General features: G+C 41.4%; 1 long non-coding RNA gene across 1 annotated transcript; it reads right to left on the bottom strand.

Moving 5' to 3' along the window:
* Nucleotides 1-10200: 10200 nt before the first annotated feature.
* On the bottom strand, nucleotides 10201-35725 carry LOC115612836. Its single transcript, XR_003993174.1, has 5 exons — nucleotides 35495-35725; nucleotides 20759-20861; nucleotides 19433-19655; nucleotides 17942-18089; nucleotides 10201-11685 (listed from the first exon to the last, which is right to left on the bottom strand). It is a non-coding gene; the product is annotated as an uncharacterized LOC115612836 (long non-coding RNA).
* Nucleotides 35726-72089: the final 36364 nt, after the last annotated feature.

Below are 72089 nucleotides of genomic sequence, written 5' to 3' on the forward strand. Positions count from 1 at the left end.
GAGGGCTTGTAATGGCGTTGCCATGTCTGGACTAGCAGGTGTTTTGGGTGAACGGGCCCCATCCTTAAACGGATTCCCTAATAGAGAGATGAAAACTGCCAGGGATGAGCAGGAGTTGCACAGGGCATGGGAATGCTCCATCTTTGACTTTACTGCAGGCTCTGTACTGGTTTAAGTGAAAGAGCACTGAAGCTGCAATTGGCAAAAATAACATTGAAGTGTAATGGATAAATAAAGGTACTGAACTTTGATTTTTTTAACCTGACTGCCACTCTAAATATGTATCTATCTAAACATTTCTAAGGTGCAAGTCTCCTGTGTTTGTTTTCTTTCTGAAAAATAAACAAATAACACCAAAAACAAACAACAGAAGAAAAAAATAAACATACACACAAAACACCACCACCAAAACAACAGTCCTGTGGATTAAAATAGCTCTGCCCTCGAATGCCATATGCCTGCCGACAGATCACCTGCAAACTTGCTATACTGTCACTAACATGAAGTTCATAGATCTTTAATCTGAAATTGAAATCTTCTAAGAATCCCTATCTGAAACAACATGAAAGTCACCAGGCAGAGACCTGCACTTCTACCACAGAGATAAATAATCCTAGAGATGTACTTTAATAAACTTGCCCTATCTTCTGTAGCTCACTGCAGCATGATACCAGCCACTGACAAACCAGTTAAAAATAAATCAAATCCTATCTTAGATACCAGCCCCCATCTGACTCTGACCTTTGCAATTTCTTGTGATGCAGCACAGCTCTCTGACTCCATGTTGAAGAAATGTGCCTGCTGCATGCAGGAGTTTTCCCATGAGGTGTGTCAGGGTTTGCTCCATAGCTCTGTTTTTTCACACATAATGCTTCACTTGGCTCAAGGTTACTGGGTATACTGGGTCATCTGGAATTGCATAACATGAATTACAGAAAAAGTGAGGAGGTGAATGAAAGGGAGCTGAGATGGGAGCAGGGTGGGGAAGTCTCCTTAAAGAGAGGCATTTAGTAAAGGAATTGGAAGATTTCTGTCCTGCATAATAGGGGATTTAGGAGGCAAACTGCTTCATGTGCAGTTACACACGAAGAAGCAGTCTTCCTGCTTTCCAAAATTCACCATTTAATGGTTTCTTTCTGAGTATTTAAGCAAAGCTGCCATTTCCGAGCTGGGGAAGAAGGAGGTGAATGCAGATAGAAAAGATAAAGTGCTTCACTGTTGGAGAGGGATGTGGTGGGGAGATTGCGATGTTTTGCTCACCCCCTAAAGTTTTGGTCTTTCTTCTCCATAGGATTTGACACTGCAAAGCAAGATTTTATCAGCTGCCAGAGCAATAGGTGTTCCCTGGGTGTGCTCACAAGCGCCTTAAAAAGTGGGTGCACGTGAGTAGATGCAGACGTTGTGTCATTTCATGTTCTTGCTGTGTGGTAGATAACTCGGAAGAAAGATCAGCAAATGCTTCTGGCTTAAATGTACATCTCTACCAACCTCTTAGCCAGGTAGCTCTTTGGACTCTGTGATGGTTTTGATTCATTGGTTGTGGCAGAGATGTTCAATGCTTTGACTGAATAGATGTTTAGAAGTGAGGTGGCTTTTGTTCTGTCTGAGAAGACTAATGGTCAGTGCTCTGTCAATTGGCACAACCTCAGAAAGTCCCAAAGGGTTTCAGCTTGTGCTGAGGACCCCGGCTGCTGGGGAGTTTCACTGGTGAAACTGTAGGCACACACAGAGCAGACTCTAAATCCTCTTTCAGTTCTGTATGGTTCATGTGCCTTCATAGGAAGCTTTCATCCAAAGCTTCACTTATAGTCCAGTTCTAGGAGATACTTCAGTTACTTCAAGGAAAGGCGACTCGTGCTCTGGAAGTGGTGTACAAGTCCGTCTGTCTATTCCCCCTTCTCCGCCTTTGACTTTTTTAGGCCAAGCAAAAACATTTCTTTACTTGGTGCCTTTAGTCTTTCACGATGATAGATGTAAAATACGTTGGAAGAGCTTCCCTGCATTACAATGAAGTATTGTGTATTTCCATCACATTTTCGTGCCTCTCCTCATGCTGAGAGGTTAAGGCAATAAAAGCTATGTAGGAGATCCAGGCTTGCTCTTAATGATCTTTAACTTATTCAAATGATTTTCTGAATCTTAGCCTACGTTAACTGCTAGCCTCTATTTATGGCTCAGCAACCATGAGCGAGTTATAGCTGATAGATGAGGCAAAAGCTAAAAAGGGAAGTTTTCTGACATCACAACAGACTTTAAAAAAATCACGTGCATCTATTCTGGGAACTCAGCTGCCAGGTTTGCACTACATGGGGTGTCACTGTGGCTTGAAGAGCAGTCATAACAGTACCTGGAGGATTCAGCCAAGCAGGTACCAGTTCTGTCTCCAATGTCTCATTTCCTCCAATAAAACGTGCCCGAAAATTGGAAAGAAGCAAAGTCCAGCGAGATGTCTGTGATGAGGGAGGTCGTTCCCAGCAGGCACTGCAGTTTCACACTGTCATATCCACAGCTTAAGGCTACTTCTCCACTGCAACATCCACCTCTGATCTAGATCCTCACCTCACGGGGCAGCCCAGCTCTGCCAAACCGCAGTGCTAGCTGATGGTGCTGAAGTGCAAAGAAACGTAAGAAAATCGTGGCCGCCTCCTTTTCAGTTGCTCTGGCAGCAGGACTGGACAGATACTCACTTGGAGCCTGGCCTGTGTGTCTGGGCTGGTTCTGGAGATGTAGGTTTACCACAGAGGGTCACCATCTTACCTTATGCATATGCAAGTGGAAGATGCCTTTCTGGCATTATCAGCAAGCAGTGGCACTGACAGCACTGAAAAATCGACATGGTGAGCAAAGAAAAAATACAAAATTGGCTTTTAAAACTGAGATATAAATAATAACATAGGGTGCTTCCTGCTTTCTTGCCACAAGTATTATGATGAGAGAAACATCTTCCTGTTAGCTGGTGCTGTGCAGAAATGTGGCACGCAGGCATTTCAGAGCCTGCAGAAGCTTCAGATGCTTACAGTTTGCTGGTTATACTAATGTTTTGCCTTGTCTGACCTATCTCCTCAGGCAGCAATAAAAATAACCAGCTTTAGTCCACTACTTGGCTGCTAATTGTCCACTTGTAGATCTTAGTCCCAGCTGGGCCTGCTTCTGCCCACAGGCAGTTGTGTTCAGTAAAGTGCCTGTTCGCATTTGGGAGCAGCCTCACAATAGAAGCAGGTGGCTGCCATTTTCGGTGCAAGAAAGCTCTTTGGAGAAAAGGAAAAGGGGCAATGAGGAGAGGAAAAAAAGGAGCAGGAAAAAAAGTAACCTAAGCCATTCAAAACAAGCATCTATGACAGGAAAGCCTCTGCACTGCCCTGGTTAACAAGGATAGAGGCCAAAAGATAGAGATAGGGAAGCAAGAAGGGAGAAGAAATGCTGCTTCTATCATTCTTCTGTTACCAACCAACATCTAGGACAGCCCTCTCTGTTTTCAATTTCAATAGGTATGCAACATCCAAGTATTTTCCAGTGAAGATGCAGCCCTCTCTACAGCTAATTTAAGCCTCCTGATTATGACTTCCTTCAGTGAGTTGCCTTGCCTTGACAGCTTACAAGTAGTATGTATTCTCCCTGGGGTGCTGCAGACCAGAGGTGGAAACCTGCAGCTAAGCACAAAGAGAGAAAATGGCAAGAAATCACTTCACTGCTGCAAGCTTCAGAGCTCTCCCTTCTTGAGTACGTGAAAAAGGAAACTTCTAAACTGCCTGTCACATCCTCTCACTAGTAACAGACGTCACCTGGAAAGGGGACAGCACGGAGCTTGTCTCTGGAATGAAACAATAGAGGAAAAGTGCCACAGAATGTGCTTGTTCAACAGCACTGCTTAGCAGAAGCCAGATTTTGTGTGTCAAAGGAAATTCTGCTGCTTTGAAATTGTTTTTCATGCAGAAATGTTGAAAATTAAACCTTTGAAATTTCTTGCTTTGTGACAACTTGGGTGAGGGACACCTGTCAGTCTAGCAAAACACTTTATATTATTACACTGAATTCTAATATCTATTTTGTTACACTATCCAATATCTACTCAAATATCTCATCTGTATGCCGACAGCATGTATACATATGAGCCTAATAGAGACAGTCGTTGGGTACTGACTATTGATCTCTCTTCCACTACAAGCATCTGGAGGCACTAAATAAAACTGATAGGAGCAGTCTGGAAGCAAGCAAAGGGCTGCGATTCTTCACTCAGCAAGGGGCTGAACTATAGGTCTTCCTGCAAAGAGACATCATGGATGGCAAAGGTTTACATGCAATCAAGGGGAAAATGGTCAATTAATGAAAGGCATTCCTCCTAGTGCTGCTAAAGATAGAGGAATTGTATCTGCCTCAGTCACAGGAGCTGAAAAGGTTTTAAGGTATTATAGAGTATTAGCATCTCACAGTCTTTCCTTGCTCTTACTTTCCTTCCCTTTGTTTTCAGCTCCTGTTAGAAGTGACATATTAGGACTAGTGGACAGTTGTGTGACTCATTATGGTGCTCTTTTAAACTTAGAATTTTATGTTCACTTATGATTTTTATTCAATACAAACATTTTTTTAACTCTAAAAGTGTTTATATTTGGAAAGTAAAGGATGAATTCTTACAAAATGCTTAAACTGATTTTTTAGAGTGTTGCTAACTGGTTTTCATTCATCTTTTGGAATAAAATATCAGTTTTCCATGTTGATATTGCCCATATTTTCACAAGATATTTTACATTCAGCTACACATCATTTTGAACCATAATCAGTATTAGGCCAGAAATTTCCCAGAACTGTGTTTAACAATGTTAAAAATGTGAAAAAAAAAAACCCTATCCTGGATGCAGATAAGGTATGAACGAATTGTAAGAGCTGCTTGTTCTGATGTGCATGCTGTCTCATTCCAGAATAACTCCAAGAAGACCAATTTCAGAGGGTGCTGGGCTGGGAACTCAGTGCTTGGGCTGCCATAGGGATTTTTCATAACTAAAAATAGTTATGAGTATCTTAGGACACTGCTAGCCTGAGGATTTAGAGGCTTCCTCATCTTCATAAGGTTGAAGCTATGGCTGACTGATATTCTTGCTGTGGATTTCATAGCTGGACAGTGTATTTCAGCTTGTTCATTGTTTCTAGACAGATGCATTCAAAGCCAGTGGTTACAATGCTCACACAATAGATAGATGCAGCCTAATCCTTGTCTCTTAGCAAGAATTGGCTGGGTTGAACTTTGAGGGCTGCAATTTTCAAACTTGGATGTGTACTGAGGAAATGAAGGTCTCTGTGCAAACTCTCCAGTGGTTCTATATCTCCATGGAGAGGTTCACTTTTCAAGAAGTCCAAAGTTATATGGAGAAGTCAGAAATTGGCCAGAGAACACATGAAGCAGTGGGAAAAGAGGTTAAAAACAGTTTTGTAATTATTCATGCAGATTCATCTGTAGATATCCAAGCAGTAGGTTTCTTCTTTACTCTTTTAATCGGGGTGAAGAAAGAGGAGACCTATGTTTGGATTCAATAAAGATTACACAGATGAGACAGTGGGTGGCCTATTGCTCTAGGTCATACCCTAATATGCAGCCTCTTCACTTCTAGGGAGCCATGAACAATCTCCTGCCTGGGCTGGGCTGAGCTACAGTTGGGACATATGAAAATCTTCAGGAGCAGTTTGCTGTGCTGGCATCCAGAGAATGAGCACAGGCCCTTCAGACCTTCCCTTCTCGGTAAATCTAGACTAGCTTGACATATGACAGATTGAGACAGCAGAGCAAGCAGTGATGGGCAATACCAATTCAAGAGCCAAGAGAACAGTTTTTCTAGAGCAGCCTGACGAAAGCAACGCTAAGCACCATCTCTGCCACTCTGGCCATACCCAGTTGCTCCTTGCTTACACAGACAGAAAAGAAACGGTTCCTTGATTCGTTAGGTTTTTCTCAGCCTTTTTTTCCTCCCAGCTCAGATCTGCTGACAGCAGTGACAAGTTCCCATCCTTCAAAAAATTCAGTATATCTTGAAAACAACAAGACTCAGGGATCAGCACTAATTGTATTAATATTTGCTTGGCAGATTAGCTCTGAAGAGTGGATAATTCACGGGCTCTTTGTTCCCTGTGGTTTAGTGCCCATGGATTCCCTCTCTGGAAGCGTCTTGCTGCAGCATTTCTGTCTTTTGAGGTCAATATGATGAGCTGCGTGGGTGTTTTTAGGCATGAATCACATGCAAAAGGCTGATTCTCTTTTTCTTTCCTTTGTTTTTTTCCCCTGACATACTAGGCAGCTTTTTAAAAAACAGCTCTTCAAATTCCCAGGCTTCTTTTTCAACTGAAAAACAACACAAAATTTTATACTCATTAATTGTTCTCTCTCATTCCATGGTGGGTTTATGCATCACAACAATATAATGGCTTATGTTGTTTATGCAGCCATTTCCCACATGGCAGGGTTAAGGTGAAATGACTGTAGCAATACAGGACGTACCACATTAGGTAATTTAATAAGTGCACTTTGAAATCCATGCTGCTGCAATTTCTTGAAATTAGCTGAGTGTAGGAACAGGCAGACAAGCTGAGGTCATACCCCTGCAATACACTTCAGTGGTAACCTGTATATGAACTGTTCCTTGGAGATAAGTTTTTGTGGAGTTGGAGGTGCTGCTCAGTTTCCCTGGGTCTGTGCTCTGGAATGCGTAGAGGTGTTCCTAACGCCTGCCATGTGGCTGTCCCAGATATGAGCAGGAGCAGCCTGCTGTCATCCTGGCAGTAATGGCATCATTGCTCTGGATCTAAACATGCCTGCTGCAGTTCAAGTGGCTTCCTCTGTGTCGTGGTTGAACTCCAACCAGCAATTAAGCACCACACAGCCACTTGCTCACCCCCACCCTGGCGGGATGCAGGAGAGAATCATAAAAGTGAGAAAACTCATGGGTTCAAAGACAGTTTAACAGGTGAAGCAAAAGCTGTGCACACAAGCAAAGCAAAACAAGGAGTTTATTCATCACTTCCCATGGGCAGTCAGGTGTTCAGCTATCTCCAGGAAAGCAGGGCTCTGTGACACGTAATGGTGACTTGGGAAGACAAACGCTGTCACTCCAAATGTCACTCCCTTCCTTTTTCTTTCCCCAGGTTTTATTGCTGAGCACGATCTCCTGGGATATCCTGGGGTCAGTCAGGATCAGCTGTCCCAGCTGTGTCCCCTCCCAACTCCTGGTGCACCGTCAGCTTCATCGCTGGTGGGGTGAGGAGCAGAAAATGTCTTGATTCTGTAATTGCTGCTCAGCAGTAATGGAACATCGCTGTATTATCAGCACTGTTTCCAGCACAAATCCAAAACATAGCCCCATACTAGCTACTATAAAGAAAATTAACTCTATCCCAGCCAAAACCAGTACTCTCTGGTACCAGAATCTGTTACATGAACATCTGTGTATATTTTATTTCGTTATGTAGGGAGGGTTTGTGCTGAGTAGTTTCAGAAAGAGGTATCCAATTCCTCCAGGAAAGGGAACCTTTTTGTGTTTTGGATTATCTCCCACCTGCCAGCAGTGGCGATTTGGTTAAGAAGTGCACCAGCCTCCTACAGCTTCTGGACCCTTCCTGTTAAGTTGCACCAGTGTAGATTGTTGTGTTAGTGCTGGAATGACTTTATTTTGGGTCCAAACTAACCATTTCTTTTTTCACTTTTTCTGTGCTGTTTGTGCTTTGATTATTTAAATTGGAGTCCTCTGACTTAAATTTAGGTCTGTTTGCTGAAGTATAGTGACTCTGGGACCATGAACACTAGTCCTGAAAATACTACCTGTATTTGTGGGTGAAGGAAATGTAATGATTGCTGAAGTGAAGATAGTGCTAGCTGAACATAAACCCCATCCTAATTTTTACTGCTGTTCTGTCATGGGGCTTCTTCAGACCTGCACTGCTTATCTAGCAAGACTTATGTTTGAGCCACCAAATGTGTGTTAGAAGCTAGGAGGAAAGCCAGTAACTCCTGCATCATGAGGAACATGTCTCCAGGCACAGGTGAGAGGTGAGGTGCCACATGTCATTTCTGCTAATTGTGTTCCACCTTTCAAAATACCTAAGTGCATGGCCCATTTTCAGAGTAGTAAAATATCCTGCACATGCTCTGTGACTATACTTTATTAGAAATGCAAAAAAAATAGCCCAAATTGGAAATGATTTGGTCTGAAACCATCTGCCCTTGACTTGAACCTGCTTGAGCCATTAACTGAAATTGGGGCCAATACGCTGGGAGTGAACTGCTGGGCAAATCAAAAAAGGGAGTGAAGAGCCATCTGCCTGCCAAGCACAGTGCCATTGTGGAGGTAAACCCTCTTGCACTTCCAAGGGGTCAGGCCCATGCTCGTCAGATGAGACAGTCATTCACTGTCTCATCTGACAAAGATAACCAAGCCTTTGTGTCCATCACCCCAGCCTGGTGTGAACCTGGTATGGGTTTTTTGGCAGTGACAGGAAGCTTTGTGTGTGTGGTGAGCAATTACTTCTCAGATGACATGTGCCAACTCAGTCACTTGATCATTTGAGTCTGTGCTCCTAGACTAGTGCTTCAATAGAAAAGAGCTACTAGAAATCAGGTGAGTTCCCTCAAAAAAAGAATAGAACTGCAAAGTCCTCAGATATCTGCACTTCTCTGTTTCAGCTTCCTGGGCTGCTCTCCATAGGGAGCCCTGGGAAAGCAGAAAAGGAAAAGCTTTGGAAGAAGAGAAGACCAACAGCAAAGAACACATGGAAAATGTCTGTCGAGGTTTTCAGACATACTTGATTTCTACATTTGGCACAGGGCTGAGCAAGTCCAGATCAAAGGTGAGCTTTAGCTTTTTCATTCCACTTCCATTTACATCCTCTGGTATGGAGGGAATTGCTGACAATGTCCTGAGAAACACCCCTCCTGCTTTTGGTGCTCTCAATGCTGCTGAAGCTTAGTAGCGTTTGCATGTGGAGCATAGGTCCACAATAGGCACCCAGAAGGACGTTGGGAGTCTCTGGAAGGGTTTTTTTGGTCCAGGTAGCTTTCTTTTTTGGGAACCTCAAATCACTCTGCTGAGTGACTATTAAGAAAGCAGGTGAGACATACACCCCTATTTCATATTTGACTTCAGTGCAGATACTCATCTGTTATGCTGGCTTTAGGAACAGGGCATGTTCAGTAGCACTAAGGGAGCTGTGCATTTTGGAAAGAGCGGGTTTGCTTTCCTATTTTTAGTATCCTCTCTTAAGGATGTGTTGTTTGATCTGAAGCATTCAGTGCCTACTGTCCCTTCCCTATTGATGAGCTGCCATTTTCACGGCTTGGAGCAATGCTTGGATAAACCTCCACTGTCATATTAGCTGCTTTTATAGCTGATAACCTTGGGGCACTTTCGAAGTTCCTGTCATAAAGTATAATGCATCAGCCCAAGGCATCAAATGTGCTGTTGCAGGGCAAGGGGTTCTCTTGGCTGTAAGGTTGGAGGTATTCAGAAGCAAAGTAGTTACTGATGTCAGCTGAGCTTAGGTGGAGATGGGGAACTTCCATTTGTGTGTTTCTGTTTGGCTTCTCATTAGAGACAGTGAGCATTTGGGGGACAGAAGGCCATACAGCACAAAGGAAAGGTGAAATTCAAGACTCACAGGATGCAAATGCCACCTGGAATGATGTCCCTGACGGTTGTACCTTCTGCCCTCCCAGGGGAAGTGGGTTCAGCCCACCAGAACCAGAGAATAAAGCCATTGAAGGTAATTACCACAGAGCAGTGGAAAAGCTCTACTTTCCTTTAGCTAAACTTGTGACACTGACCTCTCTTACTTTGAGCAGCTGAATTACAGCATGCTTTGTGGTGTGTTGTGGGCTGGCTGCTGGGAAACTCAGGGTGAACCTTTAGCTGTGCTCTCAGTCCTTCAGCAAGTCACAGGAGTGGATTATTATGTCTCAATTTGAGTAGGTGAATTACTGAGTACCGCTGACTCCACAAGGATGCTGGGTGGGCAACACCACTGGCTTTTGTGCCTTGGGTACCTAAATTATGTGTTGTGGTTTAACCCCAGCTTGCAAATCAGCCCCACACAGCTACTCACTCGTTAGCCCCCTCCCTGACCTTCCTTGTGGGATGCGGATAGAGTCAGAAGAGTAAAAGTGAGTTTCCTCATGGGTTGAGATAAATAGAGTTTAACAGGTAAAGCAAAAGCCACACACACAAGTAAAGGGAAACAAGGAATTCATTCACCCCTTCCAATGGTCAGGCAGGTACTAAGCCATCCCAGAAGAGCAGAGCTCCATCACACATAATGGTTACCTGGGAAAACAAATACCATCAACCCAAACACCCCCTTCTTGCTGCTTCTTCCCCCAGCTTTATATACCGTGCATGACATCATATGGTCTGGAATATCCCTTGGGTCAGCTGAGGTCAGCTGTCCTGGCTGTGTCCTCTCCCAGCTCCTTGTGCATTGCCAGCCTCCTCACTGGTAGGGGCTGTGAGCAGCAGAGGCCTCAGCAGAAGAGGCCTTGATTCTGTTGAAGCACTGTTCAGCAGTAACAGAACATCCCTGCATTATCAACACTGTCTCCCGCACAAATTCAAAACATATCAAAGGTTCTCACTTAATTCAAGTTAATACAGCCTTTGGGATTTTACAGTGGGTAAAGGGATTGTAGGAATGGAAAGCATAGGTACTCAAAAAAGAGATATCATCAGATACCAAATTTTCTTTTGAAAGGTATAAATCTTCAGGCAAATACCATAACTTTTTTATTAAAGGAACACTGTCAAGCATCATCCTGGTACTACATTTAGCTTTTAAATTAAGCGTGTTCTGAGATCTTCATTTGCTGAGTGATCTGAGCCTCTTGTCTGCAGCACAGTGCAGTAAGCGTTCTGTGAAGAGCTCTGTGAAGAGCTCCTCGTCTGTATAATGCCGCGGAGGAGCTCTGGAGCTGCAATGCCCTTGGGGTGAAAAGTTTAGCTGCTTTTAAGCTAAGTCATGGTCAGCCTCTCTTCTGTCCTTTACCTTCTGGAGCGGAGAAGTTATGAAGAAGCTTTTAGTGCTTGTATGTGTAAATACTTAGATGTTTGGGCATAGAGACTTACAGTTCTTTGTGTGGTCTGGAGCACTGTGTAGCTTCATTTCTATTCCAGGAAAGAGAGGCTGTCAAGAAAATGGACCTATTCAGCCTACCGAGTAAGAAATGTCCTAGAGGTGAGATCAAGGCAATAGGTGAGTGGGGGACATGTATCTTCTTTATACCTTGCAGTTGCAGCTGTCAGACAGGCGAATGAGATTTTTCAGACATAATTCTGCAGTGACCATTGTGTACTCAGAGCAGGTCTGTGTAAATACAGACCATGCACTGAGTGGTGGCAGAGGGGTGGGAATTAGACGAAAGCCTCTTGGCATGAGGGTACCCACAGGCAGTTGTGATCACTGCGCAGTTGTTGAGATGTGCTGCTCCACAGCCTGCAGGAAGCACCTTTTAAACAGGCACATGTCTGAAACTGCTGAGGATAATGTCACGAACTCCCTGTGTATTTTACCTTATGGGCCTAGGGTATAACCCAGGCTGAGAGCTGCAACACACTGGGTATGAGAGGTGTACCATCATGCTGCACATGGTGTATCACTGGCTGAAGTCAAGGAGACAGGTCTGAGGTGTTTCAGCTGGAGTATAGTCACCGTTTTCGTTTTCTGACAGGAAAGAATCAGGGTGGAAAAAAGTGTGAAAAGGAAACTTTTGGACAACTTCTAACATACAAAGAACTTAAGCTGCCATCAAGCCACTAGGTATAAATATTTGTATTTTTTGGTCTATATCTCAGTTCTGACCAGAGCAAAGGAAGCATGAGCTGTCCTTATGTTTTGCTATGAACCAAGTTTCTTGTGTCCAGCTTGGCTGTGCAGGCTGTAGCGCTGGTGTCTGGCTGAGTACTGCCAGATCAAGACTGTGAAGCTTTCTGTAGGATTGTCCTCTACCCTGGGTGCAGAAAGGACCAAAACATGGCACCAAGTCAGCCTCTGTCCTTAGGGGATCATGGATGCTATCTGTTAAAAGACTTACCATGTTACACAAATGATGCTGCCCTGGATGAAACTGGATCTTGTGCTATAAGCAATAAATGAATGTGTATAGGCAAGGGAGCTGCCATTTGGGCATTTTGCTCAAAAGTTATGTTCTTCTGGCTGCAGTTTTGCTCTTCTTTTCCTCACGAGAATCTTGTACCAACACAGGTGATGCTGTGTCAATACAATAAGGACTGAAAGAGTTTTAAGCCTTAGTGAGGAGCACAAGTCCACCCCACACAAGTTGTTCAGAAGATAAAGAAGTGCCCTGAACTGGTGAGTGAACAAACCTAAACCCTAATCTACCTATGGGAACCTGACCACTGACTTACCAGAGGCTGACAAGAGGAGTCCCGGCAGTCTCTGAGGTGGTGTCCATAAGGACCATTGACTAGGGCTGGTAGGTGTGTGGCTGTGACATGCAATGGAGTGAGTTAGAGCAGCTTGGCAAACAAAAAGTGCTTCCTGGGAAGGTCTGTAATGTTTAGGGACTGGCTGCTCTGATTAGGTTGCTCAGAGAGGTTGTGGAGTCTCCTTCCCTGGAGATATTCAGGAGCCATCTGGACACAATCCTGAGCAAAGTGCTCTAGATGACCCTGTTTGAGCAGGGAGGTTGGGTTAGACGATCTCCAGTAATCCCTTCCAACCTCAGCCATTCTGTGATTAGTTAGCGCTTTGGGAAAAACTCCTGCAGGCAGGAGATAGTCTGACATGGACTCATCAGCAGCTGACCCAATCTCGACTCAATCAGCGTTGGTGGTGTGCGAGGTAAAAGCACAGGGAGGTTATCTCACCCCTTACTTCTAATGCTGCTCTTTGTTGTGCTGCGCATCCTAGCATCCACTTCACTTAATAGCCTGCTAAAAATAATTTGTTTACTCCAGCTTCTGCATCCAGGAGTGTAGCTCTTCTTCTTGTAAATTTTACTTTAAATTTTACCTGGCTTGTTACCATGTTATGGTACTTAGGGTAAGGCGATGGAAAATTGCGTTGAGTTCTCCTGATTTCATTTCTTCCTCCCTCCCTCTCCTCTCTGCATTTGTTTGTGTAGAGCACTGGGAAAACTGTAATGAAAGTAATGGAGACATAGCAAGGAAAACAAAACCTTTTGGGGGAGGTGAGGGAGGATTTGTACGAGTCATCTACAACTCTCTATAGGGAAGAGTTACCATCAGGCAGTGCAGTGAGGAGATGTGTAAAGAGCAGAAGCTCTGGAGCAATGTTGCTTTTTCTTGTGTAGTGACAGAAGAGTCCTAGGAGAGCTGGGGATCACTTGCTCCATTGGGAATGACCAATACAGTCCCTGTGGCATCACTTCTGTGCCAGATAGCAACTTGCAGACAGTGCTGAGCAAAGCATGCTCAAGCAGTAGGTGGGTGTTGTGTCCTCTGTTCTCTCCAGGTGAATTAACTCTTCTCCCCACTGGTGTTTAGCTGCTGAGAGCAAGTGGAGCCTTTCCTCTCAACTGAGGGAAGGCTATGGCATAGCTTTGCTCCCCAGATCACCACTGCCTGGCATAGTCACGCTGGGATGTGAATTCCCTTTGCTTCAAGATGCCCAAGTGCATGTTTGGACTCACAGGTACTTGCTGTCAGAGAACTCATGACTCATCTTTGCCCACATTCTGATCTGCTGTTTGGGGCTATCTGTGGACACTACAGCTGGAGCACCAAAAACTGAGTTTGTTTTCCAGATAAGCCTTCAGAAGAAGCAATCACTGGAGTTTGCATCCATCAGTAAAAGGCTTTAGAAGGAAGGAAGCAGGCCTAAAGCATGTAATTCTCACAGCATATTTGGATGCATCCTTGTGCTCTGCTCCAGCATCCTGTGCTCCCCTCACTGCGGAGCTGTTCCCAAGGAATCCCACATTAGCAACGCATAGCATCATTTCTGCTCTTAGGAATGGGATTAGGAGAAAGCCACAGCTAAGACAATGCAACACCTGGTTAATTTAAGACACAGCAGGAGAATTCCAGCTCCCAGCATACAAAAGGACAGCCCACATGGCTCCTCATCCCCTGCTTTTCACCCAGGTCCTTGCTGGGGAAGATCCAACTTTTGTGCTGCCAGTGCTGAGAGGCAGGAGCCGACAGTCGTATTCATCTCCCAGCTGCATCACTCCTCTCCTTTCAGTGCATCACAGCTGGGGAAGGAAATGTCCTCCCCCTGTTTCCTTCCCTCCCTCCCACCCCCTTTACAAATTATGTTCTTGTGCAACCTTGCTCTCTCCTTTTAACAAAAGTGATGAAAGTATAACTCCAACTACTTACACTAATATGTTCTATTTGCAAGCCCATAAATCACTGCCATAAATCAGTTTGAGTAGCACTGTTTTAATAGGAATAAATATTGGAAATTGAAGGCTCCATCTGCTTTTTTTTCCTTTGTAGGAGTGGGTGGACTTGTAACACTTGCTTGGAGCTTAACACTTGTAGGAGTGCTATTTATTTAACATGATTTAACCCACTCATGCATTCTTACACAGATTTCATCCATTTACACACACACACAAGCACCAACACCAGTGCCCATATGGTTTAACTGGGATCACTTGTGCATGACACAGATTGAGATGCCAGCGATAAGACCCCATCACATCCCAAAGGGCTTGTTCCTTGCGCTTTCACACATGTTCCTGTTCACACTGCAGTCCTTGCCACCTTGATACTGCTGACAAGAACCTTGACACTGGGAATGGCTTTTACCTCTCTTTGCTCCTTTCTTCTCCCATGGCTGTGCTAGCAGGCATTCACTTGGCTTTCTAACACCCCGCTCAGTGGCAGTCCCAGTGGGGCAGGACTCAGCTCCCTTCTGCAGGAGCCATGCAGGGCATGGATGAAGCACTGCTGCACCTTTAGGGTGTTTGAAGACAGTGTGTGCTCTTCCCCACCGGCCCCGCACAGCAACACCCTGCACAGATTAGCTGTTGGAGGCTCTCAGTGCCCTGCATCCCAGGCTCCTCCACCCCAAGCTGAGGAGCCTCTCCCCATACTCCCCTGCTCTGGTGGGGAGTGTTGTAAATCCCCATTTCCCTGATAGAGGGTTGAGGCAAGGGAGAAAGCTTACAGCCAGTCCTTATTACAAGACCTTTTATTCACTAAGCTGCCACTACTAAAGCATAGAGCTCTTACCATGCATAACCAGCCCTGCATCCTTCTCTCAGCCACACGATGGCAGAAGAACCAAAGGTCATTGCAAAGCGCTTTTAACGTATCTGTTGCGAGCAGGGAAGGCCCCTGCCTCTGGATCTGCTGGTGAAAAGGATCTTACCTTTTACATGAGCTAACCCAGATCCCACCAGGAACCCAGCCTGGCCAAAGAAAAGCGGGCAGGAAGCTCACAGCTTCATTTCTTTGTGCAGGAGGTCTCACGTCATGCCATCATGATAACAGGAAAGGCTTCTATAGGTACGTAGCAAATAAAAGACAGACTAGGGACAACGTGGGCACTCTCCGGAAGCTATTCGGAGAACTGGCTACTGTGGATTTGGAGAAGGCTGAGGTTCTTAATGACTTCTTTGCCTCAGTCTTCACTGGCAAATGCTCTGACCACGCCACCCAAGTCTTGGAAGGCAGATGCAGGGACTGTGAGAAGGAAGACCTTAGGCCCACTGTAGGAGAGAATCAGGTTCGAGACCATCTTAAGAACCTGAACGTGCACAAGTCCATGGGACCTGATGAAATCCATCCGCAGGTCCTGAAGGACCTGGCGAATGAAGTTGCTAATCCACGGTCCATCATATTTGAAAACTCATGGCAGTCAGGTGAAGTTCCCAACAACTGGAAAAGGGAAATATAACCCCCATTTTCAAGAAGGGGAAAATGGAAGACCTGGGGAACTACAGACCAGTCAGTCTCACCTCTGTGCCTGGCAAAATTTTGGAGCAGATTCTCCTGGAAAGCATGCTAAAGCACATGAAAAACAATGAGGTGGCTGATGACAGCCAATATGGCTTCACCAAGGGGAAATCCTGCCTGATCAATTTGGTGGCCTTCTATGGTGGGGCAGAGCAGTTGACATCATCTACCTGGACTTGTGCAAAGCGTTCGACATTGTTCCGCATGACATCCTTGCCTCTAAGTTGGAGAGACATCAATTTGATAGATGGACCACTCAGTGGATAAAGAACTGGCTCGATGGCCGCACACAAAGAGTTGTGGTAAACGGCTTGATGTCCAGTTGGAAACCTGTAATGAGTGGTGTCCCTCAGGGATCGGTGTTGGGACTGGTCCTGTTCAACATCTTTGTCGGCGACATGGACAGTGGGATTGAGTGCGCCCTCAGCAAGTTTGCCGATGACACCAAGCTGTGTGGTTTGGTTGATACGCTGGAGGGAAGGGATGCCATCCAGAGGGACCTTGACACACTTGTGAGGTGGGCCAATGCCAACCTCATGAAGTTTAACCAAGACAAGTGCAAGGTCCTACACCTGGGTCAAGGCAATCCCAGGCACAGCTACAGGTTGGGCGGAAAAGAGATTCAGAGCAGCCCTATGGAGAAGGACTTGGGGGTGTTGGTTGACGAGAAGCTTAACATGAACCAGCAGTGTGCGCTTGCAGCCCAGAAAGCCAACCGTATCCTGGGCTGCATCAAAAGAAGAGTGACCAGCAGGGGAAAGGAGGTGATCCTGCCCCTCTACTCTGCTCTCATCAGACCTCACTTGGAGTATTGTGTACAGTTCTGGTGTCCTCAACATAAAAAGGACATGGAGCTGTTGGGGCGAGTCCAGAGGAGGGCCACGAGGATGATACGAGGGCTGGAGCACCTCCCATATGAAGACAGGCTGAGAAAGTTGGGGCTGCTCACCCTGGAGAAGAGAAGGCTGCATGGACACCTCATAGCAGCCTTCCAGTATCTGAAGGGGGCCTATAAGGATGCTGGGGAGGGACTCTTCCTTGGGGACTGTAGTGGTAGGACAAGGGGTAGTGGTAGGACAAGGGGTAATGGCTTCAAACTTAAACAGGGGAAGTTTAGATTAGATATAAGGAAGAAGTTCTTTACAGTGAGGGTGGTGAGGCACTGGAATGGGTTGCCCAAGGAAGCTGTGAATGCTCCATCCCTGGCAGTGTTCAAGGCCGGGTTGGACAGAGCTTTGGGCAACATGGTTTAATGCGAGGTGTCCCTGCCCATGGCAGAGGGGTTGGAAATAGATGATCTTAAGGTCCTTTCCAACCCTAACTATTCTATGATTCTATGATCATGTAGACCAAACATCACACAAGATCCCTATTAGTCTCCATGCAGTCCAGTGACCACAAGGACCTAAAGAAAGAACTCTAACATTTCAAAACATGAGGCAGCTGTAAATTCAATGGCACAAGGTCCTGAGCCACCTGCCAGAACCAGGCCTGCTTTGTGCAGGCAGGCAGATAGGTGACCTCCAGACCTGAATCACTCCATGGACAAACCTGTTCCATGTCAGCCTCTGCAAGCGGTTCTGCTCCAGAATCTCTGCATACTCTTCCTTGTGGCAATGGGGCCTCAAACAAGCTGATTTTGAACTGAAGTGGTCATAAAGGTCTCAGAGTAATCTTCTCACTACGCAAGAACTGCTTTAAACACCCAAGAGTTCTGCTCAAAGTCTGCAATGAAAGTGCTTTTCCCCTCAATCAGCTTACCTCCTATGTAAGACTTCTTACCTCACAGTAAGAGATTCCAGAAGCACTAAGCCACCTTCAGGTGATGTCTTTACAGGAGACAAGTTCCACCTCAGAGCTCTAAGTGCTCAAAGTGAAAAGCCCTGCTTCCAGCTGTTATGACATGAAAAGTAAATCCATTCTGCCCACTAGCAAGTGGGAGAAATCCAAATGGGGGTAAGTGAATACAACTGCACTGACTTCCTACACCAAAAAAACCCCATAAATTAAAAAAAGTAGTGCCTTACCATGTTTTGGTTCATCCTCATGTTATTCCAAAATCACGATACTCTTTGGGCAGCATGTGCCAGATGGCACAAAACAGTATAAGCATGTGTCTCCAGGGCTGGGGATGGAGCTGCTCCTTTCTTTCCTGCTATGCCACAGCCATTTCTCCTGAGGAACAGAAACACTTGTCTGTGCAAGGGATTGTTGCCTGTCACAAAAGCCAGCAGTCCAAAACCAGTTAGTTCCAGGACACAGGCACTATTTAGAAAAGGATTTGATGGACTCTCCTTGGTTCAGAAAAGTGCCTGCCAATGAAGGTACCCCTTGACATAGCTCCCATTTACACTCCCACTGGCACTCTGGGGGTAATCTTGAGGGAATCATGCAACAGGACATGCAGCTTTTTGCTCTTTGTGCCATGTGGGATACCTGACATGGTGAAGCTCTTTTCTGGGGCTAGGTGCTTTAAGCGAGGTTCAGCCAAGATCCTGGATCACCAGGCAAGTCCAGGGTGACAAGGCAGGTCCATTGTCAAGTTTAGGAAGTCAAGCCACACCTCGGGATCAGGTCCAGCAAAAATATCCAGCATCAGACACAGCCCTGGGATGACCAGGCAGGACCGTGGTGATGAGACAGAGCCAATATTGGTCCAGGACATGAGTCCACAGATCAGGGCCTAAAGGCAGCCATGGTATGGCTGACCCAGAGACCAGCATTCCTGCAGGGCAGATCAAGCAGATACTGCAAGTCAGGGCTCAGATTAAAACAGGCAGGGTGTGGAGGGGAGACCCCTAGTGAGACTGGCTGCTCAGGGCCATTAAGGCCTATTAGTGCCCTCAGGGCTCTGACAGTCATTGATCAAACCGATCTGCAAGACCATATAAGATGGTTCTGACTCACAGACAGATCATTTTTAACAGATCAGGGTTTGGGGTTTTTTTTGCCATTCACCATTTAAAACAGAAAATTAATACCCTCAATTGGTGTAAATTGAGATTTTCATCTGATTAATAGTGGCAATTAGCTGCTCTTGATCTGCTGAAATGATCCACCAAAAGCTTAAGTTACAAAAATATCAGAACTGCATGTCTGGTACTTGTTTTAGATCATGCAGTTTTGAATTATGTCAGTATTATAGATAACTGAAAGTGTGCTGCTTCTCAAAATTAAAATGAAAAATAAAACAAAATAAGGTATAAGATATAAAGATATAAGATTATATAAGATATAATATATGACACAGATATAAGATATACAATATACAAGATACAAGATAAAATATTTACGTTTGCAAAATCAAAACAGAAGAGGATTAACGTGCAGTTAATTCCTTTTCCTAAACAAACTGTTGTAATCCCACCAGTGCACCCTGTAGCACCCTAAGTGACAGCTAAGGAGGGCATTATCTAAGCAACAGCCTCCAGCTGAGGAGCTGAAAAAATGTGAAGGTGAGGTTAAAATATTACAGGTTGCTCCTGCCTGCGCTAAAAGCATCTTACTCAGTGTAGTACCTGCGGCAGGCGGCGCTCCCTGCCTACAAATAGGAGACATGCTCCCTGGGTGCCCGCTGAAACCAGGCGCTGGGCAGAAGTGCCTGTGCGAACTTCCTCTTTCTTTTCTTTTTCCTTTTCCCTTTTCCCTTTTCGTTTCCCGTTTCCTCTTTCCGGCTGCAGGGAGGAGCGCCTCGCTGTTCAGTTGTTCCTGCAGGAGCCACAAACCGGATCCAGCTCTCGGCTGGGAGAAATAAAGGCAGTATTAACATTGGGCATTGGACACCTAGAGCCTTTGGGGCAGTGAAGTGAGAAGGGCAACTTTAGGCAGTTTGTGTTCTGAAAAGTGTGGGGGTTTGGCGAATGCAGCCACACGGATCAGCTGTGCTGCCTCCTGTAAACTGAAATGCTCTCTTAATTTCGATGAAAAGAGAAAAAAATGAATGCAGTGGAGAATAAATAAGAAACAAGGCAAAACACGGGATTGTTGTGCTGACATTAGCAATTATCACCCTACACAGCACTGCAGACATTCAGCATCAGGAATAGGTGACCTTTGATAACAGAAACCCTGATGCTGACTTCCTCAGGTGTGGGCTGGAGTAATTTCTTTAGATGGACCACACCAGAGATAGCAACCAAAAAAGAAGTAGGCGAAATTGGGGTTTGTTTGGTGAGGCACAGGCAATTTATATGTGAAACCTGTCAAGAGAAATCACATGCAATTTCATACAAATGCTTCCAGCTGATTTTCTAGCATCTTTCCAACTTTCATATAAGTTTGGGTTCTGAGGGCTCTGATGGGCAGCATTAGGATCATCTAGTTTGACCTCCTGCATATACAGGTTACAAAATTTTACCAGAAGTTGGATAAAGTATATCTTGGAGATGTATTCCAAACAATGACACTCTGAGCTCATCCAAGCAAGACCTTTCAACATGCAGTCCCCTTATTGGTAAGATATGGCACTTTCACTGGAGGTAGCAAATTTCTGCTTCTAGCTGTTAAATCTTGCTGGGCCTTTTATAAACACACATAGAAAGGCCTCCTTTCACCATCTCCTGTTTTGTAAGTAACTCAATAGTCAAACTACCTCTCTACTATTTTTAAAAATAAACTAAAAACAGTTTCCCAAATTTAATCTTAAAGACTTTAAGTTCCTTTTTTCAAGTTCCTTTGAACCCTCTCAAGTATGTTCCAGATCCTTCTACAAACTTCTACACCAGAACTGGGCTCTCATTCAAATATTCAGGACCACATTACCCCTTTTTACTTGATGTACTTCCTCCCTTTACTTCATCCCTTTACTTGGGAGAAAAAACACCAGATGGATGGATGTGACTTACCTCTCCAGCCCCAGGAACAGGACCCCCACTGTGCTTTGTGTCACATGTGCCATGTTCATTCCTCAGATCACACAGACTGCCAGCAATGTGGGTCTTCTACATCCTAAGGGAAAGACATTCAAAACAAAGTCAGGAAGAGAAATGGACATTTGCTGGTACTCGGGAAGAAGAAATGGTGTGTCAGGAGGCATCAGGTAAACTTACTCTACAACAGCTGCTGAGTATGAAGAAGGCTGTTTTTGCAACTGGCATGTTTCATGTTCATACATCTGATGCTAGGCTATCTGTGGGATCTCACTACTATGAATTAAGAAGAAGGAGTAACAAATTGTGCTCTCGGTCAGTCACATCTGGAGAAATCATGGAGGATGGACTAGATGACATTTGAAGGCCCCTTTCAACCCAAACTATTCTATGATTCTATATATCCCAGCACATAGTTGCTTACAGTAAAGCAAGTAACCTGCCCGGATTCAAAAATGGAACTGAAGCTGAGAACTCTCTACGTTTGAAAATATTTAATTTGGCAACACTGGGCCAAACTTACCTCTGTGACAAGCAGCACAATCCTGCTAAAGTGGACACACTTCTATCAGACCAAAAATTGGCCTTATCCACTCTTTATAATTACATTTTGTGAGGAGACCAATGAGGCAGTACTTAGTGTGTGTACTTTTCATGCATGCACTTTTCATTAAGTAACTTTTTTTTAGACAAAGAACTTCTCACAGGAAGATGAGAGGATCTGCCTGATGAAATATTGACTCTCCCAATTCATATTAGATTCTCAAGCATCATTCAACAGCTCTGAATTGACTAATGGCCATCACAGCAAATGGATTTCCACCTTAATCTTTAGTTCTTGTCTGAATGATATTAATACACATTGTTTATCACTAATGAGCTCTAGAATATGATGTTAACAGAAGCAATTAAGCCCCAGCATAGCTGTCTGCAACTCTCTGCTGGAGCTGAATATACAGGTAATGAATCACTTCTGTAGTTCAGTTCCAGTTTCCTTACTGCAAATTGTACTTCAGATGAGTTAAGCTCATCTTGGTGTCCGGGCTCTTGCCTTTATTTTTAACTTGTGTGTGTGCAAGAGGTTGGTTTTATAAGAAAGAAGCAGATGGGCCTTTTGAAGAACTAGTGGATTTATTGGGTTTTTTTCATTTATTGTTCAGTGATAGCAGTTACCTGCAAAGAGAGGTGCCATATTTAGACTACCTTTTCCTGTACCAGCCATAGATTTAAACTTCTCCTAAGGTGTTAAAGTTCAGGAGAACAAAGCTTGATTCAGAGCACAGTTTAGCCAGGACTGCCAGACCCTGGCTTCTTGTGCAGATAACCATGACAGAGGTGTCAAACCCATCAGGGGTTTTTGCCTGGTTGAACCCTTGCTCAAGGCAAAAGGGTGTCTCTCTCAAATCTTTGGTAAAGTGCTGGCTCCAGGGAAACATTTCCATGTCATTTGTGGCCACAAGAATTTAAAAACTAAGACAAAACGGAAAGCAAAATACAATGCTACCCAGATAATTTTTGTTTTGCACTGTTGCCCTGTCCCAGCAATGTTTGGACATCCCTGTCTTTCATGAACTGCGTTAAACACTGAATCTCAAGGTACTTTGGAATTGAGTCAACCCTGAAAAGGAAATGAAAACTGCTACTTGGCAACGGCATTCGCAGAAGAGAAGATGATGATTGCTGTAAGCCTCCAATTTAATTACTTAGTCCTACACTTGAAGCTAGACAACTTTTACAAATAGGAACCTGTTGTAGATAAAAGCTTGGCTTGAAAGAGCTAAACTTTTCCATGTTCTGATATACTGAATAATCCTCTCATCTAGTCTTGAAGGCATGTGAAGAAAACCAGAAGTATCAGACAACGTGATCATTTGATCTCATACTGTAAGAAATTGCTGAGACAAGCCAATGCCAGTATGAATTTGCTTTTGTCATATACCTTGGCAGGAGGCTCAAAATCTGCCTGAAGGTGCTCTGTCAGTCCAAACTGGGGAAAGTTAACAACCATCAAATTTTTTCTGCTCATACCTTCAGCTTCTCGTTTCACTGCAACAAAGCTGGCATCCCACATCTGTGATTCTTTTACCCAAAATAAACAGGTTTACCACTAGGCCTACCTGGCTGGCCTAGACTGCGCTGCACCGCTGTTTCATTCAGCCCCAGCTCTTGCTGGTGCTTTTAAAACATCCATCTGAAATGAAAGTTGAAACGTAGCTCTTCAGCCAGCAAAGTGGAACACACTTAGCTGCTGCAGGAGATTCAGAACATTTTTACCTGTCTTCACTTACAGATGTAACATGTAATCATCACACCCACAAGCAGGCTCTGCACTTTGACATTTTTGATCTCTGACTGATGCTTAGTACCAAATTAGTCAGTAGTTGCTTTTTTATTTTTAAGGAGTTATCTGTCTAAGGACCAAGATCAAAGCAGCGAGAGCATCATTTCATTGTGCTGACTTGAATTGCAGTGTCACTTTAATTTGCAATCACTGAAGCAAAACCTCACCAAAAGCAAAGGAAATACTTCAGCAATTAGCCTGCACTCAACTCAGTGCTGCAGGAGTCACGCTGCTGTAGCTGACATGCTACTGAGCTCCGGGATGTCCCCACCACCCAGCAGAGCCTGCAGGTGAGGATGCAGCACGGAAATAACGGAGCTGTGTCACTGGTGATGAGAAAGGGAGACTTGCTGGGACATTTTAGAACAAAATTATCTGGAAAGGAACTTAAAGAAGTCAAGCTTGTGTTGTTACTTTTTGTTTGCTTGCTTGGTTGGTTTTAATATATATATAGGGGAATTTAATAAAATACTTCATGCAAATTTTAACTTGAGTAAAGGTAAGGTTCTTGAGTAACTTCTGGGCTCACAAGGCTTCTTGGATTACACAAAAGCAGACTATGTACTTACTTACACTAAAAGAGATCAGAATAGAAGACCTGTGCTGTAAGTGGTGGAAGAAAAACACTAATATCCGCTCATGTACCATTGGTAATAGTATGTGCATGGATGAGCTCCCTCTTCTCCACATATAGTTTCCTTGTGAAGTTCCCTGACACATTAAGCTCCATGGCTATCCTCTGGATTCTCCAAACCTGACTAAATAAAATGCAATCTAAGGAGAGGGAAACATTCACAGTTCAGACATGAGAACCAGCAGAAAATGAACCAGTGCCACTTTTGTCACTGTGCAGTGCATTAGCAGAATGTAGCACAAGATGCAAGTCTTCTTTATCGTCTACATTACCGTTGCCACTTATATGTTTTATGGCAGAAATGTCCTCCTGTGCTGGGCACTGTACAATCACACAGACACATCCTATCTCCCCAGATTTTCAAGAGAAAAGCCTTCACTCCATTTTACATCAGGCAACTGAGACATCAGGTGACAAAGCAGTTTACCCACAGTCTATGGAAAACCTGGGACACTATTACAGGCCACATCTTCACCGGCCAAAGCCCAGTATCAAATGAGCAGCCAGTTCCTTTTAGGGCCACCAGGAGCACAGCCCTCCAGAGCCATCCTTCAGTGCCCAGAGAGTTGCATGACTATACTGCCCTTCTTCACTGCCCTCGTGCCCAACAGACGTAGGTAGTTCAGAACAGAGATACCCCCAGGGCTTGTTTGCCCATTAAGATGGTGGGAAGAGAGTTTGAGCTCCTTCACAGATCACTGCACCAGGCAGGAGCAGCCACCACCTCTGTATTTACAGATACCTTAGAAAGCACTGCCATCCATTTGCAACACCCATTCTTCCCAGATGCCGGAAACCCAGCACCGAACACCCCACACCAGCCCCTGCCACTGGCATGGGACTGGGTTTGCCAAAGCAGTGGGAAAATGCTGGTCTGAAGCAGAGGCACCCCCCAGACAAAGTTATCCCCCATGGGCTGTGTGGCACCCCCGGCTCTGCCCATCTGCCCGCGCACCCACCGAGCCCTTTGTGCAGGGCCAGTTCTCAGGGGGGCCATGGGTGCTACATTAGGCACCTGCGGCTCGCACAATGGGCTGTGGGTGCTCAGGGGAGAGACAGATTGATGTATTGTGCGCGGGGGAGGAGGGCTGTCACTTGAATCCATGTGAACCCAGGCTTTCGGGGCAAGGGAGATTGACAGCTTTTGTAGGTCGCAGCTCTCTTTCAAAGCTCTGCTTTACAGACAGTAGGTTAGGGGGCCCAGGCTTTCACTTCCATAATTCGAACAGGGCAATCATCAGCATTGAGAATTTCTTCTCTCTCTCCCTCTCTCTCTCTTTTTTTTTTAGCCTCCCCCCCCCCCCCGCCTTGTTATGCATTAAATGATTTCAGTGAAGGAATGCGCAGCATTAATTAGAATTGGTTAGTAGATACCAAGGGGAAAAGTTTCTTCACAACAACTATAGGAGGTGTCACTGCTACAAAGACGGTTTTGTTTTCACTCTCCCCTGCATTATCAGTGCAATATGTAAGGTAGCGATTCTTTTCATTTAAATTAAGTGGAAAGCTACTAAATCTTGTTTTATTCTCAAAAAAGAAAAAGGTCCTTAACACTTATCTTTTAACTTCTTTCATTTTGTAGGGTTAGTGTTTACTTTTGCTTTCAGTCCTCCCCATTAATCGGCCTGCAAAGATGTGTATCCAGTTTTGTATATCATTTAGCTCTTACAATTATAGGCCAGTACAACTAATATATAAGGATTGTCTCCTGATTAAAGCAACAACGTTACCATTTAAAATCAAAGGCGCTTGTCTAGAAGGACACATTGAAATTCAGAAGTGTGGCTCGCTGTTCTCTCCAGGGATTTCCTAGTTTCTTTCAACTTTTTAAATGGAAGTTAAGCTAAAAGATGGGCTTAAGCATATAAAGTAAGAGCTTAGGAGAAATGCTTATTAATATATTTATGCACTTTTAAAAAATTTCATTCCTTAAAAACTTTTCCCATCAACAACATGCAAATGAATATTAGCCCTGATAGTATTTACATATTTTCTTCCATCAAATGTACCCAACTAGTTTATCAAAAATAATTATAAAATAAATTTGATTAAAAAAAAAAATCTCTGAAGTGAGTTTTGGTGCTTAACAATAGACGCAACCCTAAGTGCTACACCAGAGGGTATTACCACATCCTTTTTTTCTGTTAAGGGTTTGAAAATTACCAAATTATTACCATCATAAATCATCACCTCTTAAGACACGTAAAGCCAACCACTGTCTCTAGAAGTATATTACTAAAGCTCCATGCCCTGCATGTTCTCTTGCAACAAATTCACCTGAAATGTGACAGTATTTATACTTTGCTCATGGTATCTGTCAGCATTAGTGTTCTTTGTACCAGGGAAAGTATAGTTCTTGCTTGTTCCCCCTAAGTGAATGCCGGCAAGCACAGCACCAATAGAGATGCCTGGGCAGGACAGAATGGGTATTCCTAGAGCAGTTCTTCTCCTGCAGGGCAGGTGCCGGTGCTTAACTTTTTGTCTGACCCACACATAGACAGTCTGGACTATGCGTTATATAGTCAAAACAACAGCTTAAAAAATAAGCTTTGTTATTCAGTATCTAGATCACAACAAGCTTGATTATATTACCATCTTACCAATAAATCAGGAGTTACTAGTGGGAGACATGATGCTAGAGCTTTTTTTAACATAGCTCAGCATTGGCACAACAACTTTGAGAAGTGCATAAGGATGAGCTAAGCAGAGCCTGTGCAGAGGAAGAGAGGAGCCTAAACACAGGATGCAGTTTTCGAAGTAGAAATTTAACTCAGTCAAAAGCCAACTAAAATATTTCACCTGCTGGCTGGAGATTTTTCCCAACATGAATAGGAGGAACAAGACTATTGTCTTGCAGGGAAAAATCCATTAGATATGAAAAGTTATTTTCCATAGTGCAGGGGAAGGGAGAAACAGAGTCTCTTCCCTTCTGCCTCCCTAAAACTGCCAGTTCAGCTTCAGTGGCTGGGATTTCAGCCATGGAGGCTTCACCATAGCACCTAATGCTCTATTAGCAATAATTAATTAATTAATCAGGTGCCAATGCGCAGAGGATTCCAGGCAGTCTAGCTGTTTGCTGCCTCAGACATAGAGCAGCACTTCTCTGGGGAGCTGAGGTCACAGCAAAGATTGGGTTTTGAAGTAAGCCCCAGCCCCGGGGTCACTCAAGGCAGCCCAAAGCTTTCCCAGCAGCAGTTCACTTCCCCGCACAGTACCAGCACCGTGCAGCGGGACCAGCTCCCTCCCTCCAGAGATGCAACGCTGCTGCGCGGGTCGCTCTCGCCAAGTTTTCCCGTGTCTCCTGCACCCTGGCCCAAAAGCCGTCTCCCTTTATTTCTTTTCTCTTTTTTTTGGACCGCGGTACTTCTTTCAGAATTATGCATCCCTCATGCATGTAAATGAGACGGGTCCAATTACACGCGAGGGAGAAAGGGTTTAATGAATCGTGAAAAAGCAAGGGTTGCATAGAAAAAGCTCAATCGTAGTTGCCCCCTCATCCCCCCACTTGGAAACGTGCATTTCACGTTTTTGAGAGTGATGAGAGAATGCAGAAGAGTGAACGGGAGAAACCTGCAGCCGAATGAATACAACACTTGTTTGTGTTTGTTACAGCCTGCACTTGAAATCTGTGATACGCACTTTTAAAGAAAAATTGTTAAGCACAGAACTTATGTTCCTTTACACAGCATAAACAAATGCAATAGACTACATAACTATGTTCAAGTTCTCCCCTCTGAAGTACATTCCTCTTCTTGCTCTCCTTTCCTCTGTGTCTATATGTGAGGTCTTACATGAATTTAAAGGACAAACATGGGCAGAAGCTGGTTGTTACTTATAACATCCTGTAAAATACAGCCACAGGTCACAGTCTAAGTTGTATAACTAACTTCCACCTGGCTGACCCTGAAATTAGGTTTTTGTCACTGGCTCTTCCAGGTGAATGTGAACTAGACAGCATGGGAGATGATGAGCATTTTAAGGCAAACCATATTAAAGGAATATTATTAATTTCAAGTATTATTTTATTTGATTACATTTAGAACAGACATCATAGCAAATAGATTTCTAAATATTCTATGGTTCTTCAGAGGTCTTTTCCTTCGGCTGCATTTTTGGGTTTTGGCAGGTTTTTTGTTGTGGTTTGTTTTTCTTTAGCAGGATTAATGATTAAAGGATTAATTTTAGTCACTGCCTGTTGCTAAAATTACTTTAATATCTACAATTACAGTGTAGGAAGAATTCCCAGCATCCCTCAATGGGAATTACACAGGTCCTGAGTTGTGAAAAGAAACAGACATAAACACTCCAATATGAAGACAGTCTCCCTTTTCCTTGTCAACGAGGCAATCACAAGTACTGAGCAATTACATCTCCAACTGAAATGTAGCGGAGCTATTTTCTGTTCAGTATCTTTAAAATTTGGCCTTAATGTTTCCTTTTTTATTTGGGCACAGAAATACCAGTGAAATTGCACATTGAAGTGATTTCTCAATAAGGTAGGATGCAGCTAGAAAGAATAGTTTCCACAAAAACAGCAATAGAATACCTCTGTGAGTGCACAAATTTACACAGGAGTATGAATTGTGGAATTACATCAAGCCTGCTCCAATTTTTTACTAACTTGACCTAGAACCCTGTAGGCAAAATGCATAAGGCGGCCAGTGCATAACTTGTAACAGCTGTGAGTGAACATTTCTCATTAGAAGTATATGGAATAAAAAGAAAGACCTACTGCTCTGATGTGTCACACTCTTAATTATTTCTACACAGGTAAAAGAACCCCTGGACCACTGCTGATGGTCCAGGATGCTGCTTTGGTTAGTTTTACTATTGTTATGAGTAGTGGAGCTAAATTCTACGATCTTAAAAAGAAGCTGCCACTATCCCAATTGCTCCTTCAACTTTGAGGCATTGAAGTGGTCCAAGCCAACAGAACTCCCTTGATGGTGAAAAGAAAATGGAAGTGGTTCACAAGAGAGACCTGTCTTGATGTCATCTACTAATTTTTCTAATCTTCCAGTCACACCTTTACTGGAATTTCCATCTGGCAGGGCTTTTGGATATGCTGTCAGCGGGAGGACATGCTGGTTAGTAACATGCATGTCCTGTGTGCAAGTGCTTCCATCTATGTTACTGGGATCAGGAGGGAAGGGATGATGTCAGTACAGAGAATAGCTGGCATAGTCCAGCTCCCCTAGGAAAGGAAATAAAAAGAGCAATGTGGAAATACCATAGGATAGTAAGGGAACCCATATCCACAAAACCCATAAGCCTACATTCTGGGCTTTCCCAAAAGTATGTCGTTGGTGAGTTTTGAAAGGTTTATCTCCTGTCATTATCTCAGGTTAGTTATCCTGACCTCTTCACAGCAGGTGTTCCAAAATCCTGAATTACTGATCAAATTCACGCAGATGAGTGCTAGTCCCTGATCTGACTGAAAATGAGTGAAAATTTATAGGAAGTCAGGTAAAAAAACCAAACTGCTACTTCTGGACTTAAGAAAGAAAAATCTTTCAGTGTATTCAATGAATTTCATCCAAAGATGGTGCAGAAAATATCCCAAAGAACATACGTATTGTAGAACAGATTTTTGTGTAACTCTCTTCTTAGGAATAATTCCCATACACATCAGACTCCTTTCCTTTGATCAGGCAACCTTTGTATCCATTATTAGAAAACAGAAACATATACAGCTGTGTTAAGGAAAAGATGCACTCTGGAGCTCATAATTGGAATACATTTCATCATGGAAGGTGGATAAACAAAATATTTTCAGTTACCGATTTCACCAACGGGCAACTAACATGCTATTAGCATGTTTTCATGAAGGACCAAACACCACTTGGGGTTGAAGGACATTGTTTTATGTTTGTTTTCCAATGCTTTTAGTTATTTAAGGTCAATGCCTCCTTAATGCATTTTGAGGTTATCTTCTTTTTTGTAAACCAGTGCACAAGAACAGTTCTTTAGTACAATATAAAAGTAAAGAAAGAAATATCAGGACAAAATACCAAATCACTCATTTGATATCTTTTTTGTATAGTAACTTACCAAACCAAGAAAAAAAGCAAAAAGCACAAAACCACATAAATGCTCCATTTCCATATCAACGTGACACACCACTACCAGAAGGACCATTTTCTGCTTCAAATCATATACCTGCAACCTTTCTTTCCCATCAGTTTTCTCCACGTGACTGTTTCCCTTGTGCTTTTACCACATTACTATTTCTCCCCTGCCCATGCATGGCAGATGCTTGGGGTGGTGGCCAGTGGGGTTGAGACAGCTTTCATGGGTCATCAACTCGACCTCCACCTCCTGGAAAGATGGTGGTACTTTTCCAGGGTCTCTCCTAAGCAATGGTGTGGGAGGAAACCCAGGGGCCTAAGTTCTTGCTGCTGAAGTGTACACAGCATTTTGCATGCTCCCAGAATCTCTAGCCCAGCCTTTTTTGCCCATTTACTTCCTAACTCAGTGGAAACAGCATATACACCTTGCCTTGTTCATCAAACCTCCTCTTTGTTTGCATGACTGCTACCAAGAAGAGCACAGGAGGAGGTGAGACAGAAGCACAAGGTACAGACACCAACAAGGGAAATAGCAAAGATCTATCTCAGTTTTGGTCCACCAGCTCTAGCACATATGCCTTTGTTTTAACTGCATGTGAGTTATGGTTTCAGTAATCAGTTCTGATTTTCACAACCCAGGATTTGACTGTCTGCACAAAAGCATTTGCTTTTATTTCATCAGAAAACGTGCTAAAATACACTTGAAAGTTGTTGTAGATTTTTTTTTTTAATGGGGAAACATTAGGTAATTGAGGAAATCATGCACCATGCCATGTGGAGGCCTCCTGACAAATACAACTTTGGTGGCCATGACCCTGGCCAGAGGAAGAAGGCTGTGATGTCACCTCATCCCCAAGTCCCAGTTTCACGGATAGTATCTCTGAAAGGAATTGTCTAAAGGAGATTGTTCCTTATGAAAAGTTCACATGATGGAGTCTGAAGGGCTTGTTTCACTTGAAGCCCAGCAGGACAGAGCTGTTTGGAAAGAAGCATTCAGTGTGTTCTGTTTTGCTGAAAGCTGTCACAGTGAACAAGTACTTAGCAAACAGCATGAACAAGGATCTGAACTAGAAAACTAGCAGGGCCCTGACAACATTGTAATAGTGGGCTTGTCTGCTCAGAGCCTGTACAATGATGCATGGGGGCATGAGAAGGAAAACAGGAGAACTAGATTGCTGTATTTTTCTTTTTTTTTTAAAAAGGTGACAATTTATCATTGCTCTGAACTCGTTGGCATTATTGTGGTCACCGTTGGCATCAGTGGGAGGGGAAAGCATCCTGGCAAGAAGGGGCACAGGGCAGAGGTACAGTGCATGGACCAAAGGGTGAACTGATTAACTAAAAATTAGTCAGTTCTTTTCCTATTATCTTGTTTTGTAATGTTTTTACTTCTGTTATGATGAGCTGACTGTTTAAGCTGTCTCATTTTATATCTCTAATCTATATTTAGCTCTGAACAAAAGCTGTTTGAATCCCAGAGAACCTGCCATTCCACACCTTTGAAAACCAGCTGCTTTCACCCAAACACCTAGCTACTGACACCACACAGGTATAGGAGACTAGCACCCACCAAAGACTCCCCTCTCTCTCCACCATCATACAGGAGACCATTGAAGGCAGCACAACATCCAGAGACATCAAATGAGTAGGAAATTAGAATAGGATAAACAAAAAATCTCTGTTTAGTTTTACATACTACAATGATGTCCTTATTTCTAAAGCAAACCTCAAAACCACACTAAGGACACCTTTTCACCATGATTATGACAGTTGTCTAGTTTATGACAAGAAGAGTTTCCAAAACTGTAATATTGTAAAAATATTTTTATCATTTCTAACGTGCATTTTTCTAGACATAGGAAGTCCCTAACTTGTGTCCTTCTTTGCTACAGAGGATTAACAGACCCTTCTTCAGGTTGTCTTCTACTAAGGAATTTATACAAAATTCCTATTTCTCCCCTTCCCTTTACAAGGACAAAAGACTTGCAATATTTAAGTGCATAGCTCAGCAGAGCACCCACCTCTTTCCTTATAGACCTCAACAGGCTCAGGATGAAAAACACTTTTCTAGCCTAAAGGAAAACCTGATGATTTTATCAGGTCCTGGACCTGCCATTCATTCACTTCACACTCTGCCATGGCTGAAAACCTTTGCTAATTGTTGGAAAGAGCCCAGGTGGAAGAAGATAGAATGAAGAACCACCTGCTCCTACCAAAGCTTAACCCTTGGACAAAGACATTTCTATCTTAAGTTATTCCTGGACAACTCGATCCTAGGAATACATTCACTGGATGCTCAGAGCTGGTATCTTCTTCTGATACCCACATCCCTCATATCCTGCTAATTGTATTACAAGTTTCTTAGTACTTTAACAGATATTTTTCAGCAAAGCAAGTCTCTTGCAAGGAGACCAATTATGATAAGACTTTTCTCCCACTGATCTGTTTTCAGCTGCTACCTGGAACCAGCCAGCATAAAAAGACATGGTCTTCTCCTCTTTTTCTTTGCCTTTCCCCAAATCTCCTCTCATTTCAAGTATACTCCAGTGCAGAAGTTAGTTTGAAAGAGAAAGGAATAGGCCTTTTTCAAAAATGCCAGAATTATTTAGGAACCTGTAAAACTTATACCAAATGCCTACTCAGAATAGCTTTGTACAGATGCAGAACAGCTACTGCTTATCCAGCAATGCCATGTTCACCAGCTCTCAGATGCAGCTCTCTCCAGTGCCATTCTACCACAGATATGCTTCAGGCTGTGAGAGATGACAGTCCTTTGAACTCAAGTTCTCTCTGAAAGGGCCATGCTGATTTGGCTAAAAAGGTTAAATCCTAGTCATTAAGAATATCCTCTGGAAATTTTACCCATCCTTATGCTGCGATGAAGCAGCCACCACCCCCGTGCTTTTTTCAGCCCTTGAAGATACAGGTATTTTTAACAAGATTGCTTGGGTTAACCTGGAAAATTCTATCTGAAGCGAGAAAACACTCACTTCATGCCCTCACCACAGACTGAGGGTGAACTCCCATGCAAAGGTGACCTCCAGGTAGATATGGTGACATTTGCAACTGGCAGAACTGGCTGCAGAAGATGCCATCACTTGCCCACTGAGCTGCAGATGGGCAGGATGTAATCATATCCCCACCTCTATAAAATATCTGCTGTCATTTTTATGACTAGTGTCTGGCTTTTGTCTCTAAATTTGCAAAACTACTTTGCTTCACCTGCACTGACCTTACAGCATTTGTAGTACCGCAAACAGGATAGCAGCTAGAGATCTGCTGCTAAAACTGTTACTGCCCCATCTGCCTGCCTAGAAAATAACACCCAGCAGCAGGATCTTATATCCTTGCATATCATGGGAAAAAACATTGTTTTGTTCCATTCCCCACCTCCACAGATAAACCATGTTACTTGTCTTTAAGTTGTTCTCTTCCCAGGCTAGCCTATCTTTAACCCATGCACTGTTTGAAATTGTGAAATACAGAGCCCCTTTCATGCAGGGAGGGATGTGTTCCTGCCAGGTCCCAGTGTTCTAGGGAATTTGCCAGATCCCTCAATAATCTGATCCGCTGCCTTTTGGCTCTAGTGTTCAGAGTTGGCTCTTTTGGTCTGTGTTCTCCCAAAATAGGATCTCCATCCCTCCTATATCATGCTTTCCCTACTGCCTGGTAACCATGTGTAAGTTCCATCCCCTTTAGCATTTCCTTCCCCAGCAGAGCAGCCTGAGGAAAACAGCAGGAGCAGTCAGTCCCTCCACACTCCAGACAACACGGGCACATGCAAGAATGAAGGATTTCTATTTGCAGCATCGTATTTAAGTTTTCTGGTGCTTAGAGCACTGCAGTAAATGCACTGGGTTTGATTCCCACAGTACAAAATACCCTTCATAGGTCTGTAGGAAGCTAATAGAAGTGCCAGGAACAAGGAGAGGGAAAGTCATGGCCCAAATAGGGACTGGGAGAGGACCAGGTACAGCTGAGCTGCACTGTACCAAGCCACCAATTCCTGCTAGGCACACTTTCCCCTAGCTGGGATATCAACCGTTCATACCAGGCTGTGTGGTATGTCCCCTACCCTCTAGAGATGCTGCTTGGATGAGAATTAGAATTTAAGCCAATTAATCATTATGGACAATGCTAAGTAAAAAGTCCATGCCAGCAGACCGCAGTAGTGCCAGCCTGGGAGAGAAGGGAGGTGTCACCCTGTTTAGCTGTTACATCGTGACAGAGACACAGTGGCTGGAGGTTATTGCTGCTCCAGACAGTTATCAGCCATCTGACTGACTTCCCTCACAAGCTCTTGTTCCCTCTTCTAACGAAAATGAACAGATTTTGCAGAGAGGGAAAGTAATTTTTAAAGTCTTGAGTTAATCAAATGCTTTAAAAACATGGTGCCTGTGGTACAATGGATCAACTTTGTCCAGGGTGTCAGCCCATTCACTCCAACAAGCTTACACCAGAGATGAATTTGCCCTGGTGCCTTTGTCAATAAAATTCTAGATTAAAAGAGAGCCTATATAGAGCTGGTCCCAGAGGTAATTGCTGGTTAATCAGCCAATTAACTGACCCAACGAGTAGGAAAAGGGGAAGGGGGAGTAAGGGGGAAAACAAATCAGTCAAGGTATGGTAGAACATAATTCTTTAGGAGTTAATGTTAGAAACCTTTTCAAAGGGATTACAGCCTACCTTGACTCATTCCCCCTTCTTCCCTCCTTTTCCTCTTCTTCCCAATTTGTAATTGTTGGTTCCCCTAATTGGCTGATTAACGACTTATTACAGACAGACCTGGAGGTATGTGGGATCCCGTTAGCCACGGAATTTGATTTCATCTAGCAGAGCAAGGCTGAATGCAGCAGAGCATCTGTATGGGCCATTTTTCTCCTAACCAGGCTGATGGCTTAGAGTCAAGTAGCATTTCATTTGAGAAGATTCTTTTTTAAGCTAGCTTCTATTTTATTTATTTAATACTACAAAGAAAGGGAAGGATTTTATTTTAATAGTTTGTTATGCAAACAGAATGATTTTTAGCAGAATTTAATGGCATTTGTACACCTCAAACTAACCTATTTACTATTCACTGATACATTATCAACATTATCAGGATATTTTAATGAATGAGCTGTTACAGCTGCTTGATGTTACAATAATAAATAATGACAATAGAATTAACCTCTATTTTCCTTTGATATTGTTACCAGGCTGCTTTCTACCAGTAGCAATCCTGGGAGATGAGTCCTAATGGTGAAAAGGGCATGCCGAGAAAGTTACCCTAATTACCTCTCCTTGGAGTTTTGTGGGTGAAAAGAGCAGAGCTCACCCTTCCAGTTGTTGGCTTCACATAAGATTTATAGAAGGTCAAAAGGGAGTTACCAGTCTGTTCTGCTACATCCTGAAACCACACAACAAAGGAGGAATCTGACGTTGCTCTCTGAAGCTTCAAAGAAGAGTTTTGCTGCTTGTTCAACATAAAGCAAATCTTAAAACAGATCATTAAGGTACCTTTTCCAGCATCATGTAGTAAGAGATAGAGCTGCTACCCCTAAAACAATGACATCACAGCTCAACAGGACACTAAGTTTGACCTCTCTAAAACAATACCTATCAGTACACATGGCTGCAGGCATACACAGGTTATTTTCTAAAGCTGGTGTAATATTTTGGTCACTCACCCTCCTGTATAGATGGTAAATAACATTCTTTTTCTCTCCTCATTGCTTGAGCAGCAGGACCCTGTGCAAAGCAGTAACTTTTCCGAGTGTGACTATCCAGGGAGATAGGCACAGAACGGGGTTCTCTTAACGTAGCTTCTATTGCATAAACCTCTTCTTCTAATTCCACTTCTCTCCTTCTGCTTCAGAAGAGAGTTTGGGATTTTAGTTCTGTCTAATGTTTGTGACAATTTATTCCTCCTATTCCTCTTTTTCCCTTAGCAAAGGAACAGGCTGAGCCTGGGCAGCCCATCCTCAACTGCATGTAAATCACAATCTGATTAGGAAGTGATATATTCATCTCTAACTCCTGTATAAAAGTTATTCAAGTATTTTGACAAAATAAGTGCTGTTTACTTTATACGTTTTCTGCTAATTCTAAAGATTTCTTCAAACCTAAAGGATCTCATGGAATTTACAGGCTTGTGGCTTTGCTATTGAAAGTATAAAAGCATGCTAAATTAAGTTGATTTGCCTGTGAAAGAAACACGTCCATTATTCATGTCAGGGCCCTGTCACATCAAATTGAGGGAGTGAAGAAAACCCTTTTTTATCAACGTTTAGAAGCAAGGAAAAAACCAACCATTCAGGAATGGAATTTCAATTGGGAGAAAGTCAGTCTGAAAGCAAGGTTAAAAAAAAAAAAAAAAGTTGGGGACATGTCTAATGTTGGAAATCAGCAAAGGGTGGGTTGATTTAACTTTGGCTGAAATCTTTCAAACAGAAAGCCAGAATGAAACTTAAAGTAGCAAGTAGTACACAGTCTCGATGTCACTCATGTGTAAACTTGTCAAAAGCAGTTAAGCTAATTCAGATTTAAGTCTGCTCAGACCCAGTTCTTCTTGGATGCTTCAAAATCATGTTATTCAAAATTATTAAACAGGTAGCGCACTGCATCTGTGTACTATTCATTTTTTTCCACTGGTTATTGCATGATTTAATTCTTATGAGCAGACAACATGTAGGGCTTTTTAAGTTTTAATATCTGACAGAGAAATTGAAAAAAAGATTGGTTTAGATATGACTGTTCTACAACTGTGCATATCTGTAATAGGGGGGCTGACATGATCAAAAGTACTCAGGATTGTTTCCTGTCTACTGTAAGACACATCTTACCTGATGTAGTCAGAAAATCTTGGCTGTTTTTTTTATGACATAGTGTGATAGATACATACAAAATAAATGGCACATGTACATTTTTTAGAATAAAAGCTTAATTTGCAGTCTACTGAAGTATTCCAATATACATAGAGTTGAATGAGAACTGTAAGGGGAATTGTTTTATTCACTTAAGTTCATCTCATTGCCTGATTATAATTTCTTATGTGACTTGCTTATTTAGCAAAACAAAAAGCTTACAGTTCCTTCTCACTGCAGTTGTTTTTTATAAGCTTAAACCCAGCATGTTAAGTGGCATTTCATAGCCTTCTGCTTAAAGCCTAACTGGTTTAGGCTGGACACCTTAGAGATATTCTTTAAAAGAAGTCCAGTTTTTATGTCGCTAATGTTATTATATTGTAGAAAGGGTAATTCAGCAACTTTTTTGCCTTAAATCATGTTTCTGGGTACAAGGCCTATACATCATTTCTGCATGAGATTTGTTTTCCTACCTTTTGTTTTCCCCCAGACTCAGAGCCCTTGGGTTAACATGTTTTCTACTTTAAAGCTCTTATCTGAAAGACACTTCATACCACCTTATCCAGGCACTCTCTCATACTTCCCAACTTCAAAGTCTTAAGCTGGGAAAGCAAATTTAAGTCCCAAATGCTGGATTCTGCGGCTTCTATAGGACCCTCCCCTAAAGTTAAGTTCTTGTCTTTAATTGAAAATTGCAGCCAGTGTAAATAGGAGTTAGTTTGCAGCAAGCTTGCCACAAAAGGAATTACCTTGTGGAGTGGCTGCATTGGGGTAAACAGAGGGGATGAAGAAAAAGAAAGAAAAAGAGAAAGAAAAAAAGCCAGGGGTAAAAGAGAGAGGCATTGTACTGTGGAGGTAACATCAAGACAAGGATTAATGGCTAGAGGAATTGTATTTTGTGTGCTTTCAGCAACATTACAATCTCCCAAAAGTAAGTGTTACTAGTAAGTGGGCCAGTAAAGAAAGGTTAGATTATTAAGGGAAATGGAAAAATCAGGCTCTGTAAATAACAGATTTTTATTCTGCAAAGCCCAAGGAAAGTGTTGCTGAGGTGTTTACAATTAGTACTTACATTTGGGCCGACTAATGAAGTTTGTTATTTTATAGAGTTGACAAGTGATAGGAAGCGATTCATATATACCACACAAATGACATTTTCTGCCAACTTCAGTTACTTCCATGTACCCACAATTTACTTATTTTACAGTACCTCGCTGGTAAGGAGAAACCCAGACTGTGTTTCACTGTTGATATGTTATCCGGATCTAAGGGTGAAATCCAAGCAGCCATGCCGGAAGCATGTCAGGCCCTAACAGACAAGGAGGGCAGGATATGACTGTAGAACAGTCATATCTAACAAACTCTCCCTACAAGGAGAGTAGTGGTGGTGGGAAGGAGGGCAGGATCCCTCTTCAATGATCAAACCTCTGCTGCCCTGGGATTATGGTGTTGATACAGGCTCATACAACATTATCAGATCTTTGCAGTAACTCAAAAAGACACAGCAAGAGAAAGTGAGGAGAACCCAGTGGTGTTCTCCTTCTCTTTTCTCCTGCTCCCAGGAGTGGGGGTGAGTTGGGTTTTTCACTTGTTAGACTCTCTGAACTGGCTCAACGAATGGTTAGACAAGCACCAGCATTGGCCGGAGGGAGTGGATGAAAGGGAGTAAGATCTCCCTTTCCAGTGGGAGCTACAGTTTTAGCAGCTCAGCTGCATTATGGAACTGCACCCCGAGACTTATAAAATTTGTGCTCAGTTCATAGTTGCGTTACCAACTCCCCAGGTCAACCTGATATGTCACTTGATATCTTAATGATAGGATTCTCTGCCCACAAAGTGGGAAGAATAACTCTTCTTTTTTCTTCCAAATTCCTGACCTTTTCTATATGATCCCAAGCACAGTATGGACGCTGTCTTCATGGGAATCCATTCAGCAACTATGATACATTTTTGTATTAATACTATTACTATTAAAATGATTGTTTAAGCAAACATACTGACCTCTATTCTCTCTTGAGTAGATCACGCACCACATCACTCCATAACAACGGAAACAGTTCAGCTGTGGAAACTGAATATTCTGAAAAGTAACAATATGGATATTATCAGGCAGTAAGACTTCCATTGCTATCAGTGCACATACTGTTGACTTTGTTGGGGTTTTCAAAATAATTCATAGTTCGTCATATTCAAAATGCAGCCACTGGAAGCCAATGGAACCAGGGTCTAAAAATCTAGTGGAAATATAGTGGAGTCTGTTAATACATAATGCAGGATTAGAGGAAACTGCAACAGTATACAGTAAAATATACTCCACAATGTTTTTTCATGTTACATAAACTATTTTTAATAAAAAAGGTCTGTGAATTTAAGAGCACTGTTGACACAAACCAGAATCATACTAGTTTAAGGCTGGAAATTGCATTTGTTTCTACTCACTTTTTAGTGGCTTACAAGTTGCATAGATTCAAAACTCTCCCAAAAGTTTCTGCAGCATGAATCCATTTAATGCATCTGTAAGAAACAGAACTGATTAAAAATCCAAAATATATCCTATCATAGAATCATAGAATGGTTAGGGTTGGAAAGAATCTTTATCCAGATAAACTAACTTTAAAAGGGCATTATTTTTGAGAGTTCTAAAAATTACTCAGCTAAGAATTCAGTAAGTCATCTTTCAGTTTTTCCTTTTGGACTTCAATGTTTGCACACCTTTTACGTTCTGGTTTTAATAGCATTTTCCTTTTTTTATTTACTGTCATGGGAAATAATTGAATTGTGCATGGTATGAGATTCTCTCCATGTGTACACAAAAACAAATGTCATGCCTTTTAAACTTGGATCAAAATGAAGTCAGAGAAAGAAATCACTTAGCTTGAGACCTCACCCATTATCATTCCACTTAGAGTACACACTTGGAAAGTTTTAATGTTCATAACTCAATGTCTCCCGTACACCATACCTCTTAAAGATACGCAAGTTCATTTCAGCATTTATCTGCTCTTTTCTCCTCAGGAGTTCGACTGTTTTTCCGCCCGATGGTTGGAATGAATTGAACATTTTGAACTCATCCATCAGATTTGGAAATGATCCCTGAATTGATGAGAGTGTTTAACAGTTAATTGAACATTTTTGTTGTGAACTTTCATTGTTTCAAAGTGCAAAAATACTGCACCCAGCAACATGGACAAAAGAAAGAGGATCCACGAAACATTCTTGCAGCACAAATACTTTAATCCTCTAGAGAGCAGCAGGCATTTAAATAATGGGAGCATCTCTGCTCTCACTCTTGGCTATCCCAAGGAACGGTGATCTGAAAAGGCCATTCACGGGATCTGAGGGCTCTGATGTTCTACAGCAGGAAATAATTCCACATTTTTCAAATCCATGTTTTACTTGTGCTCAGATCACACAGGCTGGCTTCACTAAACATACAATTCAGGTGCCTGACAGCTACCCATGCCCATGGTGACAGATGTTCATAACAGCAGTCTCAAACACTGGTCTGCCTGGGTGACACATGCAGTGTGCCTTATTTTGTTGCCTTGGTAAACAGCTCCTTATGGCAAATACAGATACAACACACACATTCTGCAGCCAGCAAGGCTTTTCAAAGGGACCTGATGATGTCAGGAAGTATTTAGTTGTTTTTTCATCTTAATGTAATCTGTATACCTCACTTATACACTGTCTTAAGTGACTTTGAAAATTCACACCTGCAACCAAAGAAACAATAAAAAAATCTGGTCCTTTCTCCTTCCTTGAGTGTCACGAAAAACTTCATCTTTCTGCCCTGCCCCATTATAGCACTTCAACTAAAGAGAAATTATTTTTCTCCATTCTGAAACTCCACCAAATTACTGTATTGTACTTTACTTTTCTCCTTTTCACTGACTTTTGTACAATTCCTTAAGAACATGACTTAGATTTCTTCATTCATCTATGGCAAGCCCTTAACCCAGTGCTACCACTTCCTATTGTGTCCAGCACCCAGCACAACATCAACAGCATGTCCCACCTCCTAGAGCACCTTCATCAAACTCCACTGCTTCATAACACGGACCTCAAGAAAGTGCTTTCCTCCTTGTACCTCTCAGATCGCAATGATTTTCCACTGCACAGCTGCCTGCTCTGCTTCACTGACAAGCCTAATTCCCCAATTCCTCTTGATTAGCTTCCTTTATTTAGTAGCTTTTTCTTTTTTCAGCACCAGGATCATTCCTCTGTGCTAGATAGTTAATTAACTCTCCTCTCAGGTTTTCCAGGCTCCTGTGGTGCAAGAGGTCTGGTCTCGGTCCTGCAGCTCTGGCTGAGTAGTCACATCCCACAGACCTGTGAGGTGGAGGTCCGGGATAAATTTCCTTTAAAAGATTTCAAACCAAAAATAACTCTTTCTAAACTATATTTCTCTCCCACTGTGGGAAACTGCTGAACACGGACTTTATATTTACCTGAAGAAGGATAATACTTTTTTAGCATTAATTCTAATTCAGAACAAGCTCTGCTCAGCACCAACTTGGTAAAAGGCACTTAGTCCAGTGCATTTAAACCAGAGGTCACAGCCACATCCTCCTCTCCATACCAGGTTTCTTGCTCCTCCTTCATGTATGTGCCTATGCCATGACAGCACAGGCATCTATGCAGTTCTGTGATGAACCAAACTGTGAAACTGATCCAGCTGAGAGAGGATCATTTGTTTTATTCTTGCTGGGCTACTTTTCAGCCAGTCTCAGTTGATGACGTGGCTTACAAACACTGCAGCCAGAGGAGAGATGGAAATCATGAGCAGGGGCAGGGGGATGCTTTTCTGCAAGAAAAGGGGATGCTTTTCTGCAAGAGTCACCTCTGAATCTCTGCAGAGCAGCCACTTCCTGAAGGATAAGGGGAAAGCCAGGCATCCTCAGATGAAACCACGCTTATCATGGCCTTCATCTGTTTTCAGACACATCAAATGCCTACAACAGATACATCACAGGAATACCACTAGCAATTTGGAATTCATACACATGCAAATCAAACCATTCCCAGACTCTGGAATCCCTCCCATTATATGCAGAGATCTAGCAATGTTAGTTAATATCCTGGTGCAATGCACACATGGAACTGCACAACAGCTCACCAGAAGAAACACAGCCCTAGAGAAAATAAAATCCATGCACTGCACCATATTCCTACTTATGCTCAGAAAACCCCTTGCACAGTGCCAGAATAATTTCCAGTGCATTACAATGAGAACAGACCCATGCAAATAGGTAGTGATAGTTTGGATGGGATTAGATTCTGTAGTACAGCAATGTTCTGTAAGTTTGAAACACAACTGTTCTCTTTATTGTATCACAGTCTATCTGGCTAAACTTTCTCTCGCGGTGTTAGGCAATTTTTAAAGTGGATAAAAACTATTATTTTCTGCTTTTACCTATTGCCCATCCCCTTTCTTCTGGCTAATCTTTGCCACCAGAGCACTACCCTGACGTTACCCCCAGTGCTGGGCTCAGACAACCAGCCTGTTGCCGTATGTTCCCTCTGCAACACATGCTGCAGGAAGACAAGTACAGAGGCTGCTTCTGCCTCACATGAACTGCTATTTTCTTATCCCCCAGCACACGGGGTTGCTGGTGCAATCCCTTGAGCTATCTCATGTTTCAGTACTTATGGTGCTGTAGAGAAATATCTAGGGGATATTCAACAGGGGTTTCATAAAATCACTAGGAATTTAGTATCGAGTAAAGTGCATACATGCAAATCCCTGGCTTGAGTACACATACAAGCAGCACAGATTGCTGAGCACTGACATTGTTGGCTAAATGTCAGTTAACAGCAGGGAAAGGAGCTTTTTAACTATGTTGTGGAAATCTATGGGAATCGCATATCCAGCCTTAGCGGAGTGAAGAGGAGGAGCACTATGGGAAGACTTTGCACAGTGAAGTCTGATGGACTTACCCAGTCTTGCCCTTGCTGCTTTATGCTCTCTCTGTCTTATGCCTGAGACTGGAAACTCATCAGAGCTGTGAATGCCCTTCAACCCTTGGCACACCGGGCCTTTGAATCTGAGCTGTGTCTTTCATAGCACCACCAACAAATATAAATGAGACTTAAGTAAGGCCCAAAACCAGAGATGGCAAGTTCATCAAGATGGCAAGTTGGGAGTGACAGAGTTAAGGGAAGGATGGGGCGGGAGGGAATTTCTGATCAGTCACTGTCCAATAAAGCTCAACTGAAGTGATGCAGCTGCAAAAAGAAGGTGAAGGTAAGCCCAGGGTCCAGCTGGGGAGGGCTATTTGCTGGCTGATACCACCACACAGAACATCACTTAGGCCTCAGCAGATATCACCATGCCCAGTTCTCTCTGAGAAAGTGGGATCCAACCTAAATCCAGTTCAAAGAAATAAAAAAACAGCTTTATGCAAGGAGATTAAAAGAACTTCCTGTAGATTACAACTGAACTGGGGTACAAATTGTTTTGTAAACAAACACCCATGGGTAAAAATAAGGGAAAGCAAAGGTTACTTCAGCTGAAAGACAATCTGACAAAACCAAATTAACTGCTTGTGAAGAGTCACGGGCGTAGGGACCCAGCACTCTGTCCCCAGAGAAGCACCCTCATTACTGTGATAATTTGTTCTTTCTCTTTTTCTGGCCCTGGGAGTTTTCACTCCTTTCTGCCCTGTGGCACAGCTTCAGCTGAAGCACTGAAGAAGAGCCTTATCCAGAAGAACCTCTGGGCAAAATTATGTCTGAAATTTGTCAGGGTGAGGACCAGTTAAACCCAAGTATTGCATTTGTGGTAAAGGTTGTGGCCATAAGACGTTGCTTGTGATCATATGCAATGACACGAACGTTTTCCAGCCGGTTCAAAATACAGACTGCACCAGGGAACCTAAAAACAGGACATAGTGCTGCTCAGCACTGGTGACCATGAGGGAGTCAGTTATGACCCAATGTCATAAGGGCAGAGCTTCTCACACAGCATTGCTGGTCACACAGCTTCAAGTCAAATCTCAACATATAATGAAAGAAAAACAAAAAGCAACAATTTCTCTCCATTTACAGTTTCACAAATATTAATGAACAGGTCAAGCCCAAGATGATGATTCACTTATGACATTGTATTGACATACAAATATAATGAATCCCACCATGAGGGTGGCTTAAAATTGTGTCTTTCGAGGTATATAGAAATTATAACATTTATAAAGTTTGAATTCCTTTTTGCATCTTGCCATTTTAAATACCTGCATTTATTTTGGTCACAGGACCCAGCTTCCCCTTGCACCTGTGAATTGCTTTTAAAAAATCTCCACATTATAGAAACACAAGGTTCTTGGAAAATGCCCTCATCTCATAAGCCAGTTAACACCTAGAAGTTAACAATAATTCTTCCTCAGATTCAAATACAGTGCTTTGTACTGTATCTGGCCACTTTATAGTATCTGGATACAAGTTGTGAGCTAGTGATGCTAAAAAAAAAACAAAACCAAAAAACAAACAACCCACATAAGAAGAAAATCAATGCAATAATTAAAATGATGATTTTTCGTATCCACAGTGAGGTTACGTGCTTTTCATTCAAACAGCTTTCCTGCTAACAGGTCTATAGCAGTGTGTAAGAGGAGGGCAGGAGGTGTTTGCAAGGCTGCTCAATAAATGCATTCCAGACACCGCTCTTCCTACCACCTTACGCAAGATACTGGTGGATGGTTATTACGCAGTAGATGTGGGAATAAAGGACTTCTGCACATATCCAGCGGCTCCTATAATGACATAGCTTCAAGCGCTGTAAATATTGGTCCAACCCCCAGTGTTTTAACAGGCTGTTAAAGGTACTGATTACACAACAGATTACTTCAGATACCCTTGAGATTCATATCATCTAACAACATATGAGGTGCTGAGGGGAGGAGGGGCAGGGTTTACACAGTGATGAGCTGCTCTATAGGGGCTATTGAGAGATTTGACGATATAAAGACTGAGTGGCTTTACAGATCGTTCAATGACAGCCTGAAAAGGTATTCTGTATCTTTATGCATATACAAATATTTACAGATCTTTTAAAGATCAAGACTGTCGTTATCAGTTTATGTGCTATATATTGGCATTATCCAGTGTGACCTCAGGAAAGCTGATGCTCTGCAGCGGTAATGCGATGGTATGTTCAGCTCTGCTGGATCTCCATAGAGTGGGCTTGGAATGCATTGGTGGACAATACCCAGGACAGCACAGAGCAAAGAATGAAGGGCAGCAGAGTCTGATAACCACATTAAAGCACTACCAACATCTGTTCAAGCCAAAGACAACACTATCTCCAGGAATTAACCTTCTGAACCACTTAATCATTAACCTCAGCAGAGAGAAAGTTAGACAACAAGAGCCTATTTGTCAGTAGCCCCTCAGAGAGATGCTGCCAGCAATATTTTACTGAGAACAGCGTGAGAAGGGCTTGCCCAGCTTTATAAATTTTAAACACAGAATATATTTGTGTGGGAATCAAGGAGACAATGGATGTAAATAAACAGCTGATCCTACCTTGAAGCCTTCATTCATTTGTCCTATTTAAAGTGGCTTGACTGGTTTGTCCTGCATTGTGTAACATTTCCTCTAAACAAGTAGAGATGCTTCAGTTCTCACTCAGAAATATTCCTGGTTGTGGAAAGATTTACAATGGGTGGGATGTTACAGTTTTAAACTTGCACCCACGGCTGCAAGTTTTCTACTGAAAAACAAATTAGGGACTATTGCTTTGCAAGAAGCAGCAGAGCTAGAGAAGCAAAGGGGGTTTGTTTAATAATGATTTGTCTATGTATACTGCTTGACATGAGGTCACCCATTAAATTTTTCTGCTATAACTTGGCTAAATGCCCTTCCTTCACATGACTATAGTTATTGCAGATCTAGTTCCTTTTGGTTTTGATTTTGTTTTTCAAAGGAGGAAAGGCTTTAGTTTCTTCAAACAACAGCGCCCCAGATTTGTAGCACTATGGTGTATTGGGGCTGACAGTTTATTTCTCTGGACCTCATATAATCATTTACCAACAGGGTGTAAAACACTGCCACCTAAGAATGATGCTGTTTAACACCCACTTTGCACCAACCTCAGTGGCCACACAAGGTGTAGGACAATGCATAATGAGGGCCCATATGTCTGCTTAGATATTGCCACAGTCAGAGGGGGGCAGAAAGAAGAAAGAAAGAAAAAGAAGGTTGGGAAAATGACTGACTGAAGGGCTGCAATCAGCAATCTTCTCCAAGACAGGAGTTGTATAACAAAACTGGGTTATCCCAGGAATGGTCCAAGGTCTCAACCATCAGTGCATGGAACAGCAACCAAGTTGCAAGGGAAAAACTACTTGATTAAAGTATATTGTCCCAGTGACAGACTGGTCCCTACTGTCCACATGGCGGGGGCTCCTGTCTATTACTACTTCAACTGCCCTCCTTAAAAGATAATTATGATGTCTCTGGTGAGGGGGGAAAAAGGGATGGTCTAATGCCACGTGAAGATGAAGGAAGATCTCAGCCATCTGCTAATTTTTTGGTTAGCTTTTTGTCGGTCAGCAAGTTAAACTGACTCAGTGTAGAACCTCATATATGTCAAGAGCAGCATCACACAACCAGGGACAGAGAACCACTGTTTCACTCAGCAGCAAGACCTTAAATCAGCTCAAACCATAACATATAACTTCACCTTTATGCATTTGCTTACAAAGCAGACCGGTAATTCAGGAAAAAAAGATCAATAATGCTGAGTTTTCAATAAATGGTACAATGTTACCACCCTTGGTAGAAAAGCCATGGTTGAATGGGCATAGAAACTGAATTACCCATTCAGATTAGGGGTCTGACTGAACAAAGTGTGAACCGCACCTGGTCTGGAGGCACCATTCCTGTCTGTCTTCCTTGCACCTGTCCAGACAAAAGACAGAGAGACTACAGTCCAACAATAATATACATATTACATTAGGCATTAATTATGCCCCCGAGCTCACGTGACCATAATGCTTTCAGTGCAATTAGTGGTGTGCAGACAAAAAAGAAAAACATAACAATTACCTACTTTTAAATCAATAACAGGTAAACAGTGTTGTTTCACCAAAGATGGTCATATTTACAAACACACTGGGAAGATGCTCCTCTGGACAAGACATCTTAAGAAAGTGCTCCCCAGACAATTAATTACTCCAACAGGTTTATTCATTATAGTCTATTCTCCCACAAACTGATTTCTCAGGATTTATTGTGGTAATTTAATCCTTACTACTAACTGTTGGTGCTCTTCAGAAGCTGAGCTACATATCTGGTTTTTAAACCACTGTCTGCTCAGAAGACTAAACTGGAGCAGCACACAAGGCACTTTCCTTTCACTTAGGCCACTAAGCTCATTAATGTGGTTAATTAATTGGAGCTTTGTAGCCCTCCCTTTGTACACCGACAACAAGTGACAGTAACTGTACTATCCCCCCTCACCTGAGCACTCTTGCACAGACACCTGCTGCTCATAATTAAGATCCATTGCCCAAATTTACATATCCTGATTTCTATCACTCAGCTCCTAGAGACAAAGGAAAGTATTTACTGCAGGGAGATGACAGCTCAAATTATGCTCCTCATGTATGGCTTGCCTGGGCAGCTGCTTATGCTAAAAGGCCCTGACATGAAATACCAGAATGTTTCTATTTAAAAAGTATATGTTTGGATTGAATTTAAAGAAAAGCACATGGTGATTTCCCCCTTAGGGGGATAATAGTCTTTTCATTAGATAACAAGTGTCAAAAGATGCCGCAAACTTCACAGCAGGCTTTGTTAAAGCACAGCACTGCACAGAGCTCAGCAGTGAACTTGTGGAGTCCCCTGCTTCCCTTCCTGAACTGTTCAAGTGTTCATCTGGTTTAGGAAGAGCAGACGTCTCACAAACCAAGCAGTGAGGACCTTACCTCGGCTCACCAGTGAAGAGAAAGCTGACCCTTGCATCCACAATTCAGCAAGGCTGATATGGCACAGCAGAGAGAGCTATTGGGAAGCCAGTTGACAGCCTTTGAAAATACAGTTAAAAATGCCAGATATTCCTATGCAGAGCAAACAGAGTATGCAGCTCCCACTGATATTTCAGAGAGAGGCAACTTCCCAGGTACACACCCTTATTGTGCATGTAACACAAGCTATCACCCATTTCTCAGCTTTTTCAGTGATGCTAATAGCCAGAATGAATCTCCTGGTAATAGCTCAAGTTCCTCTCTACATTTTTCCTCCAGGTTTATCAGGTTGCTGCAATGCCCCAGGGCAAGATTCAACTTTCACTGGAAGCCTTTTAGAGTCTTCACTGGCTTTAAATCAGTCATCCCGATGACCAAAATTATTCTGAATCTGATTTACTCACAAAGCAAATGAGGGCTATCCCAGAACAGCTACCAGGGCAGAACTTCAGTGTCAGTGGGATTTGGATTCACAGCTTGTGTCAGTTCATTTCCAAACCTGGAATTCACATTCAAGCATGTTTTCAGCTCATGCTTAAGAGAAGGAATGAAATTAAAACTACGAATAGGAAACAGAGTGAATACGGAGAGCCATAGGGGACCTCAGTACAAAAATCAATGTATAATGTTAATCCAGTGTGATCTGCAGGAAGTCCAAGGGGTAGTGGTGCAAAGCCAGATCAACAGAGAGCATAATCCAGATGAGTGTCATGATATCCTGCTCTTGGTTTTCTCCTTAGCTGAGGTCCAAGAAGAAAAGTGGACATTGATTCCCACTTCATTGCTTGCTCTGTGCTTTACTTACATTTTTATATGAGCTAATCTAAAAAGCAATGGCTACACTTTTTAAAGCACTGTCTCCAAATTCTCCTAGTTCTGCTCAGAAAAACAAGGTGGCATTCAAAACAGAGGACTCTTGAGAGTCTCATAGGGTGTCTCTGAGATTCTTTCCACATGTCCCTTTTGGATGTATTTTTCCTTTCACCTTTTCCTAATGAAAAAAATCAGCTAGGTGTAAGATGTATTTTTGTGCTTCTTGAACTTTGAAACAGATAATGCTTGTTGTTGTTGGAGCTAGGATGATAAGCTAGATACACCTGAGGTCTGATCTGGCTTGACAGTTCCTCTTTTCAAAGACGAAAGCAAACACCCAGTTCATGGAATCTGGAAAGCAAAGTTCCACACCAAGTTTCTTTTTTCAAGGGAATGCAAAAAAAGATCTAACATTAAAGTTACCTAAAATCATTACTGTTTCTGACTATAATAAAATGATGGATATTTGATTGCTTACATTTGAGAAAACAGAAAAGAAACTGATTTCTAATGGAATTAACAGATACCAAACTTCATTATAAAATTAAGAGACTTCAGAACTAGACATGAAAATTGTACATTATTCCTTATCTGTGACATAACTTCAGAATACATCCATAGGCGTACCTGTTCAGCAGCCTGTGGCAAATGAAAGAGACAAAGAAAAACATTGCACTGGGAGTCATTAATTGAATTAATTAACCTAGTGACATTGTCATAAGAAGAATTTATCTGGCAACCAGCAGGAGCAGATCTCCAATCACTTCACCATGGCTTCTTCCACAGATTAACACTCACACAAGCCCTTGGCAGCTGGCTATTAACATTGCAAATTATCAGAAATTAATTAGTGAAATGCTGTGCACCCATGTGGATATTTTTGTTTTTAAGTAAAGATTATGAAGCCAATAGCTCATCTGATGACTTATTGAGAGAAAACTTCATTGTTTAGACAAATAGGTTGCAGCATGGCTTGCTAATGGAAGAAAGAAAAAAAGGCAGGGGGAGAATTTACACCAAACCTTAGTAACAAAAGCTAAACACTTGTAAACAGGAATTAAACAATCCACTCTGAAAACAGGGACATACACAAATTAATTCAGAAAGGTCTATTTTTTATTTTTTTTTTTGAGAATAAAAATAATTCCATTTGCATACTTTTCAGAATAATTAAGTTGCTGCTTCAATCTATTAAGCTGGGATGCAACTATTCAGAAGTAATTCTGGAAGATAGCTTTGTTCAGCTGGGTAATAATCACTATATCACACATGAAAAACAGAATTTTAAGGAAACTGAAAGAACAACATGAAGCTCAGCCGTATTATTTTCTGCAGCCTCTTGGCATGGTAACAGGCAATTGAACCATAGCACTTTGGAAAGACTCCATTTGATGCTACAGGGCTTCTTAGGGGTAGTCAAGGACTTGTCTAAAATAAAGTCTCAATCTCCATGTGATTTAAACAAAAGGAGAACAGATTCATTCTCACTAATGGGTTTCAACTCTCCTCTTCAAAATCTTTTTTACTTCCACCTGGCAGTGCTTTATTTGTATGTTTTCTATTTAAATGGACTTGGAAAACTCCAGGAAGGAGTTTTTAAACACACAAAACTACACTTTACAATAAATTGGGAAGTGTAATGTATTTATGTTTAATGACTTAAAATAATGCATGCTTTTGGAGGAGTGGGGTTTATAGAATGCAAGCAATAACAAATTTAGCCCAAGAATGCACAAATTCAAATGGCACAGAGCTGCTGTGAGAGTAAAAGAGGTGCAGGGGGAAATAAAAAAGGAGAAAAGAAAGATTAGAGTGGTGACTGCATTTCTTTGCGGATGTATGGAAACATAGAGGGTCAGACGGGAAGTTGCTGACACTCAACACTGAGGCTCTGAGAAGGCAATTGCGGATTTGAAATAATATCTTGTAAGAGACCCCAAGGGAAACATGACTGGCCAGGTTATCATTCCAGGCTAATGTGATAGTCTTCCCATTGGGAGCTGCAGGCTCATAGTCTCAGGTTTCCAGTCCCTGGGGGAAGATGAGGCTGTGAGGGTCTTTCTGAGGACAAGGCAACCCTGTGAGCTGGGAAGGGGCCTCCCGCTGAGGGTATGGATGCGGAGCTGTCCAAACACAACCAGGCAGTGCAAAGAGAAAGAATAGGGCGTGCTCTCCCCTCTCTCAGTGAAAGCCAAAATATCCCAAAACCAAGGGGCACTGGCCCTACCCGGGCCAAGCTTCCTAATCACAGGTAGGATATGTCACAGACCCCAAACATTCATTTATTCTTGGCTGAAAATAAAAACTTCAATTTATGAGAAACTGGAGGTTTCCAGTGTTACATTCTGTGTGGGAACGAAGTCCACATCACAGAAACTCCTCTAAAAGCACAATGTGCTGTGCCAATGCCTATCAAAAAAAACCCAGGGATGTTCAGAGCCAATCCATTGACAAATCAGCCAGCTGCCAACTGTTCTTATTCCCTATTTGTTCAGCTAGCTGGCAGGTTACTTCCACGCCAGGTATGGAGCTAGGAAATGTGCCTATGTGCAGGCAGCTGAAAAGTCTTGCCATGGAACACATGTAATGTCTAGAAACAGGAAGTTCTCAGACACCAACAACTTCCAGTGCTATTAAAGCAGTCTTAAAACAGTTATTTTCTAGTATATTCCCATGCTCTTGCTAGTGGATGTACAGTTACTTGTTAACATATGTACTGTTCAATTTTAAACAGCTGCTTCTCTTCCTATGCTTGACAGGAGACTTAGGGAATAACTACTGCAAAAGCAAAATAAAAGCCAGCATCTTGAAAGCTGATACTTCAGCTAGACTCAGTTTCTTATTTCTTGAGAAGCTGCTTTGTCACAGCATGAATTTTACTTTTGCATGGCACAAATCATCAACTCAGGGACTTACAATTAAGCTCCTAAATCCACATTTAAGCAACAAAAAAACAAAGAACTTGAGTTTTTGAATGTTTGTTTGTTTCTCGTTGCCTGGCTGTAAAAGCCTGAACTTTGTACCTTTGTACCTTTGTATCTACACAGCTTTATATTTTCCTACCTATAAGCTCTTGCCTGCTTAACTCCACTGAGAAATAATGAGGTGCTGGGAAAAGCCTACAAGGAATAAGATGCCTAAATAGACAGACGCTATAACCTGAGCACTTGATTATGGGATAATTTCTTGGAACCTGAAAATTTCTGCTGTAAGACTCTTCAATTTTTTATTACTGACAACCATAAGCATTAAAATAATTAAGAGCCAACTTGCCTAAACTCTTCAGGTAATTTTTACTGATATCTTATGGTGTTTGAATACTTACAGATCTTACAGGACTGTCATAATGTCAAAACTACATAGCTCTTATAAACCAGTTTTTAAATATAGCCATCAAATATTAGTAAAGAAAGAGAACACCATTGCAAAAACAAGCTGTAGTTGAACTCCTTTTAGCACGAACCTGTTAGACATTTCCAAATGCGCAGTCCTTCAGGAGAACTGAAAAGCACACTTAGTATAAGCATGTGTACAAGGATTTACAGTATTTTTTGTGCAACTGTGCATTGATACTCAGGCAAAGAAGCAGTGGAAGAAGGCTGTGTTTCATCCTGAGAATAACTTTAGAAGCCCTGTGAAAATTTTGTGTAACATATCCTGAGCATGATACTGAGCCGAAAGTGGACAACTCTACTGCAAGAGGAGCCTTTTTCCTTAGACTTATGAAACTCCTGATTTTATATTTTTCAGTATTCTTCTGCCAGAACTGTCTTGTGTACTTTCAAATAGAAGAAATCTTCAGCATGTATGATGTGCTGCCATATGAAGTTACAGAGGTGTCTAATTTCTTTTGTGGGTCTTGTCAAAAGCCCTTGTACATACATGTGCATATGTGATGCCCCTACATTACAAAGAGAAATAATGTTCCCAAAGGCTTCCACTGTGAAAATACTGCAGGAACACTTTCTGTATAAGTTTTATTGTGCCCAGATGACAATAGCTTGTATGTTTTCTACATCAGAAAATCTTTTCATGCATTTTCCCTCCCCCTACCCATTATAAAACATATGTTCCTCAGTGCAATGTAAAACAAAACATGGGAAAATACAGCAGCTTTAACCAGAATTTTCAGAAAAACATGGTTTTTGTTTTCTTGCACTTTCCTGGGTGACTTGTCATGTCAAATAGTGTCAGTCACATCTGATTAGGTGACTTTATGACTCCAAGACATAAAGCTACATGACTGATGCACCTCGATGCAATGCACTGCAAGATGACTCACCCTCTGGGAAACTTTAAACAATGCACTTTTCAAAAAGCTTAACCCTTAATGCTCGGGTTCAAATTCCACTAGCATGCTTCCATCATGGCGATATTATAGAGGGTGACCATTGAGTTAAAGGTGTGAAGAAGCAGCGTGGCTTTTCAGAAGATGAACTGATTTAGTAAAAGCTCTGAAGAATATGCTGGTGAGTTTTTGACTTGGTATTAACATACCAGGCAGTGGCTCAATACCCCTTATAAAAATTATTTTCAGTAAAATACTTAATTTTTTATAAATCTAGAATATTTTGATCAAGATTCATACGGAATAGATAGGATAGAAAATTTATTTATATCATTTATCCAGCCTTACAGTTTGTAAAATCATGTGTACAGGTTACACATTGCATCTCTATGTTGAAGGATTATTAGCAACGGTCTCACACACCTGCAAATATTGAGGCACTATAACTGAAATAACAAATCACAGAGTAACAATTTGCAAGTCATCATGGTTTTACCACAGCATTTTTTGTGTCTAAATGAGATGTTTTAGTAAAATATTAATTGGGTGATGAAAAATTGGGGAGGAGGTCACATTAATTGCCACCTATAGTTATTTCCCTAGATAAGACATAGATGCTTTGAGATATGTTTTTTGTGGAGGAACATTTTTCATGAGATTTTGAAAGTAATTTACTATTTATCTTATGCAGGACGAGAGACACACAAAGCAATATACACATGATATTATTCATCCCAGATTTCTGCTTATTTTTTTAACAAAAGCTAGTCCAGATATCTACTTAGATATAATCTAACAACACAAAAATAACTGTGCTGCATTAAAGTAACACAGGTGTTTTATCTGTACACAGTAACACATTTCAACATGAGTTATTACCATATCATAAAGTAATATTATTTTCTTGCATTACATGATTATTAGAGCTAAAAAAAACACTGTTTATCTGCACAATCTTCATTTTTGGATATTTTACCTATTTAAAAATAATCCACTAGTAAAGAAAATCGAACAGGTTGTAATGATATTATTTTGAGAAATTCATTATTATGTATGGAAATATTACATGATGTGGTGCCCAAACAAACAAGTAAGAAATACTACAGCAGCAATAAAGCAACTGCATTTTGTCTTCAAGCTCATGATGAGCCATGGACACCATCCATCTCCCATTTTGGACCTTTCTGTGAACTTTGGAAGGTTGAACCTCTAACTTGTTAAGAACTATCATCTCCCCAGGAAATTCAAACGACACAATGCCTACTAAAGGCAGAGAGTAGTAACAAGGAAGGCATCAACCCAAAGCTAATCAGCATCAGTTTATCTACAACTTACGCTGTCAGACTAACTCAAAATCAAAAGTTTGTGTGCCAGAGGTTGATACAAAGTGTTCGTATGTCTGTGATGTTTTATGGATTAATTGATTAATAATCCAGACCAATAAAAACCTAAAATTCCACACATTATATGGATTAAAAGCTGGTTAAATAATAGGTTTCCACTTGTAATTATAAATAGGAATCGAGTTTAACAGCTGTTTAGAGTATGGTCCTGAAGGGTCTGTTCTCTGCTACTGAACATTTCCACCAATGACTCTGGAAAAAAAAAAAACAAATATGAAAACATTACTGAGAAGGAATACAGTCTAGGGGAAAGAAGACTAGACCAATAAAACAAAGTAAACTGGATAGCTCAGTAATTTATGCACAGTGAGAAAATACACATTTCAGTAGAGCCAAATATAAAAGTCACAAACCTGGAAATGAAATATGAAGGACTCAAGAACAGGCTGAGGAATCTGTTCAGGGGACAGCCAACTATGGAAAAGAAATCTGTGGGATTGTGGATGAAAGTTAGTACTCTGCACAACAGAGTAACCAAGAGGGCCAGTGTAATCTCGAGGAGCAGCAGGCTGTATTATCTTTTTACCTGGTATTGGTACTATTGTTCCTGAAATCTGTGCACAGTTCTGGCATTTACAATTCAAAAATTGTACTGGAGGATCCAAGAGTCCAGAGAAGAGGCACATGAATGAGTAAAAGACAGGAAAACATGCTTTGTGTTGAAAGACTTAAGAGCTCAATCTATTTAGCCTCTTTCAAAAAAGACAATCTGACTCAATCATAGCCCCTACACAGGACAAAAGGAAGAGAAATCTGACAGCTGATGCTGTTGCATTTTAGAAAGAAGGCACAGTGGCTGTATATTGAAACTTGATAAATTCACATTAACTACAAAGTTCAGCTTTCACTCCAAAGTTGAGCTGGTAGAAGAACAAAGTGCATGCAGAGAATTCGTACTTTCAGAGTAATCAGGGAACTGTGCATGGATAGTTCTGTAAAGATGGTATTCCAGCTGAAGCACAAGTACTGACCTTGCAGCAACAATTCATAAGGGAGTCACATTGCTTAGGTTATTTAGGAAACTAAGTTAGATGACCACAGTCATCCCTGTTGACCTTCAAATCCATAACAGTAGCTGAAGATTAGACCCTAAGTGTGGAAGAAAAATAATGCTCACATTCAAGATAGCTAGCCACTATAAACCACTCTAAGAACCATCTTTAGTGTGCATGGTATTGACCATGAACTTCAGTTTGTCCCTTACAGCTGTGAGTTGGCTAAAAAATCCTAAGACGACTGGCAAAACATTTTCATCTCTACATGAGCTGCATAAAAGGGTCAAGAACAATTGTTCTCAGTGGGAAGGAGGAAACTGGAACAAGAGAATCTTACTAACCTTGCACTATTGATTAGCTGCTCTCAGCTAGGGCAGTAGTAAATACTGGTGGACTATTGCCATAATTGCTTATTACTGCTAGTTAAGGTTGCTGTGTGCATTGGTGTAGAAGAGACCAGAAGCATGTGACACTTCACTGAAGAGAGGAGATTTATAAATCTATTTGCTGAAGTTTCATTCAGTTATTAAAATTCAATCCAACTTTTTAGAAATGCAGAATTTATTTGGCTCTGCTAGGAGGAAGGATTGAAAACCAACCACTAGTAGCTTTTACTTGCAGTTGTTCTATTATTCTAACATGAGAGGTGACTGGGAATTACCCCAGCATCATGCTATCTATATTAGTAAAACCTTCTATAGACTTATGATATTTGAAAGGAGACACTGATATATTCAACTGTTCATTACTCCACTATATCATTCTTATTTGCTTGCATTCTTAAACTAGGAATAGGAAGACTAAGATGCTGTAAGCAGGCAGCCTCCTACACAATTGCAGCTTGAGTGCAAAAAGACACTGCATGATAAATTCCCACCTGCATCAAACACTCTTATCTTCTTCCCATTTCTTGTGCCCTCTCCCACTCACCTGGAACTGAACACTTCCCCTTTGTTTTATCTTATCTTGAAAACAAGGAAATGCCACGAGTTACATGTCAATATGACCTCTGTGAACTAGGAAAAAGCTGTCTAACATAATGCCTTGTGGCTCCATTAAACCAATTAAAGATGCATCTTGAATTCTAGCAGTGTTGGGAAAAGAAAAGATGCTTTAGGCTGTGAGTTTAAAAAATGTAAAGAGGGTAGAAATAAAGACTTGCTCTTCTGCTCAGATGTCCTTCTTAAGATGAGCTTACATAGGAGTTTCCCAAAATTAGTTTTAAACTCTGTTTTTTAATATATTCACTTTGTATATATTTCATGGACTAACTTGAAAATGTTGGTATTTTAGGCAAGCTGAAGTTTAACTGGGGAAACGGAAGTAACCTCTAACAAAATGGTTAGGAATTTTCTTTTGATAGTTTAGGAATCAATGAAAGAATATGCAAGATGAAACATTTGTATTTATGGGATTCCTTTTCCCTTAACAATGTACAAATTCCTTGTCCCATAGAAGACTGGGGACTGAGTTTTTCTTTTATCTTTCTTCTTATACTTCCATATTAGACTATACTTTCCGACATGAAAAAGTTAATGTACATAGAACACTCTTCTAGACCAGAGCAGATCCTTGTAAATTCAATTCTTCATTGGGCTTCCTTTCCACATTGACCATACTATAGCGTATAGCAAGCAGATCCAGTGTGGAGGAACTAAGGCAGGATGGTGGCTTTCTTTGAGGATATCTGAAATGGGTGTGCAGTTCCTGGCCTGTGCAGAAGAAAAATTACAAATAAAAGAGCTCTCTTGAATGTCCCACACTTCTACAGTTACTACTTACCTTTGAGTGGAATCAGCACCAGATTAATACTGTCTCAAGCCAAGGATGGCCAAGTTTAAGAAGCACTAAGCATTCAGATGAAATCTCTAATTTAGATCCATATTTGCCAGGAAAGGCCCAAGTTTCCTAATGCTGTGGAGGTAAAAAAGTCACTTTTTATTACAGTGTTAAACTTGATTAAGTAAAATCAAAGAGACCTTAAAAACTTCTGAAGAAAATGGAGGAGGACAATGTTCCTGCATGAGTCTTGCGCTACTGATATCCAGACTTGATCTGAAAACAGATGACACTAGATATATGCCAACTACATTAATACATTTTCACAGGAGAAATTAATACAGACACCTTTTTCCACCCATAACTGTTACAGCAGTATACACTTTTTTGTCTTGGGATGTCATCTTACTAAATAAATAATATGATATGATCTTTAGTATAGGTACCTGTGTAAAAATCTCTTATACATCAGATCATTTTTTTGTCCTTCTTATAGAGGAAAAGCTGTAGCAAATGCTTACTGTGTCATGTTTGGTCCCCGACTATACCAGTGTAACAATACCAGGTTTTAGGAAGGCAATATAATTTCTGGGTGCACATAGTGCATCAGCATCAGAGCAAGATTTGACAGAAAATTACCTTCAACTTGAGTTGCCTTTGATTTCAGCCTGACTCTTATAGGAAAATCATCAGAAAAAGAATGTCTAATGTAACAGAGGTATTTACAGTTTACTGAAAATGTTTTGCATTTTTTTAATTTCCACACCTAGTGAGGTAAAGAAGCTGCTTTCCTGTGGGCCTGTCTGACTGTAGAGAGGATCTGTAGTCATTTCTCAGCTGCATCTGGAGATACCTGATCTTGGATGAAAAGAACTGGTGAACTTTTGATAAATGCTTTGCTGAGATGAAGTCTGAAGACCTGCCCTCAGGTGTAACAACAAGATGCTTCTGCAGATATCCCACAGAAAGACAAATACTGCTCCATGAGATGACATTAAACTAGAATTACATTTCACCAGCTTCATTGTCAGACCAGGGGAAAAGTAAAACCTTTGCTACCCTGAATCCGGAGGGGCAGCAGTAGCAAATTCTCCACCTCATCCTGTCTGTGCGACATAACTCTTTTCCGAGAGTGGAAGACAGTGCTGTTTCTACAGCCAGGATGCTTCAAGTAAGGGAAATTAATAACTTCTCCATGAAAGACAGCTGAGGTGGAGTTCATCTGCTCATAAATGAACTCAGATCAACCTATCATTAGCTACTATCACTGCTTCTGGTCCTGGACATCATTCCCAAATGGTGCCACATTAAAACGGGAGGGTCAGACTCTTACGTACAGCCAGCTACAAAGTGTCTACCACCATAAGTTAGCTTTCTGAGTGTTAGCAGGAGCTGTCACTGGGCACTTCTGGCCTGGCTGCTCTGCATCCCATCTTAATGCTATTTACTCATGGTCCTGCTATGGGTGTTATCAGACAGGCACAGCCTACTGGCCAGCCACTGTGTATTGCTCTCTTCAGCTCTCCAGGTTTGAAAAGGAGGGATGTGAAAAGAAGTGGAATAGTAAGAAAATGCAGTATACTAACAACAACAAAACCAACAGAAACTCTTGTAGCAAGTGACTGCTTTTTGGCATTGCACCTAACTCAGACATTTTCTCTGAACAGTAACAAGTCAACAAATCACAATAAGTCAGTTGGAAGAGAAGTGTTTAACTAATTCACCACTTATCTGCTAACTTATCTGTTAGCAGATAAGTGGGAACCAGACTAAGGAGATCACTAAAAGACAGGTGGCATAGATAGGAGCAGCAAAAACAGATGTCATGTTTTCTCTTCCTCTGGAGTAACACAGCAGCAAGGACAGAGAAGCAACAAATTTGAGACAAGTTTTTTACTAAAAAAAAAGGATTCTCTGCTCAGATTCTCAATCAAATGCTCCATTTCTTACACTTTCACCAATACTTTCAAAGATGACCTAGTTTGCACCAGATGTATACAAAAAAATTGACATGAAAGATTAGATGGTGCAAAACACTATGGGCAAGAAGGAATTACAAGACTTTCTGTATTCCCTCACTGAAGTTAAAATCTAACTATTTTTCACACTACAGAGTTAGTAATCACTATTTCTGCCCTCTAAAACAAAACACATAAATTATCTTTCATAAAACTATAATCTATGAACAATCACTGGTCTGGGAAAATATCTGAATGTTTCTATAACATCAGTAGAAACAAAGCAAGACTGTAACTATTCTGTATTACAGCTTTTCATATATCCCAAAAAATCCTTTCAAATGGAAGAATACATATCAGCATATATTTTAATATGAAATCTCAGAGGAACATGAAATGCATTTAGCTGCTTTGCAGAATGAGTAATTTGAACAACATTTACTCTGATAGAAAATGCAGGTATTACTTCCTTCTTCTCCCCCACACCACTCACAAAAGGATATGTTTTGAGAAAATTACTTTAATATTGATATTCTTCTTGTAATAGAGTCCTTGTTACTAAAGCAAGACTCAGCGCACAGTAGCACATTACCAGGGCTGGAAGGTGAAGGCAGATTGATGTTTAACTTTGCCATATACTTTGTAAACTGGGAGAATGGAAATGCAAACCAAAAATCAGGAAATGTTATTACTGGTCATAGAGATAGGTGCTGGCATGATGAGCCTCTTGTGTGGGAAGAGTTGTGAGGGAGCTATGCTGTAGGAGTTTAGCAATCCAGGGCCAGCCCCAGGGACAGTATGGAGCATGCAGTTCTCTGATCTGCTTCTCATTTATAGTGTGGGCAGAGGGGAAAGGAGATGTTGGATATCTTTCTGTGGTAGCAGTGAAGCAGGATGCCCCAACCAGCAGGCTTTTTCCGCTGGTCAGTGAGAAAGGGCAGGAGAGGAATGAAGCGTTTATCCAGCTAGGAGAAGAGTAAGGTGGAGGCTATTATCATTATCATTCTGCCATTATTATTTGAGAGTGTTGTAACTCATCTCCACTGTTTTTCCCAGGTGTGTCTGGGATTAAGTCAAAGAACTTGTTTGCCAGATACAGAATCCAGTGGCAAAAAGCTGATAGTGTCTTGCCTGATCCAGGTGAGCCTGTAGAGCAGTCCTTCCCTGTCAGTGCTGCAGAGCATTCACTGGACTCTATTTATGATATGTGTAATAATTCAAGGAACACTTTCATGCTTTTGGGAAAACAGCCTTTTTGACATTCCCCTCACTCGTTGCACACCATCTGCAATCAGGCCCCAGTTCTGCTTATTGACTCCTGCACACTGATTTCAGTGGACTTCTGCAGAGGCAAAGAGAAACAGGAATTTAAGGAGCTTAACACTGTGAATTCCTGTATTTGCCTTCTGTTGTCCTAAAATGTCTTCAGTGCACTTGAAGGTTTCAAGAAATGGAAAAGGTGAATCACCAGAGGTGAACAAAAGAGGGGAAGTTCCATAGCTCAGCAAGGCTTTATATTAATCCATTCAATGAGCTGTCATCACAAACCACAGTGCCCAGACATACTAGGGAACACTGGTAACTGTCTCAGTGTGAAAACTGCATTCATCCTCACGAAACAGGCAACACATTCCTGTGCTATTTCAGATTTCAGCTTAATGTAATCAGATACAGAACCCAACATCTGTTGGATGAGCAACTTCCACAGGATTATACAAAACAAGCATCATATTCAGGGGACTGCTTTAAACTACAGCCTCCAGTGTTCTCTGCTTTTCTTTATCCTCTTCTGCTTCTGAACCATGGTACTTACCATGTGCTTAGTATTACATATACTGAAGTCTTTATTTCTGGAAAAAAATAACATATGCTTCTAGCTCTTACTGGTCAGTGATAGGCCATGTAAGAGAGATAGAAGCCAATCTGACAAGTACAAAGCTATTTAAAAGACCTTATCTGCAATTAGGAAACAAAGATAGAAAAAGCCTTGATTTTTATCAAACCAAATTAATACTGGATTTTCACAATCCTGTATTTATAGAATTAGGCTTGCAACAGACTGCTGTTGACTTTGTGTCTGGAAAGGTTTGGGGGTGACTGCCTGATGACACTAGTCTTTCAAAGCAGTATTTTGATGTCTGCTGCTGAGGGTAATTTTTATCGTTGTGGCCCTGTAAATACACATACTTAAAACATCTAAACCACCAAAAACACTTTGTTCAGAAATACTGCATCTACCTGATCCGCCACCTCATCCAGAAATCACTTCCTCATAATCAGTACTGTCTTTGTATTGCAGTTATTTATTTCAGTGTTTCCTACAGGTAGGAACAATCTTGCCTGTACTGCAAGTCACAGACATTGTCTACCCAATGGTACCAGCCTGCCTAGATATTCCTCTTTCTCAGGACTCTAAGCACTTTGCTGTTCAAAGACAGCCCAATAATTTATACATATCGTTCAACTTCTCAGTAGATCTACAACTCTTGTATCTATAGATAGAGCATCCTTGCCTACATTTGGGTATATTCCCTCATTATATTCACTTCTGGGGTAGTTGTTGCTTTGAATTTAAGGAAAGGGGAGAAACATGTAACCTGGGACATGTTGCTTGGAAGATTATCCCATTGACAAGTGGTACAATAATATATGCCTCCAGGATGAAAACTGAGTGGAGCTGACAGCCATATCATCCTATAGGTCATGAATTTTAATGAGTCTAGAGTCTTTAAAAAGTTCAGTACAACTCACCAATGCTTTATTTGCTTACAAATTCTTGGCATTTATTTCACCAGGAAAAGAAGATACTTACACTGTATCTTTTGGTCAAGACTTCATCTTGTCCCATTACTACTTGCTGCTGTGCAACTAATTCAATTAAATCATTTAGTAATATGTAATATATAGCTATGAGGAGAAACAAATACCCATTTCGAATTTCATGACATAGTTTAAGAAGATCCTTTCTGGCTCATCCTATGCAAAACTCCTGCTGAAATCACAGGGAAAAGAATGCAAGATAGGGCACTTGGAACTTTTCATTGTTTGAAAAGATCCCTTAAGCAAATACAATGTGAAGTTCCAGTAAGTTATAAACTTCCTCTTTGGCTGATGTCATTCAGCCTTTTTCTTCTTGTTGCTTAGTCAGGATTCTCTAACCGCAGACTTTTAAGTGTCACACCTAACATTTTCACAGATGTGGTTATTCATGAGGACACTATTCATAATGACCAGTTTAAACCAGAGTACAGAGATATGAGGAAATCACACAGCACAATTACTGTATTTTGAGAAGCCTCTGATTTTCTGTGGGAAACGTGCAGATTCCTAAGAGGGCACTTATTTGGTAAGGTTAACTTTTATCACATTTTGAGAACCAAATCTGCCTTAATCCATTATTTTGAAATAATTAAGACAATAGTTGCCTATATCTAGAGTCTGAAGTCCAAATATGAATGAATGAAACAATTTTTAAAAATCATTGAATTTTCATTACAACCAACAGGAGGATTCTTGCTTCTCTGAATATTAAAAAACCTGAGAATTGATTCATTTTCCCAGATCCAGACTTAGAAACCTGCATTTAAGTGATTATATTTTGTAATACCTTGCAATACAGCTCACTGATTTAGGAATGAAACCACACTTAAGTTGTTATACTTTCCCTGACTTTAAAAAAACAAAGCAAAAATCCTTTTATTCTTTTCTAGCTCTTCTGTTGCTCTCATCACAGTGTCAGACTGGAAAAGAATGAGGAGCATAATTTCCTACATCTATCCAGATGGAAAACACCATTACAATCTGAAAATACCCCAGGCAAATTAATGCCTTCATTTTGTCCTGGATTTGGAAGAGCTTTTGACTACTGTTGATAATATTCAGTATCAAAATCTAGTTTATTTTACAAAGTGTAGTCCTTGCAAGACCCACATACTATATGCTAAGGTGCAAAAATTTCACCTGCTGTGGCACTTGGGTTTTGATAGACAAAACCAAGAAAGCAGTTCATGAAACCAAGTGTCTTCATGTTTGTAATTATCATCCAAGGTGCATAGATAAGAACAAACCAACCCATTACACCTGTGGGGAATCTGGATCTGCAATTAGACCTACATAGATAAAAATATTTCTTTTCTGACAAGGTATGTTATTTCAATTTCAAACTTCTCAGCATATTGTGATTCACATTGTGAACACGGTCTGGTATGGACCCAGCAGAGAAGGTCCTGAGTCATGAATAGGATTTCTGAAAGCTAAAATAATAGTCATAAATTCTGATCACAGCCACATAACATTATCCTAATAACCTGGCCTAGAACAAGACATCAGTATCTTACTGAAATAGTAATCACTATACCTGGAAATGTGTGCTCATCTCAGCTTTAAATCTTTCATCGTTTAAAATACATCTTCTTACTTGGTTGATGGCAAGTGTTGTTTCACTTTCTTATTTTTGTCACTTTTGAAAGCTATAAAGAAAAACCTCCCGCCTGAGGAGGTAAAATAAACCAAAACTGGCATTTAGAAGTGAATTCCACTTCGGTTAGAAAGGGCAGAGACTGTGATATCACACAAGTATATCTTCAAGATAAAATTGGTCCACAGAAAGGGAATATGTAACTTGAAAAATATTTTTACCTTAAAAAAAAAAAAATCTACTAATGTAGGGGAAATATTTTTATTAACGTTTACAAATCCAGCTTGCTTGCATTTACATATTACTTGTAATGAATCACTAAAAGGATTAGGAAGGCAGTCAATCAACTAAGAGGAAAAGCAAAGTTTATGCAGACTATTTTTAGATTTGCAAGCCCCATCACAAGGAGGCTCCTCGCTTTCACAACAGCCAGAAAGCACTACGGTTTTGCAAATAAGCCATGATCTAGATATATTTTCAGGATGACTATTTCTCTCCAGCTTTGTAGAGAAAATCAATATCTTGTTTTCAGATGTGTAAATGTAGTCGTCTCTCTAAAGTGCCCCGGTCAGTTTACCACACGTTCAGCAGCTGCTTCTTTCCAGGCTATCCCACGATTCCCAGCCTATGAGGATTGACAAGGCAATGATAAACTAATGTGCCCCCTCAGCTCTGTGCGCAGCCCATTGTTCCGGCAGCTGAGACCCTCTGCTTCTATTTGCTTTCTCCCACATACATTATTCAACAGCCCAGGAAAAGGCCAAGAACCTCTTTCATTCAGGAATTCTGTATTAAAATAATCAATTTCAAACTGAAGCGGGGAAAGGAGCCTTGCTACAGGCAAGGCCTATTAAATAAGCCACCAGCCTCTGCCATTTGCATTGGAATCATGCTATCATGAGGTAATATATTATTATATTTCTTAACCGTAAAAGGAAGAAGAAACCCAAAAATACTTTCCCCCCTTTCTCAACAAAAACATTAATTATAGCAACACCTTCCTAATGTCATATTTTGGCACTATTTCCAGTGTAAGCACCTCATTTATGAGGATCCGTATAATAGACTACATAGGCTACAACTTGATTTAGAAAGTCTTAAGGAGGAAAGGAGATTTATAGTTCCACAATAGACAGACAAGCTGGATGTTAAAAATAGCTAAAACCACTTTTTCTGAGTGTTTCAACACAGGATGCAAAATCCATTGTTCTATGCAAATAACTTCCTGGCATTAGAACATATTCAATTGTGCCAAAAAGATGTTCAACACTGTTACGTCATAAACTGCATGACATTCAAGTGCAGAATTTCTCCTTACAGCACTACCAGAAAGGGAACACAGGAATAAAGGCAGGATAAGTCATTACTGTTGCGCGTCATGATTTTTTTCTACGGCACATTTAGGGAACATAAGACCACCACCTTCAGAAACAGTGAAAAGTGTCACTTCTACAGCCAAAGAGCAGTGATCTCTTGTGCAAAATCCTGCACAGAGGCACTTCTTTTTATGGTATTAATTGGGTCAATTTATCGGGGCCAGTTCTGCTCACTCACCAGTTAAAATGTCCTACTGCACTGGTGGGTTTTCAGCCTAAATTTCCTGTCTCTTTTCTGAAGTCATACACATTTATGACAGCAGCATTTTTAATTCATCCACTCTTGACACCTTGTGGGTGAATTATATAAAAGAAATACTGATGTCAACAGTAAGAAAGGATGGAAAAACCCAGGCTGGTGGCCATGGGAGTCAGTGGGAGGCATCTTACTGCCTTCAAATGGTATTGGCCACTGTTCCCTTCTGTATTCATGTTTTCCCTTCTTTTCTACTTGAGATATTATGGTAGCTCCTTGTTATGAATGTTTCACCCATTATTTGACATTTCTGCAAGTATTGTCAGTATTGTTTAAAAATGATTGAAACCTGGTAAAACTTTGATAAGATAAATATTACATCTAGTTCACCAGCAGCATCATCAGCGTAGTAAGCACAGGGGTGGTGAGTGACTAATTAAAGCTGGTCATGGACAAGCTCTGCTCAGCTTCGTTAAGGGAAAAAGCTTCACTAACAGCCCCATAGTTTCTGCCCAGTGTCTTGGCTGTGATGTCAAACAAAGTGTAAAACTCCAGATGCTGCTTTCAAAAGTCCAAACTTGCATCTCAGAGGGGCATAGCAAAATAAAGGAATTTGCCCCATTTTGATAGCAGACAGGATTTTTTACCAGTCTGTTGTGATGCTGGCACTGAATGTAGACATTTAGAGGCTGCTATTCTGACAGGAAAATCCAAATGTTTGAGGTTGGAAACACACAATCTAAAGTGAAAAAGGTTAAATGTACTGGGATTTGTGTTCTTGAGTCACTTCCAAGCTCGAAATGCTCAGTTAGTGAATAAAACATTCCAGAAAGCACCATGTACAGCATGAAGCATCCAGCTTCAATAAGCGGATGATTTTTTGCCAGCTGATGAGCGGTGCCACGAAACTATTCACACTTTTGTTTTGCACTCTGGAGAGTTTAATTTCATAACTCTGCAAGAGATGTGCACGAGACTCACCCAGAGATGAGGCAGTAAAGCACTTCATTGTGTCCAGATTTTCCATGGACATTTTGAACCCTCACATTTTCACTGTGAAAAACAAACCAATCCCTCCTGCTTAGCCTTCATAGTTGTAAGGATAGGAAATCATTCATATGACAGCAGTCAGGTGCTACCTGCTTGGTGGGGAGTAAGAGAGTGAAACTTCGGATTCTAAACCTTTGCACAAACTACTCACTTGGCAGACCTGAGAGCAATTGGTAAGGAGCGAGAAGAACCAAGTCAGAGCAAGATAAAGATACTTCAGTCCCTTTCCCTACACTGAGACATAGCTTCAATGGAAAGGAAAGTTGGGAGCACCAGAAGGAAAGCTTGTGGCAGATTGACCGAGTCTGTGCCGCTGAAGCCTGTGCCTGCTCCGGGGGGGATGGTTATGCTGCCAGGTCTAGTAACACAGACACAGTCTAGCACACTTGTATGGTGTGTGTTTACCTCTCAAGACGTGTATTTTCTCAAAGCCAGCCTTTAAAAGAAGGCTAATACTCAAATTTACCATGGCTTTTCTGTCAATACCCCTTTCAGATCTACAAATATCTTATTTTTACTCTAAAAGAGCCTCAAAACCTGTAAATATCATCCTTCTTTACAAAGCTCTCCTACTGAACCTAGTTACCCACTACCATTAAATCTCTAAAATTAATACAGATTGTCTAAAATACAGAAACAACTTCAAAATGTTTCTAACAAACACATTTCCACAGCAAAGTTGGTCCACAGACCTATATGTAGTTTCTAACAATAGCTGGTAGCTATTCTGACAATAGCTTCCATACAGAATTTGCATTTTAGAAAACCTCCAAATTAAACCCACCAGTGTAATTATATAACTGGGGGTAGGAAAAACATTATGAAGTGAGGCTGTCTGCCTTGCGCAACTAGCTCAGGGCTCAAAAGAATGAGATATCTCGTAACATGTGCCAAAATCTTGTGGCCGCTGTAAAACAAACTCTACTTTTCATTTTCTTCTAATGGACTGATTCAAAATGCACACTGACACAAAAACAAGAATAGAGTTCAAGACTCCATGCAGGCAAACTATGCAGTTTGAAAAAGTTCTTTTTCATAGATATGTTTACCTTTTATAAGTGTCTCACTAAGCTAAAGGCTTTAGTAACTGTGGGCAGCTTCAGTTACTCATTATTAGATCTTTGATGCAATTCTTCTCCAGTATTCAGCATGTGAATTTATTCTGCAATTTGCACTCAATGCTTGTAGTAAGCCCAACATGTACAAAATGCTGTCAACATTTATCTGCTGCTTTACACATGCCTAGAGCAGAGCAAAGGGAAAGTGGCAAGCATTTGTATTTCTCAACTCAAAACAAGGTACATTCACTTGACACAGAGCGGGATAAAAGAGAAGCAGAGATGAAAAAGTGAACAGCAAGTAAAAGGGGAAGGAAAGGAGAAGACTAAAAAAAAAAAAATAAAAAGAAAAAAAACCCCACCAATTCAAAACAGAAAGAAAGATAAAATAGAATGCATGGTCAAAGAGAGAAAGAAATCAAAATCTTAAAAATAAACTCAGACCTGTAACATACTGAGTGCTCCCAGGAACAAGCAGAGCTCCCACCACTACTAAGAGGAGCCCAAAGGTAGCCAAAAGTCAGGTCTGACCACTGCCCACCTGGATGACTGCAAGCGCCACAGCAGGCAAAGGCAGTAACTCACACCGAGTCCCATGCAAGTCTCAGCTCTGTTTTGAACATATAAGCAAAGAGTAAGACAGGAATAATTGCCTGCCAAATGGGCATGCACAAACTTACACAGAGAAAGAAATTTGATTCTCAAAACAGTGAAAGATCACCACATTGCACAGAAAATGTCCAGGTATCTCTGCAGTATAATGAAAAACCTTCTGGTACAGTCAGGAGAACATCACAGAATGAGTAATCCAAAGGATAAGCCATATGGGTCCTGTCTAACTATGGTTAGTTCAAAGCACATTTTCTCCTTGGAAATAGGTACATCTGTAGTAAAAATCCTAATGGGGATGTACAGGTTCCTTTTGGTTTTCAGGAAAATTGTTGAAACGTGTTATTTCTATAAGGCAAAAGCAAATATGTATTTTTGGAAAATTTCAGCAATTCCAAATTCCAAGGTTTTTTACTTTTCGTTATTTATGGTGACAAAGGTTTTGGACTCTCAGAATTTTTTGCTATCAGAAATTTCATTTTTATTCCTATTATATTTACTTCTTCCTTAACAAACAGATTTTTAAGAAAGGAAGAAAAAAAGAGATAAATCCTATTCACTGAGTTTGTAGATGAGTTGAATCGCTAATTACCTCTTACAGACCAATTCCATAAGGTGCCAAATCCTGTTAAAGTCATCCAGCAGCACTGGGACTGAATGGTGCCCAGCACTTTGTTAGGAAGATCCTTGCCAGATCTGAAATGAAATGAGCTGCATTGTAATATTACATACTTGCTACTAGAACTGGTCCAGAGAAGGGCTGTGTCCTCAGCTCTGCTTACCTCTTGTTGGGAAGTGAGAGCACTTGGCAAGATCAAGCCTTAAAGCTGTCTGGCACATTATCCTATTTCATAGAGTGATTTATTTGAAATGAAAGCGTATGGATAGCAAGTGGTGCAATAGTGTTAACATTAGGTGATGCACCCATCATACATGAGAAGAAATGTGGTCTTTCCAAGCTGAAGGTACCAATGTTTATGCTTCTGTCAATACGATCCTGCACACATTCCCGATGAGCACACTTTGAGCTCCTATTATCATTAGTGGGAGGGGGATGGGGGATGTCCACGTCTCTACGTGTTTTCTGTGCTAATCTGAGAGCTGGACCAAATCCCAGTACTTGGGTCACTTGTACACAGGGTTCTCATTGTGAATCGGGGGTAAAATGGCAGCCTCTCAGTTGTGCTTTGAAACTATGCATTTTTTAAAACTTGTGTATGCATAAGCCTCTTATTTAATGAATGACTCCCTTTGTATTTACATGTTCCACCATCCACAGAACAAATAGGGTTTAGTTGTTTGAGAATGAAAACTTCTAGTCCTAGAGGGAGAGAAGGGAAAGAGAAAAAATAGTTGCAGCTACTTTATGGAAGTGGTAAAAAAAATCAGTTAGCCTCTTAGTTTTAGATCTTACCTGGCCTTCAAGGCATTCTGTGGACACAAATGTATCCTTTCTTAAGTTACATATTCCACAGCATCAATCAGAAAAAAATATCTGATATAAATGTAACTGAAACATATTGTTTTCAATGCAGCTGAATGCAGACCAAAAGTGGTCAGAAAAGTTATTTTAGGTTGCTCTGGATCATTATCCTAAATTAGAAGGGTCTTACCAGACCTGAAAGCTTCTTAATCTTGTGCCTTTTTTATTCCTCCCTTTAAATTCAGCTGATAAATGAAATATGTGAAATAATAAATAGATTTAAAATATGTCACAGAAATAATTTCAAAGGATTTACAGCCACGATAGGAATGTACTGAAAGCAGCATTTTAAGTTGTCTTGACTTCCAAAAGGAAATAGTTATAAATTAGTTCTAGGGCACTCTGACTCATTTATAAGAGTGGTTCAAGAAACTCTTCAATATTAATTAGTAGCCTGTGAATTCAGCCTATGCAATTATGATGAGACAGTTCTTTGGGTATGAAAGAGCTAACTTATCATATTTTTGAATTCACCATCTATAAGCTTGAATATTTTTGTATTTCCATATTTCTCAAGTAGCACTTAATTTAATCTTATCCCCATTTCTTTCAATAAACCATTGTTGCGTCTCTTAAGCAGCACAGCTTCCTCCTCTAACTCATCTCCCCGTGAAATTGGTTTAATGAAGCAGAAAGGTATGAAGCATTAACAACACTGGAATTCATGTGGTAGCACTTCATTTTTCAGAGGCACTCACATTTCCTAGCTAATTTATAAAATCAGCACACAAATGATTTTTATCACAGCCATTACATCAGTATAAATTACTGTCTTTTCTGTAACACGGCAGTTAGTCAAACTGTTGAAATTATATCTATTAGTCATAGAGAGGAGGAGGGAAAAAGAAAAACCTTTAGGAAAGATTTAGTGTAAAATAAGGACTGATAGCAGCCTTATTGAAACACTAATATTAATTTACCAAATGAGCCCAAAGTGCAGATATTTTGCAAAGGAAAATTAAAAACACACAAAGTAAAGCAAATGGGTCAATTTGTAAGAAGCCAAAAAGGAAACTCAGCAAACAAACTGTGCTGTATCAGAGGCAGTCAGAAATGCAATTAGGAAGAAGTTGCTCACATCCAAGAGGGTAAGACATTCCTTCCAAGCTTTCCCATTCACCTCATTGCTCTAGCACTGGTGTTTTGCTTCTGTGTGTAGTAGCTCCTCCAAAATCATTGTTATCCTCCTAAATTCTTCCACGTGCACTGTTACCTATTTGCATCCTGGCTGTTCCTTTCCAGGCTATTGGGAGTCAGCCCCTACCACCCATGTCGCCACACAGCAAAAATATAATGATCTTTGCTGGGAAAACCTTTTAGTGTCCTCTGCTTTCCCCATAAGTATAAACTGCTTTTGCAGGACCTACATCTCAATATGCAAAGTTTAACCTGTAAGAAAATAACTGCTCACTCTGCAAATGCATCACATACTTGAAAATGCTTTGGTCTCATCCTGCTCTGTAAACACCACCTGTCTCCATTAGATCTGCTGCTGCTATGACAAGTGTGTCCTGGGCCTCCTTTCCTGTTTGCTGTTCTTCAAGCATGACTCCTTCCAGAATTGTTCTGTAAATTCATTGTTACCTGCTTGGTCAGATCTCTCCTCCAGATCTGCCTACATGAAATAGCCATCTAATAGGGGGAAGACAAAAGGTCATCAGGAAATATTCTTTCAAAGTCACAAAGATGCTCCAGAAAATCTCCTCTTCCTATAACTTTTATTCTTACTCTCCTTTCTCCAATTATTTCCCCTCGATGTACTTCCTCCCTTAGATTGGACGGGAAATGCTCGGAGGCAGGGACCATGCCTTCTGATTTGTCCTCTCACAGCAGCAAACATAATAGGACACAAGGCTTTACAGACACTCCTCGATGTCATTGTCATTAGGGGCACCAAGTATTAAAATCAGTTTAAAAAAGTAAAAATATGAGCTGATTAGGCTGCCAGTGCAACAGCATAACACATGCAAGGTGCACACAGTGCAAGCTGCCTTTCCTTACTGTGTTTTGCCTTATATATTTTGGTGTCTTTCTACTTACAGTTTTCATCAATATTAGCCTTTCCCTCTACATAATATCAGCGACTTTTTGCTTGGTATATCTATTTCCAGCAGATATAGAAGTGTCTACTGATGGCACCTTGTGGCTAAACCAGAGAAATGCTTGGGAATGGGAACAAGAATGAAGTAAACCTGGAAAATACCAAGAAAAGGCTATAATATGAAGAGCATACTCCTCCTCCCCTAGTCACTGTTGTACAAAACAGTGCAGCACTGTAAAGCTTTGCAAACATCTCCTTGGCAAGGCACTGCACAAACCCTGCCTGGCTGCTGAGGGCACCAAGAGCTGCTCCCCCTGCACCCCTCAGGTGCTCACAGAGTCCAGGGGTGCAAGAAGGGGACTTAGCCTAAAATCTCCTCCCAGTAGGAGGGAGGAGAAGGGGCAAGGGGTCTGAGGCTTGCACCAGGTGAAGTGAATTGGAAATCCAACTAATCCAGTATGTGAGGGCAAGAAAGGATCCAGGTTTATCTGCAAGCCAGAGCCCCTGAGATTAACACCAGCTTTGTTGGGTGCCCTTTGACTCTGCAGAAAAGAAAGTCAGCCTGAACCCAGGGATGAGCTTCTGGTCTGCATTGGGCAGCAAAACCACTGCTGTTCATGGCAGCCCTTTCTGCATCCTTTTTTAGAGGCACTGCAGTACCTGCTGCCACAGTCTGGGATATAACCACTCTGAGAAGTTGATGGTATTGGAGAGACCCTGAATGCCTGTTGATAACTGTTTCTGGAGGCACACAGTGAAGCATCTGGTCCCCATTTCTCTAGATTGTCCCCTAAAAGCTCAAGTCTGTGTGCCAAGTCCTAAACGGGCCAAGACCTGCAAGTCAGCTGGTAGTTTGTAGTTGTAGCCAGGACAGCATGGTGTGACCACAGCCAGTAAAGGTCACTGAGCCTTTGCTGACTAGTTCAGGCACAAGCCTTGCTCAGGACAGCCATCAGTGAGCCACAGGCAAAGCTGAGCATATACCT

The sequence above is a fragment of the Strigops habroptila genome, chromosome 9 (assembly GCF_004027225.2).
Source record: "Strigops habroptila isolate Jane chromosome 9, bStrHab1.2.pri, whole genome shotgun sequence".
Lineage (NCBI taxonomy): Eukaryota > Metazoa > Chordata > Aves > Psittaciformes > Psittacidae > Strigops > Strigops habroptila.